The sequence below is a fragment of the Lactuca serriola genome, chromosome 8 (genome assembly GCF_051521515.1).
Source record: "Lactuca serriola cultivar US96UC23 chromosome 8, Lser_US96UC23_V15, whole genome shotgun sequence".
In the NCBI taxonomy this organism is placed as follows: domain Eukaryota; kingdom Viridiplantae; phylum Streptophyta; class Magnoliopsida; order Asterales; family Asteraceae; genus Lactuca; species Lactuca serriola.
In genome coordinates, this window is record NC_136415.1 from 68239917 (window position 1) to 68312005 (window position 72089).

Sequence of the window (72089 nt, forward strand, 5' to 3'; positions counted from 1 at the left end):
GCATGTAATGACTGAATCTCATTCATGCTGTTATTCTTGTTTTCGAAAGGGTCGTCCGTCCGAATCTTTCTTCTGATCCGACTCTCATAATTCTCGGCATCAAACCTAAATCCAACCTTCGCATCTTCGTGTATCAAAGCTTAAAAAGTTTCCCATGCATTCCTCGTTTGTGTGATATTCGGGAAACGAGAAGTCTGCAATTCTTTCCCCGATGCCTTTCCCGAAAATTCTCGAGAATTCTTTCCGAACGTCTAGTCAAGTCTTGTATCAACCTAAATCCTGGAACTACCTAGTAGCCAAACCTCAGTAAGAATGATGTGTACAAGGAAGCGACCAGGACCTGGCATGATCACCATGAGTTCGTAGTGGTGCCCTTCGGTCAAACCATTTTCCCTGGTTATGTATATAAGCAAAGCAATCATACCCGTGAACCTTTCAAAAGCTAAGATGATAGGGAATTAGTCGGCACCAGAGATACCTATAGAAACCTGTAACTTAGTAACATTAGACCCTTCGCAACCCTTGTGGGATCGATTCTGTAAACTTCAAACTTCGATTACCCTCGGAACTTAGTAACACCCATCTGGTACTTCACGTCTCGGTCTTTGAGAAGTATCTACCCAACGAAACCAAGACGCGTCCCGATAGCGAGGGTTCGCTGGAACGTCAAGCGGAGACCCGATGTCACTTGGGAGCGTGACAACCCGGAGCAGCAAATCCATTTGTATCTCATTCCAATTCATGACCATATCTTAATCTTTGAATCTCGGGACGAAATTCCCTCTAACGAGGGGATAATGTAACAACCCGAAATTTTCCATCACCGAAAACTCGTTTTACCCGTAAAACTCGCCGTTTATCGATTCATTCCGATTTCATTTTTGGGCTAAATTATTTAAACTTATATGTTTATTTAATACTAATGAGTGTCAAAACCCCTTAGGAACTCATGAAATTAGCCCAAAATGTTTAATTCAAAAATTTTAGAAACGTCCCCGCCGAGTTACGAAAACTTAATCGGGTGCAACCAAAAGTCCTGTTTAGTGACGGTATCGGGTAGAATTTCACCGTGTCCAAGTTTTTCGACCTATTTAAACACGTTTAAGCTTCCATTTGAAGCTTTTGCTTCCTCTCTCTACTCTCTCTCTAACCTCTCTCCTAAATCCAAGTTTAAGGGTCCAAATCACAAGTTTAAGGCTTCTAATCACCAAGGTACCTTCCTTAACTCATTCTGTATCATATTTGACCCTCAAATTCGAGATTAAAGCAAGAATTAGGACCTTGTATATGAGTTTACAGCCCTGGAAGGTGCCTAGGTCGTAAATACTAATTTAGAGGGTTTTTAAGCCCTTAAACCCTTCCAAGACACAAAGAAGAATTAGATATGACTTCTAGAATATTGGTAGTGGCCTTAGAACATCATAAACATAAATTTTGAGGAGCAAATGGGAGTTTACGGCCAAGACATATGCTTGGGCCGTAAACCCTTCAAACATGAGGAGTAAACTCCTCTAAAGGTGTTAAAATGCCACTTTTAACACACCTAAAGCCTTGGGATAAATTCGAGAATTGTTTACAAACAAGTTTTGGACATTAAAACATATAAAATCACCCATTCATAAGAGTTCACGGCCATGAGGGTGTTCATGGGCCGTAAACTCCTAAAAGTATGCCAAAAGTCCCTCAAAAATCCATATAAGGCTTGGAAAAATCATTAGAATCACATGTGATTAATGTAAGACCATCAAGAAACATTTTGAGTGTGTATATAAGAGTTTACGGCCGTAAACATAGAGTTTACAGCCGTGAACTCCTCAAATGGTCCTTATATTGTTCAAAATACATTACCAAGCCTTGAATCAAACCCTAGAAATTCCCTCTTAATTGTTTCAAGCCATTTTGCACCATAAAACACCCCACCATGAGTTTACGGCCGAAAACACCCCTATGAGTTTACTCTTGAAGAGTAAACTCCAACCCCTAGTCATTCAAGTCCTTAAACGCCACCCGGGTCCTTCCAAACACTCAAAATGGGGTGTTTCCGCAACTAGGAGTGTATGTCCCTAACAAATAAATTAATCAAATTCTAATTAGATACAAATGTATATCATTTGTTAATCCATATGAATCTTGTGCATTCGCGAACCCAGAACTGACGTTTAGGATCCAAACCGACGCGTTTCTCAACCGGTGAGTTCATACCCCTACCCTTTTTCAAGTGTTTTTCAAATGTTTTTCAACGTTTTCAGGGGGAATACAAGCAAAAGTACAAGGAAATCTTGTACTTAAACGTATTTTCAGTTCAAATGTTTTATTTCATGTATGTTTCTAATATCGAAAATCGTGATAACTAATGGTTCGAATTACAGGTTAAACTGTTAAACTAAATCCATATTTCTTTAAAAAGTGTTTTGATCTATATTACTTTTTGTAAAAAGAAATCATACTAATCATAACTAAGACTAATACTAAACGAATACTAATACAACCAATAGAATAGTGCGAATACGAATGCTAATACGAATACGAATACGAATATGAATGTAACCAATAGTGTAGTACAAATACGAATACGAATGTAACCAATAGTATAGTACGAATATGAATACGAATGTAACCAATAGTATAGTACGAATATGAATACGAATACGAATATGAATTCGAATACGAATACGAATACGAATACAATCAATAGGATAAGTACGAATACGAATGCGAATACGAATATGAATACGAATAGAAATAGGACTACGAATGCGAAATAACGCCTTTGGATGACGCCAAGACTTCGAATATACAATTAGTGTACGCCTTGAGTGTCACCAGAGTTTCGAATTTGATACGAAAGTACGCCTCTGGACCTCTACTGAGTTTCGAATACATCCGCCTCAGAATGTCGACAGAGATACGAAAATACAACTAATGTACTCTTTTGGAAACCACCAGAATAATCGAAAATACTGTAATGTACGATTCTGGTGAATCCAAATATACGAAAATACAACTAAGTTACTAGATAATAGACATTCGAATGTAGAATAACTAAGAGTTTAGAATGCTTAACTTATACTGCAAGTATGGTAAGTATTAATATTTCGAAATCAAACCTAAGAACCAACCTCAACACATAGGAAAATATGGGATTTTCCTGAGATAACATAACAATTAGTAATGAACTTAGAAACGAATAGACAACTCAACACATAGGAAAATATGGGATTTTCCTGAGATAACATAACAACTAGTAACGAACTTAGAAACAAATAGACAACTCAACACATAGGAAAATATGGGATTTTCCTGGATAGCATAACAATACATAAACGAATAAAGTAACAAACGAATAACTAAAACTATTAGGAAAATATGGGATTTTCCTGTATTGATATAACAAACTATTTTCGAATCGGTAACGAAAGATAACTAAACTATTTTTCATAAGAAAATACGGGATTTTCTTGAACAACAACTTTTTCAGAAAGCAAAGGAAACTCGTTCTTTTCAAAACTAAACCGCTTATGAACTCACCAGCTTTATGCTGATTTTCAAACTGCTTGTATTCTCAGGTCAGCGTTAGACAGGTACATCGCCACCTTTTAGAGAAGACGGAGCGTTTCGAAGACTCGTCTTTACTTTTGTTCATATCATATATGTATAAAACACTTGTATAACTTTTCTTTCAAACAGATGTAAACAATATTATGTAATGTAATGTTTTGTGTTTACTGTTTTACTATGTGCATTGGATTTGATACTCAACATGGAGTCAACCCCGGAAATGTTTCCGCCTTCGGTTTTCGGGGTGTGACAAAATGTAAGTTCTGTTTATGCTTATGTTTCTGTATTGACGATGACATCCCAAATGTTTTTAAAAGTGAATAAAAATATATTTCTTTAGAAATGCTTTGATAACGCGATTATCATGTTTTTCTGGGAACAAATTCCGCAACATTTTTATTAAAAGAAGTACTCTGATTTTTATAAAGCATAAACAAAATCGGTCTTTTCTGGCCGTGAAAATGGGGATGTCACAGTTGGTATCAGGGCATTAGTTTAAGCGAACTAGGAATATGGATTTATTTCTAGACTTAAACTTAGAATGCTAAGCGATAATTGTGAGATGTGAGCACTAGATTATTTTAGGAATTGTGCCTAAAATGCTTTTATGTGCTAAATGCTTGTGCCTGATATGTTGTTATTTGTTCGGATCTATGGTCTGTTGCCGACTGGATCTGGAAACCTTATGTGTTTAGGATTCTAAGCGTTTAACTACGATATTAGAACTAGCATATAAACGTTTCGGAGTGATAAGAATGATTTAAACATCAATCCTAAGTAAAGGTCTAGATTCACCTTATTCGGTGTATAGATCAAGATGGCAAGAACCCGTAGCGGAAACGTGAATGCAAATGGGAACCGAGATCAACCCCCAACGATTGAGCAAATACCGGTTGTGGTAGCCGCTGCTGAGCCAATAACGATGGCCGGAGTGCAAGCGATGATCCAAGTGATGTTGGATCATCAAATGGAGGAAACTAGACGTTTGCTCCAGCAAAATCGATAGGAAGCGACTATTCAAATCGAACAGCCCGAGTTGAACGAAGGGCAGACTGAGGAAGGAAACTACAGTGGGACTGTTGGTCAAGTCAACCCACCAATAGTTCGACAAAACAACCAAGATGACGAAGTCGAGAGGAATGGATGCAAGTACAAGGATTTTCTGACTTGCAAGCCATCGACTTTCACTGGAAAGGAGGATCCGATCGGGGTCATGGATTGGATCTCGGAGATGGAATTAGCTTTCATGACGTGCGGTTGCAAGGGAAAACAACAGACCACATTTGCAGTGCGTCAGTTTCGAGGAGGCGTTGTACGATGGTGGAATACCTTGGGAAAGACGCTGAGCCCCAGTGAGCCCCTGCAACTGACATGGGCAGAATTTCTGGTTCAATTCAAACGTAGGTACTGCTCACCCCAAAATCTGCTCGAGCTAGAAAACCAATTCCTTACCTTAAAGAAAGGAAGCATGTCTGTTGATGAATACACCAACAACTTCACAGAGAAGATGGAGTTCGCCTTACGTCTTGTTCCGGATGAGCTGACGAAAATTGACAAGTACGCAAAAGGATTTCCATGGGAATATGCAGTGCCAGTGCATCAGGCACCTACTTTGGAGGCAGCTATCTGGGATGCCAAGTCGATTGAGGAGATGATCAAGGGAAGAGCCGCCAACAAGACCGAGGTTGGCGAAAAGAGGAAGTTTGAGGGGTCTACGCAGCCCGATGAGAGAAGCAAATCTAGTACCAGGAAGTTTAGAGGAGGAGGGAGTGAAGAAAGATGGTGCGAGAAGTACAAAAAGAAACACTCTAGAAAATGCGGTGAGGAAGTAACTTGTTTCAAGTGTGGGAAGCATGGGCATTATGCCAATGAGTGTAAATTCAATAAAAGGGTGTGTTACGAATGTAATGAGAAAGGGCACTTCAAGCAAGATTGCCCAAAGAGAGAAGGGGCTACAAAGCCAAATGTGCCGCCAAAGCCAAAGGCGAGAGCATTTCAAATGATCCTTGACGAAGCAGATGACAATGCGAGGATTCAGGAGTGACGGATTGACATCCAAGAATCGAGTTATGAAGTAGCCATAGAATCGTATGATGTAGCCTGTTAGAGGCATAGTCTAGGGTGAACTTGAACACCTATGTAATAGTTTCAAGGAATAATAAAAACCTTCGTTTTGATATTTGATGTGTTAAGCTGTTATGTGATTTTCTTGTGTGGTGACTTGGAAAACTGCGGGACAATACTTGAGACGAGTATGAGTAGGTGTGAATGGTAGTAGAGGCCTATACTACCGGAAGCACATGAATCACACTTGGATCAGGGAAAGTCACAAGGTTACCAAGAAGCTAGTAACTGATTCTGTTTTATTCAAGTATGTCATTACCATCGTTTTGGTAATGACTAAAAAGATTGTTGATATTCCGACCCTAGTGGTCATATCGAATTGAGTCCGACTACGATGAGTATGTTGCGTGGTTCAGGGAACCAAGTTCGATGTAGCGTCCGACTTAAACCAAACAATTGAAATCAAAGCGATCAATAGAAGTATCGCGTTCGTTGTTAAAGAAGTTGGTAGCTAGAAACGCTATATGTTAAAGTGTGATTATATCACATTAGAACATGAAGGAAGGCATAGTCTGTTTTAGAATTTAACTCTAAGAGACCTGAGTCTAAACGTGCATCACATGATGATAGGTCATAATTTGGAGTCTAGCCTACGGTAGAGAGCAGGTGCACGATCGAGTACTGCTTATAGTCAATGAGTCTAAAAGATAGACTTGAAGGAATATAGAAGTTATAATTATTACCTAGGATGAAGATATGGCATATGGAGTCATTATACGAGCCCTGTTTCATTGATGATTCCGGGACGTAATCATCCTAAGGGGGAGATAATTGTAACGCCCGCAGATCCGGGCTAGTCAATTTAGAGGCAATAGGGGTCGAAAACGACTTTTCGACAAAAAGATTATTTAGAATAAATAATCTTAACCAAGTTGTAGAATATGTCACAAGGTTTCCGTACATATAAAGAATGCCGAAATCCGAGTTATAACGAAGAAGTTATCATCCGTCGTAGTTTCGCGTCGGAACCGGCACGGCACCGGGAAGCGTAAATAGTAAATTTATGATAGAGCGAGATTTAGACTTAACGCTCTAAACGAAAGTCGTAGAATATGTTAAACTAAGAACATCGATAAAAAGAACGCCCAAATTTGACTTCGTATGAAGAATTTATGATTTTTCGAAGTTTCGGATTAGCGGTGTACAACCCGAAATTCGAATTTTAGATCGATTGTTTTTTTGCCGACACAACCTAAACGAGAATCTAAGATCTCGTTATTAGTAGCGTAACGATAAAAAGACAGACAAAAATGGACATCGGATGAAGAAGTTATGAGATTTTAACGGACCAATCCTGTCCCGGCCTGTTAAAAATATAACTTTAAAAATAAATTGAAAATTAGCCGACGAGTCTAAACGAAAGTTGTAGGGTACGTTCCCGCCTATGCATGGATATAAAGAACGTCAAAAACAGAGTTCGTATGAACGAGTTATAAAATATAATAGCATATTTACGTATTAAAATAAAGTATAAATCATATATACGTGTACATATATATACAAATTTATATATCATTAGAAAGGTATCGACGATGCGGTCATTATAAGACTATGGTTGAGTATTTTCGATATTAGTTTAGTACAAAAATCGTTAAATCTATTTAAAATAGTACTGTAAAGGGGTGTTTAGTCGTTTATATAACTATAAGGTCATTAAGTAATAATGGAGGGTAGTTTTTGTAAATTCAATTACTATAAATAAGACGCTTGGGCTCTCATATTTCTTGCACCATTCTCTTGATTCAAGAGTCTTTCTCTCCTTATCCCTCGAGCATTTCGATCCCTCGTGATTCGACTTCTCTTTCTGTAGTTTTAGTATAGTAAGGTGAGCGCTGAAGCGTTGCACGAATCTTTCTTAGAAAGATTTAGTGACGAAGTTCTGCCCCTGCAGAGCCCGACTCCTAGCTAAAATCCCCTTGTAAGTAAGTTATGTTTACCCTATTTTAATATAGTTTATATTTAAAATTAGTATTGTTATTATGAACATATAATAAATATTTGAGCTATTATTATGACTTATATAAGTGTCGTTATAATATCTTTTTAACTACTCCCGGTACGGGGAATCTGGTTTAAAGGGCCGCATAGGGTTGTTAGATTTCAGAAGTGCTATACGCCAAAATGGTCCTTCCCTCCGGTGTTTTATGTCTGGCCCTTGTCCGTACATAGTGGTTGGAATGTATTGTTTAAACGCTTATATAATAATAATAATAATAATAATAATAATAATAATAATAATAATAATAATAAGACTAATAATTAGTCACGGTAAATATTAGACTAAAATCTAGCGGTAATAATACTAGGTTTCGTCGAAGAAAATTATTTTGAAGTAAACGAAGCGCTGTCCGAGTACCGAGTCACCACCTTCTCAAGTGAGTGCATAGTTACTTTCATCTTACACATAGATATGAAGTATTTAATATATATTCTGTGTTGTGAGTGCATGGTCCCTTTCATCTTACACATAGATATGAAGTATTTTACTATAAATTTACGTGCTATGTGTGCATATTATCTGAATAATTGTTGTCTATGCTGGTGAAAGATTTTTATACATGTTTTAAATGATGTAAACTGTATAAAGTATTTTATATCTACAAGATATGTTGGGTAAAATATGGGTAGATGAATGATAAGGGATAAAAGCTGAAATAGAGGAACATTAGTAGCATGGACCTAGTGCCCTATAGGTATACATTGGCATCAGTGGACCTAGTACCCTATAGATGAGCACTGGCAGCAACGCCACAACCCGTATATGTTTTAGATCTACGGTATACGTCCTAGCAGCTGCGCTCTAAGGACAGTATCGGCAGCTGCGCCTAATAGGGAGCCTTATGACCATGACAGTGGCGTTAAAAGGTCAATACCGGCAGAAGCGCCTCATAGGAAATGTCCCAATTCTGGCAGTTGTGCCTAAGTGACAAGATTAGCAGCTGCGCTTGACCAAAGTGTCATTGGCAACAATGGACTTCATGTTGTTTCCTTAGGATGATCCTTAGGAATGAATGAATGAGAAATAGCTGGTTCTTAGGGTAGATCCTTAAGAATAAAGAAGATAATGGGGATGGGTAATTGGGTTGATTGTTTGATTGTTAAAACATAATAATTATATTATTGTGGGTTGAAAACCCTATGTACTCACCAGGTTTCCCAACCTGACCCACTCAGTTTATTTGTATCACAGGTGTCGATATGAAGTCACATTACACTGGGAGATTTAAAAGAGATGTACAATACTAGTGTAAATAAATATAAGTTTTGTTTATGCTTATGTTTCTGTATTGACGATGACATCCCAAATGTTTTTAAAAGTGAATAAAAATATATTTCTTTAGAAATGCTTTGATAACGCGATTATCATGTTTTTCTGGGAACAAATTCCGCAACATTTTTATTAAAAGAAGTACTCTGATTTTTATAAAGCATAAATAAAATCGGTCTTTTCTGGCCGCGTAAATGGGGATGTCACAAGTATTCGGGCTGCATACCGCTAAGTCGAAACTTTAGAAAATCATAACTTCGTCATATTAAGTCAGATTTGGGCGTTCTATATATATATTTGGAAACCTCGTTTCAACTACTACAACATTATCCAATGATATCAAGTTTATTTTACACTTAAATTTTGATGCTCATTTTATTCTTAATTAATCCAATCCCATAATTAAGCAATTAAGCACAAAACACATAATACTCAAATAATACACTTCTATTATGTGACAACCCGATATTTCGAGACAATATGATGGATCACAAGTCAAATTTACGTCAAAATTTAACTTTCCTAAAATCGTATTTGGGTTTAATAAAGTAGTAGGAATCGTATCAAGGTTTTCGTACATATAAAGAACCCTAAAATCCGAGTTATAACGAAGAAGTTATGACCAACCGAAGATTCTCGGCAAAACCGGCAACACCGATTAAACGAAAAATGTGAAGTTTCAATACAATAGTTTTTAGCCTTAAGTTTCTAAATGAAAGTTGTAGATAACATTAAACCGTAAATGTACATAAAAAGAACGTCCAAATCTGACTTCGTATGAGGAAGTTATGATTTTTCTAAGTTACGGATATAGAAGTAGACAACTAAAAGCTCGAAATAGAGATCGAGAGACTTTTTTTTCCGACACAAACTAAATGAGAATCGAAGGTCTCAACAATAGTAGCGCAACGGTAAAAAGTCTGACGAAAACGGACGTCGGATGAAGAAGTTATGGATTTATGACGGAGTTTTCGTGTCCTGGCCTACTAAAAATAATATAAAGATAATATATCAACAATATACTAAAAATAAAGTCAAAATTAGCCAACAGAGTCTAAACGAGAGTTGTAGAGCATAAGCTCACCTACGCGTGCATATAAAGAACGTCGAAAACGGAGCTCAGATGCGAAAGTTATGAATTTCTGAAGTTCGGGCACGAATCCCGAATCTGTGTCAGAACTCACGACGTGAGTTTTGTAAAACTCACGACGTGAGCCCCTTGAATGACCCTTCCAGAGCCACTTGACATGTGACGCATGCCATGACGATTTGGGACGAAACTCACGACATGAATAATGAAAAACTCACGACGTGAGACCCAAAATTCACCCTATGAATAGGAATCGAGGGCAGCCGGCTTTGGTTGTTCATTTCTATCATTTCTCTTACTTCTACACCCTATTTGTAACACCGTAAATTTCCAAAATAATTTTTCACAATTTATAAAAACATTTCCCGTTAACTTTTCATAAAAACATCAAGTTTAAATCTCAATTCACATTATACAAAATCCCAAGATCACAAGTATAACAAAATCCCATGCGTGTGTACGGATCAAGTCGGCGCCTTCCCACGGTCATCGCTAGTACCTGAAACAACAACACTAACACTGTAAGCACAAAGCTTAGTGAGTTCCCCAAAATACCACACATAAAACACATATTAGCCACTCGAGGCTATAACTCTATGGGTCCGTGCACCCAAACTCTGTGAACCCTCAGGTTCTAACTCTAGGAACCTTCCGGTTCCAACTCTGTAAATATGCACAGCATAATCACATAGAAATAATGCAGTACAACATATAGCATACATAATATACAATACTCTGTCACATAACTCTGGTTACCTATTCAAGGTAAAGTATAGTGAGAAGACTCACCTCGCGTATCTCGATGACTCACAAATCCTGAAATCCCTCGTGCCCGATCCTCCGAGCTATAATCCTCCTATAACATCATATGTCTCTAATTAACACTTTTTATCTTTAAGGTTGAATATCCCTAAGAAGTCAACACAGGTCAACTCTGGTCAACGGTCAACGGTCAACTTTGACCGGACTCGGCAAGTGCACAAGGGCAACTCGGCGAGTCTAGACGTTTTCACCAACTCTCTAGGATTCCCTTCTTACACGTCGAGTACTCCCCTTGACTCGACGAGTTCCACCTGGAAGAATCGCGGGGCCACCCCGACTCAACTCGCCGAGTCTCAAGAACAACTCGACGAGTCCCAACTCGACTCAGTCCACTTGACCACCCTTCCCTAACTCGCCCTGACTCACTGAGTCAACCCATGACTCGACTGGACCACTTACTGGCCGATCCAAGGCAATCTTCAAGCTACTCGCCGAGTCTGCTCATCGGACTCGACGAGTCCATGCCATGCAATCACTCAAACTCGCTTCTAAGGTCAGATCTGTTCCATCAATTCATAGATCTGGCCTTCCTAGACTGATTCACCACGTAAAGCCCCAAACTTGGTGTACATACAACCTCTATATGTCCATATATGAAGAATTATCAACAAATATCACAACTCAAGGTCATAACCTCCATTTTTCTTCATAAAGCTTGATGAATGAGGCTCTCTGGACCTCTATGGATCTAGATCCAAAGCCTCATCACTAGCAAGGGACTATTTGGCCATCAAATCAACCCAACAAAGGCCACAAGAAACCCTAAATCCAAATATACTTCACAAAACAGAAGATGAGCCGAAATCATACCTTTAGATCGATGATCTAAGCTTCAAATCCACAGAATAGCAACCTCCTTTGCTTCCTCTTGGCTAGAACCTCCCTCTTCTTTGCTAAACAACACACAAAGGTCAAGAAATGCTTCCTCTCTCTCTCAAATCGCTAAAGCACTCTAGGGTTTCTCTCTATGGACTGCTGGGTACAAATGACGGCCATAAGGCCCTTTAAATAGGTCCCAAACCCGAGAAATTAGGGTTTCATTAAACAGCGCGGACTCGCCGAGTCCATATCCTGGACTCGCCGAGTCCAGGCGAATCCCGCGTCCAAAATCGCGTCCCTACTCGGCGAGTCTGAGCTCCAACTCGCCGAGTCCCCTCTCAAAACACCAAAATCATAAACAATAAAGATACTTGGAAATCCGGGCTGTTACACTATTAAGCCCCTCTAAACTACCCCGAAGCCTCGATAACACCTCCAAGACACGACGCAAGTCCCGAGATTTCCGAGAAATCGACTTCTTTCTAGTCGAAGTTCTGCTTGACTTTCGTCTCACCTTCTTCAATCTATCAAGTGAGTTCATAACCCTATAATCCACACTTTTAAATGTTTTATAAATGCTTTTATATGCTTTTAAGGGGGGGAATACAAGTAAAACACACGATTATTATCATTTGTTATATAAAGTTTCATTATACGCTTTTTATCAACGGAATCATATGTGATTTATAACTATTATAGAGAAACTTTCGTATGCAAAATATATCACGATAACATTATATCTTTTGAAATAAAAAATGTTGTTATATATGTATAAAACAAACACTCTGCTTATACTATATGTATATGTGTCCATCTTAGGCACTACAAAAATTATACTTTTCATAACAAGTGAGCATTTCACTAGGGATTACTATACAAACGAGACACACTTTTAGAAAACTATAATAGATATAGTTTTACGAGAACATCACGAACTTTTACATACTGGAAATACTATATCAAGGAGATACATTCATATACAAGAACAAACGAACATTTTCATATGTACTTCAAATAGTTTTCACAAACGTTTTTACATGTTAAAACACTTTTAGAAACTGTCTTACAAACTGTAGGTTTCCTTTTTGAATATGTTATAGTTGTGCTTCAAACAAAGGTTTTCTCAAACTTAAACTATCTTGTCAAACGGTTTTCGAATCGATTTATAAACTGACATCAAGTCATAAATTCTTATTTATTAAACTTTTCAAAGGTTTTACAAAACTTCTTTTATGCTTTTATATTATAAATTGCATGCCTCTATATGTATAGTTATATAAGAAATGTTTAAAAGACTTAGGAAGGCTATCCACCCTGTTTCCTTTTCTTCGATTTGGATGTGGTCTGGTGGGATATCGGGTACCCGTCTGAAGGTCGTTTAAATATTAGTTATATATCATCTGTACATATATAGTCATAAATGTTCCATCAGTTAATTCAGTTTCGACGCTCTTGGGTAGCAAGGGTGTATAAACCTACTTGGACACTCATCAATTACATTCTAGTAAACTATTATAGGAATAGTTTAGGGGATACAAAACATTATCCTTATTACAAGAAATTACACCAGAGTCAGTTCATTCATGAGTCTAGACTACATGTTATATGAAGGGATACTCTTGCAGAGATTCCTCTTACATGGACACACTTATATGGATACTCTTACAGAGATTCCGCTTACATGAAAACGTTTACATAGATACGCTTACATGAATACGTTTATAGATACATTTACATGAATACGTTTACATAGATACGCTTAGATGAGTACGTTTACGTAGATAATATATGATGAGTTACTATTACATATTATATGTGGAGATACTGTTATATAGTTCTCCTTCTTATCTTTACCTTGTGATACAATCACATCATCGACGAGATAGATTGGACTTTATATCCTAGTACTAAAGGATACTTTGTAGGACTAACCATTCCTATCACCACTGTTAGCTACAGAGGTAAATGAACATCTACGGATGTTTTCGGTTGATACCATTACAGGTATACTTAAGGGACTAACTATTCCTAAACCCGGCTGTTAGCAACAGAGGTAAATGCACATCTACGGATGTCTATGGTTGAACCATTTACGGGGAGTTTCCACGCCGTGTGTATCTTAGTACCAAAGGATACAACATAAGTTATTATATTATTATATTTTTTTTTAGTTTTATAATAATAGTTAAACAGGGAAAAACCGTCACATTTTCAAGTGATGCGTACTTTCAAAACAGTAGGGTCTTGGTATAAGACTACTTTCAAAGCAGTAGGGTCTTGGTAGAAGACTTCTTTTATAGGGATCATACGGATTTCTAGGGTTATTCAAACGTTTTCCATTACTTACAAATCTTCACATACTTATATGAACTTTCTTTCAAAAATAATGTCAAGACTTTCATTACAAGTTTTACAAATCAAAGACACATTAATACTTATGAATTCACCAGCTTTTTGGCTGATACTCGCTTTCAAAATAACTTCTGTTCTCAGGTCACAAATAGACAGGCACGACGATCAGGTTTTGTGAAGACGGAGCAGTTCAGACTCGTCTTTTATTTGGATGATTCATTATGTTGTCTTATATTATGAAAGAACACATTTGTAATTAAAATTATACTATTAATGCAATGGATGATGTGGTTGCTTGTTTGCTACTTTACATTGTTGTGATACATTACATGACGTCCTCCGCCTCAGAACGTTTCCGCCGTTCTCGGTTTTGGGGTGTGACATATTATTTCAAAACGGGTTACAAAGGTTAACCTAGACTATTATATCAACATTAACGACAAGCCCAGAAACACAGGAGTTACAATTCTCTCCACCTTAGAATGATTCCGTCCCCGGAATCACACATCAACAAACAACTGCGGGTAGCGACTCATCATGTCACTCTCCGTCTCCCAGGTGAGATTCGGCCCATTCGTGTGTTTCCATCAGACAAGCACTAACTCGACCATCTTGTGTCGCAACTTCTTAGTCTTTCGGTCAATGATTGCCTCTGGTTCTTCAATTAACCTTTTGTTCTCATCGATTCTCAACTCCGAAAGTGGAATCACGTCGGGAACTTCTCCCGTGAACTTCCTCAAATAACACATATGAAAAGTGTTATGAATTCCATTCAGTTCTTCTGGTAGTTCGAGCTTGTAAGCTTGGTTCCCAATCCTCTGAAGAACTTTAAACGGTCCAATAAACCTTAGACTTAACTTTCCCCTTTTACCAAATCTTATAAGTCCCTTCCACGGCGAGACTTTAAGCAAAACCGAATCTCCAACTTCGAAAGTCATCGGTCTTCGCTTGTTGTCAGCATAGCTCTTTTGACGATCATGAGCTGCTAATATTCTTTCCCTAATTATTTTCAACTTTTCAGCAGCTTGATGAACCATCTCCGGTCCTATAAACTGCTTTTCCCCAGCCTCAAGCCAACAAGATGGCGTACGACACTTCTGTCCATACAAGGCTTGATAAGGTGCCATCTTTATGCTCGAGTGGAAACTATTATTATAGGAAAATTCTACCAATGGTAAATGTTCATCCCAATTACCTAGGAATTACAGGGTACATGCTCTCAGCATATCTTCAAGTGTTTGTATCGTTCGTTCGCTCTAACCATCAGTCTGCGGATGGTAAGTTGTACTTAAACACAACTTGGTACCCAATTCCTCTTGTAGACTTTTCCAAAATCGCGAGGTGAAACGGCTATCACGATCCGATACAATCGTTAACGGAACACCGTGAAGCCTTACAATTTCCTTCACGTAAGAATTCGCAAGCTTCTCCATAGACCATTTCTCCTTGGCCGTTATGAAATGCGCACTCTTAGTGAATCGATCAACGACCACCCAAATCATGTCGTGACCATTCTTTGTTCTGGGCAGTTTAGTGACAAAATTCATAGCAATGTCTTCCCACTTACCCATAGGCACAGGCAATGGTTCTAAACTCCCGTACGGTTTCTGATGTTATGTCTTTACTCTCGCACAAGTCACACACTCGGTCACATACTTTGCAACATCAAGCTTCATCGTCGGCCACCAGTAGTAGGGTTTCAAATCCCTATACATTCTAGTGCTACCGGGATGAATTGAGTACATGGTCTTGTGAGCTTCTTCCATCAGAAGATCTCTGATTCCTCCTGTCTTAGGTATCCAAATCTGATCTTGGAACACCTTCAGTCCATGACTGTTTATACCGAACACCAACGTTTTGCCCAAACATTCCTCCTTTCGGTCATTCTTCTCAGAAGCTTCCTCTTGAGCTTTCTTTATACTTTCCACAATTGTCGAGACAACTTCAATTCTCAACACTATTGGCCTTTTCCTTTCAAGATTGACTTTCCGACTAAGAGCATCAGCAACAACATTAGCTTTACCGGGGTGGTAAAGTATCTCACAGTCGTAGTCTTTAAGTAATTCTAGCCAGTGTCGCTGTCTCATGTTCAATTCTTTCTTCTTTACAAATAACACCGGAGCTCCCCAGGGTGATGAACTAGGTCTAATGAAACCCTTGTCCAATAACTTCTGAAGTTGCATCATCAGCTCCTTCATCTCCGTCGGTGCTAATCGATAAGGTGCTTTTGCTATTGGCGTCGTCCCTGGTAACAAGTCTATTCTAAACTCCACTTGTCTATCAGGTGGTAATCAAGGAAGATCTTCGGGAAATACTTACGGATAATCACACACAACGGGAATATTCTACATCACCTTCTTTTCCTTCTTAGCATCAATCACGAATGCTAAGTATGATATACACCCCTTGGTCAAACATTTTCTGGCTTTCATTAGAGAAATGATTCCAGAATTTACTCTGCGTTTATCTCCATACACCATAAATGATTCCTTCCCAGGCGGGTTCACTTTCACTATCTTCTTCTTGCATAAAATTTCGGCATCATTGGCGCTAAGCCAATCCATTCCAAGAACGATGTTGAAACCATTAAGTTTTATAGGAAATAATTCCTCGCGGAACTTATTCCCATTCAGATCAATCAAGATGTTTTTCACACGATGGCTAACAGGTACAAACTTGCCACTAGCAACTTCGACTAATAAGGCATTATCTAGTCCAACAACAGGCAAAGCTAGTTTTCTACCAAATTCATGCGATATAAAGGAGTAGTTGGCTCCAGAATCAAATAAAATTCGGGCATGAAATGTGTTTATGAGAAAGGTACCTGAAGCGACATCAGCTTCGTCTTTAGCAGCTTCCAGTGTCATCTGGAATGCTCTCGCCTTCGGCTTTGGCGGAATGTTGGGTCTAGCTTCCTCCTTCTTCTTCGGGCAGTCCCTCGACATGTGTCCCTCCTCACCACAACCATAGCAAACCTTCTTAGAGAGGGTGAATTCATTGGCATAGTGCCCTGGCTTTCCACATTTGTAGCATGTGGCCGCTACCTCACATTTTCCATGATGCTTCTTCTTACATTTGTCGCACCATTTCGCTTCGCCTCCACTTCCCCTCGAACCAGACTTCGAGAACTTGTTTCTCTTGTTGGACCCTGAAGTTACATCGAACTTCCTCTTTTCACCAACTTCTATCCTTTCTAGACCCTTTTCCTTCTGCTGGGCCTCCACATTCTTAGCTGCACGAACATCCGTTTTCAGAGTAGTTTCCATCTTGACTGTCGGACCAAAGTCGGCAGACAATCCATTAGCAAACCTCTCAATCTTGGAGAGTTCCGTTGGTACTAGGTAAGGAAATAACTTCATTTTCTCAGTGAATGCAGTAGCATAGTCATCTATGCTCATCCTCCCCTTCTTCAAGTTTTGGAACTCATTGTTCAGATCAATCAGATCTATCTCTGAACAATACTGCATCCTTAGTTGTTCCAAGAACTCCTCCCATGACATTTTCAGGGCTTCTCCTCGTGGCATAGTATCTGCCAACAACTTCCACCAACTCAAGACTCCAGTCTTCAGTTGTCTAACTGCAAAGACGGTCTTCTGTTTGTTGCTACAGTCGCAACTTTCAAATACCATCTCCATTTCAGAGATCCAATCCATTATCTCAACAGGCTTTGGGCTTCCAGAAAGACTTGGCGGCTTGGCGCCCAAGAAGTTCTTGTACATTCGCCCATCCTTGTTGTTTCTCCTTTCCGGATCGTTCCATCGTTCTCCTTGAGTCCCAACTTGAATCATAATACGACTATTGTTCCCTTCCTCCGATTGCTCAGGAATCAATTCATGTTCCTCAATAGGTATGATAGGTTCGTCCCTATTATCATGCAACATATGTCGCATCTCATCCCTTTGTTCGGCTAACATAGCCTGAATCATGGCTTGCACCCCAGCCATTGTTATTGGTTTTGGTGCTGCTGCTACAATAGGTACTTGCTCAATCACTGGCGGTTGATTCCTGTTTTCATCCGCGTTTCCAACGCCACTCCTTGTTCTCACCATTTTTTTTGATCTACACACCGAATAAGGTGAAATTAGATCTTGATTCACGATAAATATTCAAATCATCCTTATTACTCCGAAACGTTTACATGTTAGTTCTAATACCGTAGACATACGCTTAGAATCCTACACACATAAGGTTTCCAGATCCGGTCGGCAACAGACCATAGATCCGAACAAATAATATCATATATGGCAACATATAACATTTAGCATATAAAAGCATTTTAGGCAGCTTCCTAAAATATACTAGTGCTCGTGTCTATAATATATCAGACACACATCTCACAATCTTCACTTAACATTCTAAGTTTAAGTCTAGAAATCCTACAAATTCCTAGTTCTCTTAAACTAATGCTCTGATACCAACTGTGACATCCCCAAAATCACGGCCAGAAAAGACCGATTTCATTTATGTTTTTTAAAATAATTTCAGAGTAAATCCTTTTGATTTAAAAGTGTTGCGGAATTTGTTCCCAAAACAAAATATGATAGAATAATATTTATCAAAGCATTTCATCAAGAGATGCCTTTTCATTATATAATCAAAACTCGGGATGTCATGTTCCGATACAGACCATAAAGCATAAACGATAACATTACAAGTCATTCAACAAATATATACATATACAGACTTGTAAACAAAACAACTTGATGATTCAACCATCTTATGCCCTCGCGCCACTTCCTGTAATACAAATAAAACTGAGTGGGTCAGGCTTGGGAGTCTGGTGAGCATATAGGGTTTTCAACCCACAATAAATAATTATATTTAATTTCACCAACCAACAATATCCCGATTACCCATTCCCGTTATCCTCACTTTACGTCCCTAAAACAACATCTATCTCAAGGGACCTAATCTAGGATTTTCATCGGGACGGACATTACTACTAAGGGGTTTCCTCAACAATAGATATCCTAAAGGCAACCATGAGGGGGATAGAGTACACCGGTGAACACATCGTTCACAACACCTACAGGTTATGAACCTGCTAGCGTTCCACAGGACTGTCTAGAAAGAGTCCGTGGTCGTTATCCATACTCCGCTAAATAACTAGATCAACAACAACAACATCGAGGCCTCTCATCTGTTTATTACACACCAACTATCTACCCATGTTCTTCCCAACATATTAGTAGATAAAAATATATATTTTTATACATAGTTTAAAAACCTGTATAGCATTTTCATTCAATACATATTCCACATAACAGATGAGGCACACCCACATAACACGTATTTCATAGAAAATAAATCAGATCTATGAGATAGAAGAGAGTGAATACACATTCACACACATAACCACAAAATTATACACATAACACGTATTTCGTATAAAATACTTCATAATTATGCGTTAGAAGAAAGTAACTACACACTCACACATATAAACAACAATATACTTAATACACTCAGACCATACTTGTATTATTATCGCGTTTATGAAAAGTAGTATACACTCACTTGATCAGAAGATGATCGGGCAGCACTACGACTTGCAGAAGTAGTATTCTCCATAGATCTGGAAGATCTTCACAAAAATCGAACTTCTCGCGGGCAGAGCTTCGGCTCGGGAATATTACCGGGGCTTCGGGATAATTCTGGCACGCAAAACGATGCAAAACGGGAGAGAGAGAAGAGAAAAATGGCAAAAGAACTCGGCAGCCTCGCATCCTATTTATAGGAGTCTGGAGCCTCGTAGTACGCTGGGCGTACAGGCGTACGCGTCCAAAACGTCATGGCATGCGTCATCCGAAGAACTCGAGTGCGAGGGACGTCACGCTTCGCTGTACTCTGGGCGTACAGCAGTACGCTGGGCGTACTCCGGATGAGTCCGATGACTCCTCTTCGGATAATACCAACATTAGGAATTAAATTTAAATATTAAATATTTAATAAACTTCGGAAATTCATATCTTCTTCATACAAACTCTGTTTTCGACGTTCTATATATCCACACGTAGGTGAGACTACGCTTTACAACTTTCGTTTAGACTCCGTCGGCTAATTTTGAATTTATTTTTATTATTTATTTTTAGAAGGCCGGGACAGAAAACTTCGTTATAAATTCATAACTTCTTCGTTTGACGTCCGTTCTCACCTAACTTTTCATCGTTTCGCTACTAACAACGAGATCTTCGATTCTCGTTTAGATTGTTTCGGCTAAAAACCGCTCGATCTCAAATCGAGTATTCGGGCTGCATACCGCTAAGTCGAAACTTCAGAAAATCATAACTTCCTCATATGAAGTCAGATTTGGGCGTTCTATATATATTCGGAAACCTCGTTTCAACTACTACAACATTATCCAATGATATCAAGTTTATTTTGCACTTAAATTTTGACGCTCATTTTATTCTTAATTAATCCAATCCCATAATTAAGCAATTAAGCACAAAACACATAATACTCAAATAATACACTTCTATTATTTCAAAACGGGTTACAAAGGTTAACCTAGACTATTATATCAACATTAATGACAAGCCCAGAAACACAGGAGTTACAGACGACAATCCCTCGCGTAGTGCCCCTCTCTCCCGCACTTGCGGCATGCACCACCGGACCTACAAGCTCCGGCATGACCCTTCCCACACTTCTCATAAGTGCGGATGCTCTAACTACTCAAACTGAAATCAACGGTCTTAGACCGTTTCAGCGCCGGCTGCGACTGTACCGGAGCCTGCCTCTGTTCTCTCAACTGTAACTCGATCTCCAACTCCCGCCGCCTAGCGGCTTCCTGCAACTCCAACAATGTATCGCACCTCTGCGTAGACACAAACTGCCTGATATCCCTCTTCAACATACTCAGATATCGGGACATCTGGGCCTGCTCAGAAGCAAACTTAGGGCAAAACATCGCCCTCTCAGTGAACATCCTGGTGATCTCTGTCACCGACTCCGAATCCTGCTTCAGCTCCAGAAAATCCTGAGCTAATCTCTCCCTCTCAACTCGCGGAACATAGCGAGTACTGAACATCTCTCTGAACTGATCCCAAGAAACCGTAGCTCGCTGCACATCAGAATACGATCCTGTGGTCAACCTCCACCAATCCTTCGCCCCGAGCCTCAAAAGGTTCAGAGCACACCTCACCCTCTGATCAGCAGGGCATGAGCACGTGAAGAAACACCCATCCACTTCTGACAACCATCTCATAGCAACAATCGGGTCCTAAACTCCATCGTAGGCAGGGGCTTCGTATTATCGAAGTCCCGATACTGAAAACCTCTACCGTCTCCTCCCCCTGTCGCTGCTACAGCCGTTGTAGCTGCCGCGACAGCCATCTCTATAAGAGCTGCATAACGCTCATCAAAATACTCAGCCATAGCGGTCTTGATAGACCCAAACAGTTCCGGCAACTCATCTCGGAACATCGCAGCAACCTCATCATGCAGGATCTCATGAATCCTAGCATCCAACTCGTCTGAGCTCATCTGATCGATAACATCGGGTGGGGCTGACCCACCCTGACCACCCTCTCCTGCTCCCGATCCTGATCCGGATCCGCTCCCAGCATCCCTCGTAACCACCATACTGAAAAACACCGCAAACATCAGATACCTCCCACTAACTCGGGAACCGACTCTCAACACCGCCCTAGGGGTTGTGACTTCCTTGATACGCGTATGGGTCCTGTGCTTTCAGTAATACGGGCCCATATTACCTTCCACACCTACCCATATTTATACCAAGTATCACCACAACACCCTAGTGAAGAACATGCATACTAAGCACTCAACCCTCACTCCTAGAGGAACACTGGAAATCTCAAATAGAAAAAAAACCTAGGCTAGCAGGCATCACAATTCAGGCAACACTATCATGTAATTCCTGAAGATCCCTAGCCTAGTACTAGCATGTTGTTCTATCATATCACATAAACAATTAACTTGCATGGTATTTTGGGGCTACTTACTGGCTCCGGCTGATCGTACCTCCGCGTCCTCTTTTACTCATTTTGAAAACCATTTTAAATTATCTTTTGAAAACTCTCCTTGATTTGAGACTGGATTCACACGAATGTTCCTCCAAATCACTCAAACCAAGGCTCTGATACCAACTTGTAACACTCTAAAAATTCAAGCCAATTTAAACTTTTCGAAAACAACCTAGTTTCATTAAGTCATTACAAAAAGGTTTTCAATACAATTATTATCAGAGTCTTCCCAGAACCATATCGAAAAACAAAAACATGAGGAGCGGTACGATCACGCCTTCGCCTTGCCACGGTCTCCTGAAGTACCTGAAAAACATTAAACCACAACTGTAAGCCCGAAAGCTTAGTGAGATACCCCCAAAATACCAACCACATATACCACGCATAACGTATCACAACCGAACAGAACATCCATGCACTTCGGGTCTACAACGTGACTGGTCCGCCCTACCGGGCCTTCAGTCCACCTGGTCCACCCTCCGAGTCTATCCATATCCATCGAGTCTGCAGTGTGGTTGGTCCGCCCGCACCGGGCCTTCAACCCACCTGGTACACTCTCCGAGTCTATAGTATGACTGGTCCGCCTGCACCGGGACTTCAGTCGGCCTGGTCCACTCTCCGAGCCTCGGCACGTCTGGTCCACCCTCGTGGGGCTTACAGCCTATCCGGACCGCTCGCTGGGCCTTCGGGATAACCGGTCCGCCCTAAGTATGTTGGCCTACAGCACAAAGCAGGACCCGCCTCAACCCAACCCCGGTCCAACAACCATGTGCACATAAACATACAATCATATAACAATTTACATCCAATCAAACCGATCTAGCAGATCACATAACATAACATACTCTAAACAGGATACCGACCTAACCGGTCACTAGCATAGCATCATCCTATATACCAGGATACCGACCTTAACCAGGTCTTTAACATATACCATCCTAACTATCAGGATGCAAACATAGCAAAGCAACAACATAACAACGATACCCGGATTACAATCCGATAAAGGGTCGGCCTTGGTGCCTTAGACCCTATTGATATAGTGAGGATAACTCACCTCGCAACTGATGACTGAAAAGATAAGATCACGTTGCTCCAACCTATTACACGAACTCCACCACTGACAATACCAAAAGACCGAACTCAATAAATACCAATAATTACCAAATTACCCTTGGAGGTCAATTGGTCAACTCTTGGTCAAAGTCCAAGTCCTCAGTCAAAGTCAAACTTCCTGACTGACCCTACTCGCCGAGTCAGCCCGCCGACTCGTCAAGTCCCACGAACTCTGAGTCACTTTCTGTTCAACTCACCGAGTCGTCCCTTGACCCACCGATTCACAGCTCAACCAGGAAAGGTTAGGACCTCACGACCAGACTCGCCGATTCCAAGAACAGACTCACCGAGTATCTTCAACCAACTCGCCGAGTTGTTCTTCCAACTCGTCGAGTTGTTGCCTATCTTCAAGCAACTCGTCGAGTACACCCATGTGACTCGCCGAGTACACCCATGTGACTCGCCGAGTACCACTAGCTCTTAACCCATACAAAGGCTTTCCAAGCCATGCAGGGTCTCAAATCCATAGATCTACTCTTCTACAAGCCATCCATCATGTAAAGTGGCAAACTTTACGTGAATCCAAGGAGATCTGAGCATAAAACACTCTTGGGCTAGGGTTTGGGACAAGAAGGCTTCACCAACAACTCTTGGGCATGAACTTTATGGCTTCCTGGACCACTACAATCCTAGATCTGAGGTAGCAACCCCAGATCTGACAACAAACTCGATATGGACCTCATTTATGCTCCAAAAAACCCCACAATTGATAAATCTAGATGCACAAAAGCTCAAGAACAGATCTCTTACCTCCAATGCGAGCTCCTACTAGAGAATGAACCAAATCTCTGCAAAGCCCCTTGCTCCAAATCTTCTTGCTCTTCAATTCCCCTCCAAGATTTCCTCCTCCAAGGCTCTAATTACTCACAAAGGAAAGCTCACACGAATCTAGGGCCTCTGGAACTCAAAGGGAAGGTAAGGAGGCTGGGGAGTGGGTATTATGTTCTTTATATAGGGCTCAACCCTCGGGATTAGGGTTTTCTTAACACAACACCAACTCGCCGAGTCCACCCATGTGACTCGCCGAGTTGGTCACTTAACACGTGAACCGTAACGCGACTCGACTCGCCGAGTCTATCCATCGACTCGCCGAGTCGATCTTCTTATTTACACCTTTAGCCCTTCAACTTTACTTCTGAATTTTCGGGATGTTACAAGTGGGGGATTTGAAAGCCCTAATTTCGGCGACGACTTGTTGTTCCTGGTACATTGTGTTTTATGGTAAGGGACATTGGAGAAAGTAGGTGGTGGTGCTTTAGTTCTGCAAAGAACAGATGGCTTGGTCGGAGAAATAAGTGAAGGTTGTGGTGGTGGTTTCTTATAGGCGAAGGGTGACGACAACGGTGAACAGATATTCCGAAAATGGTGGTTGTATGGTGGTGCTGTGGTCCGGTGGCATTCTGACAAGAAAATGATGGTCCTGTGGGTGGTGGCGGTGGTCGTCCGGTAGGTGGTGGAGGTGGTCGTCCGGTAGTCTGATGTGTGTGTGTGTTTGGGGGAAAACATCACATATCTAATTTTTGTTGGATGTTAAAGAGAGAGAGAGAGAGAGTAATTTTTTTTTAATTTTTGTAACAAAAGTATGAAAAAAAGAAGATACAAGGGCAAAATCGTCATTTTATAAAAAATCAAACCAAAATAGACCAAACTCGCAACAAAATGGAAACGTTTGGATCATTTATGCTGGTCCAAACCAATTTGGCCCAAAGTGGCAATTTTCAACATACCATATGGACCATTCTTGCAATTTTGTCTAAAATTTACACCTTATACACATTTATGACCAATAAACTTATTTACCTTGTTCACAAAACACTAGTATGACTGGCAATTGTAGGTTTAGCTTGTTTCTGATGAATTTGATATCTCCAACGAGTCTTGTGCCAACATGACTTTCACAAGAAGTTCTTTCTAGAATTCAAAACACACAAAAACAAGGTTTCAATCTTCGATCAACAACTCAATAAAGCGCGCACACACATCACACCCAAATTTTGATTTTCAGATAAAAAACAACAAATAAAAAACATACACATCAAATTTGAAACACAAGAGCACACATACTAAATATGGAGCACAAGAAAATACACATTAGATTTGGGTTTTAAAATCGATAGTATATTGTTCTTGTTTGAGTCATGAACAATATGAATAACGAGACATATCATGGTTGTGATGTCTTTTTCAGGTACTTAATTAAATTATTCCAACTATATTTGGTTAACCATTGATTTCCCCTCAAATAAATATATTTGGAGTGTTCTTTTGCATTCTTATAATATGAAGCATAAGTGTTTGGGCTGCTGAAGTTATTGTTGGAATTGTGATCAATGCTTACAAATTTATAGTCTTCTTTTAAGGCCCTTGTGGTATGCAATTTGTTTGGGATTTAGTCCATATGTTTCTAGGCAACAAATGACTTTTTTTTGCCAAAGTCAAAACTTTTAACATACCATAGGGAAATCATTTGATTGCTGGAGGGAGAAAGCAGCAAAAGCAACAGGAGATAGCAACCAAGAATGGAGGCTTTGGCTAAACTAGAGAATGTCTTGAAACGAGCTACATGTGAATGGCGTATTCAATTGGTGATTAGGAATCAAAAGTAACACATTTGGGTCTAAGATTTTTGGCAAGTTTCTTCCCTTCAGAAAAAAATAAAAAATAAATAACATGTACATGTTCCACTCTTGTCCGCTGCGAAAAGCCGGAATCCTTCTAATTTATAATAAGACTTGTATTGTACAACTTATACAAAACAAGTCATGATAATGTATAGTTTACAAATAAAACTAGATTATGACCCGCGTAAAACGCGGGGAGCATATAAACAACGTACATATAAATGTATAATGAGCTGGCATAATATTAAAAAAATAATAAAGTAACAAAAGCAAAATTAGCATTATTAGTAATATTGAAATATCTGAAAAAAAAAACAATGAAATGACATAATATCTATAATTGTTGAAGGACCCCTTTATAGACAACATTTTTTGTTTTATTAGTTGGATTACCATCCTCGTCACATATGAGTACCTTAAAGCATTTTTTACTTATGACGCGAGAAACAATGACATATAACTGATCATGAGTGAAGACAAGTCTACATAAGTATAATCAAACATTTAATAATGATTGTCCTTGACTTTTGTTAATGGTCATAGCAAAACGAACAACTACATGTAATTGCCTTTGTTGAGAGCAATGAGATTTAGTTTTCAGACAAAGTTAACTTCTTGCCTCCAAACGGTTTATAATGTCTCTATGTGTCCTATATAAAATTCTTAAAAATATAATATTATTCATAGAATATGTAATAATAGAATGTTATAACTTATAATAAACAAATAAAAATATAAACTTCTTCATCTTCTTTGACACGAAGGTGTATGTATAGCCCAAACATATAAAATGGCCCAGAACAATTGTATATATACATACACTATGTTAACAAAAGAAATAAAATCTATTTGGAAGAAAAAAGAACATAAGTTATAACACATGCCACATAGAAAATAATTTATGTCTTAGTTAAGATAAATGAGAGACAATGTATATCGTTATTAAGAAAATAGGAAAGTAAATAAATAATTTATATTTGTTTACGTTAAAACACATAATAATAATAATAGTCTATTTGATTTGGTCTTCACATAAATACACGTGCACCGAAGTACTTCCTGCAACATTGTTTGCAATTTGTCAAGAAAACCCTCAAGTTTCATAAATAACTGTTTTCTCTCAAAAAAATTGTTTTGGGCAATTTACAATTGTTTTTAAGATAAATGTTTTATTTTTCAAAAGGTCAAATGAAATATAAGTAAGTTGCTATTGTTGGCATAAAATAAAATGCACTCTTTATATTAGTGGCAAGAAATAGAAGTAAGATGTTATTATTGTTCCAACCATAAAAAAATAATTTGCTTCTACTTGCAATCAGGTCACATGCCATGGTTCTATAAACGCAACAAAAAGCAATGTATTTTTGTTATAAACAGAAAAAAAAAGTTTGATAACATAGTTATTAAATGTTAAATTACAAAAATGGTCATTATATGAAAAATCATAAACATTTAAGTTATTCCTATTGCTTGTTATATGAGTCCATTTTAATATTTTATTATGTTTTAAACCTCATTTTCCATACAAAATAACTAAAAAATAATAATAAATTCATTTTGAAATTCTATTTTGAGACTCTTTTACATGTTCTGTTTTAACACTAATTCACATAGATTCTCTGATATTTACAAAACTACCCCTTCCAAGTTACAACGACCGCTCATTACATTCACTCTAGGAAGCTTATCTGCTTATGACCATTTACATATGACATGCCTAAAAATATCTCCATCATCAGAGTTTTCCGTCTATCACAAGAACTTATGATTTCAAATATCAAAGATTCAAACCCACAACAACATGATCTAAGTTTTCTGCAATAATCAAAGAATTCAATCACTATAATCCGATGTTTGCCCGTTTCAAGTAAAACATAGATTTTCTTACTAATGTTTAAACAAACCTTTTGAAATATTCCCTTGAATTACAAAAAGAACGTTTAAAGAAAGACTATAATTACGTTCAACACATCATTATCATAACATGAAAAGCACCTGAACCATCTTTGTTGTAGGAGTAACACATAACCAACAAAGATCCATGAGACTTCTTGGGTATTATATGTTTTATTCCTATAATACAAACAAATAAACACTTTAATCTCAAGCTTTTTTACTAAATAGTAAATTGTAAATATTTAAGATTTACTGTAATGCCTTGATCCTTGACATGCAACAGGTGACAACCACTTTATTTCTCCAAGTTTTGCAATGATTTTCCACAAAAATATCATACTTACATAAACTAAAAAAACTAACAATACACTTGCAAAAACTAACCAATTGTTTAATAAATCTTACTAAATTAACAAAAATAACTCACAGGTGGTCTAAAGTTAATTTCACAACATGTAATGTTTTTCCAAAACCTTTAAATTTGGTTTACGAACGAACAAAAAATAGTTACAATTAAATAACACTCGATAACCGGCGACGGCTTGACTCTGGGCTCTAAAATATGGTATTAAGCAAAATGGTTTTTATAGTAGTAAGGCACAATCATCTTTATGTGTTGATTGTTCCAAGATCATTCCTCATTGTAAATCCTAAATGCAAGAAACAAATTGAATATTCGGATCCATAATGGTACACTTCAGCTTCAAAAAAATAGGGAATACGGGCATTAAAGTAATAGCATGCATCAATGTGTAGCTATGAATATATATCTGATTCTTAAAATCAGAACTTTCCACCAAATCTGTAAATCTACTTACTACATACTGACTTGAATTAGTTGTTATTTCATCAGGATATTAGTTGTTATTTCATCACATTAGATTAATAAAGTTGGTATACTTATCTTGTTGCTTCATGAAGTTGTTAAAACACAAAGTCTTTTAGTTCCTGCAAAAGGAAATAACTAATAAACTAAGAAAGAAAAATTCATGAAAGTAAAAAGAAGGGATCAGACTTTTAACATAAAACGACAACTTGAACTATGAAATCTTCAATCATTAAACCATAATTGTAATGATTTTTCCATAGATGTTACACAATTAAACTATGAAATCAACATCATATATGTTACAAATTAAAAAAAAAATTAAACAAGGTTCACGTGGATATTTTCGTCACATTAGTTTAGGAAAAAAAAAAAACAAGTAATGAGTTTTTTATCATGCTCGAACTTATAGCATTCATATTTCACCTCATGAGATCGCACAACTAAATATGAAAAAAAATACGTTAGTAAAAAAATTACATATTCTGCAATTATAATTCTATGGTGACATAATGTGTATATCGTGCAATGATAGTTGTAAAACCTGTATTGGACTGAAACTGAGACGGATGTGAAAGTGAAAAAAATTAATCTTTTTTTTTCCTTCTCTAAAAGGTGGAACAACTTGCTCTCAATCTCTGATATGTGGAAAAAAGGTAATTTCACTCTTCGTCCCCATCATCCATAAAATAGAAAAGTGGCAAAACCGTTTCAAACCGGAAAACAGTAAATATAGACCGGTAAAATTGGAAAATATAGTAAAAATATCTAAAACTGGAAAAATGGTAAAAACATGTGAAACTGGAAAATCTGAAAGTAGGTTGTTATTTTAACATATTTTCTAACTTCGAAAATATATCAAAATAGCATACTACTTTGAAAACTCTGAATATAGAATTTTTTTTTTCATTTTTGTCATTTATTTTCAAAATTTTAGAAAAGTGGCAATCTGGTCATTTTTTCCGGATTCACATACCTATGACAATGTTGTAATGAAAATAAATAAAAATTAGATGCCACAGTTCAATGAAATGTCATGCATTCAGCGTTAATCTTTTAATCCATGCTTTTATTGTCATCCATAAATTAAAATTCTAAGAAAAAAATCAAAATAAAATAAAAGCATTGTACTATTTAAATACAATGGTATAATTTGTCTCTTTCAAAAAAAATACAATGGTATAATAAAAAAATATTTAAAAAATTAAAAAATTTCCTTAAATGGTCAAGTTGAAAAAGGAACAATTGTATGCTTTTGTACCTACAATTCCAAAATAAAAATGACCAAAATACAAATTTATTTATGTTTTATCTGATTGAAATGAAAAAGAAACGACTAAAACAGTCTTTTTGACCAAAATGACAAAAATTGACTTGAATGGTAAAAATGATCAAATTTGTCCAAATACATTATTATGTATGGTGAAGGTGAGTTTAAAATGATAAGAATAGAAACCACATATGTTTTACCTAATTGAAATAAGCAAAATGACCAAAATGACAATTTTAACAAAAATAGAATTAGCATGTCAAAATAACCAAAATGGTCTAAATGCGTTCTTTTGTATATGTAATTGAGGTTTAAAATGACCAAAGCACAACTTTTCTTATGGTTAACTTGATTGAAATGACCGAAATGGTTTAATTGGTATATTTGACAAAAATGACAAAAATAAACTTGAGCAGTTAAAATGAGCATAACAATCTACATGTGTTGTGTTCGTATAATGTAAAGTTTAAAATGACCAAAATACTAATTTAACCTTTTTGACTAATTGAAATGAGCAAAATGAGGGTTTTAAAGAAAATGACAAAAATAACAAAAATAGTCTTATATGTTCAACTTGACTTAAGGACCAACTGTATTCTTTTTTGCCTGCATTTCCATATTAAAAATGAACAAAATACTAACTTTTTTATGTTATCTGATTGAAATTAAAAAAAAAATGACCAAACTGACAAAAAAATATACTTAAATGGTCAAAATTGATCAAAACAGTTAGTAGGTTGTTATTTTAACAGATTTTCTAACTTCGAAAATATATCAAAATAGCATACTACTTTGAAAACTCTAAAAATAGCATTTTTCATTTTGGTCACTTATTTTAAAAAAAAATAAAAAAAAGTGGCAATTTGGTCATTTTTTCCAGATTACAAAAAAAGTGGCAGTTAGATTTACTTTTAGATAACATAAATGTGGCATTTTGGTTATTTTTTCCAGAAAACATATAAGTGGTAATTTGGTGATTTTCTAAAGAATAGAAAAGTGGCAATTTGGATAATTTGGTGATTTTCCACGGACGATTTTTTAGATTTTGATAGCCATTTTGGTCATTTATCAGAAAATCAGTAAACGAAAAATAGAGTCACAAAAAACTAATTTTAAAAGTCCAAATCAAGTGAAATATATAATGCTTCAAAAAATTTGAAATATATAATGCACCAAAAATCTATAATCTGAAATTGTAAGAAACCAAAAGATTAATGAGAATTACAAAGCTAAAAATACCATTTTCTATGGGTTTTTGATATTTATCTCAAGCACACATATTTGGATGCAACACATCTAACTGATGTAACTGAGGATTAAAAGAGATGGCAGGACCATACCTTATCCAATATTGTTTCGCTGGTAAGGTGAACATGGATCAGAACGTGTCTGCCTTCACATCAATCAACAGACTACGGGACCAAACCTAGAAATATGCATAATTGCAGATAGAAAATTAAGAAAAAAAAGCATAAAATTGAACATTGTCTCAGTTGTAGACAAAAAAACCTAAATCTGCCAAGTTTTCTCTAGACCACACCCATAACCGAAACCCATAACAAAAAAAAACTTGATTATCATATTTACACATGCAGCTAAACAAAAACAAAATCAAAAGAATTTCATCACAATGATAATGGGATTATGGGGAACGGATGAAACAATGACAGGAAAAAGGAACGGATGAAAGTTAGGGCTACAGAATCTGGAAATGCATGTAAGTAATTACCTGATTAGATTAAATAAAAAACCGAGATCGATAGAAGATGAATAAGAAACCAATAAAATTGGATGAGAGCATACAATATCAGGGACTGAAAACAGACAGAATCAGAAGATCAACCAAATCGGACACAACTTTCTCTCTTTTAACCTAGAATGTTATCACATAAAATATACAACATAATATTTAGAAAAACAGAAATAACATCACTCTCAATGTATGATAATTTTAATACATGAAGCCACAAATAAGCACACCTTACCATGTTCATCTATACTATTAAACGAAACCCAATGGAGTGAAGAGTAGCATTCCTGTGACAAATTCCAACATCCAAAGTGGTTTCCAACTCAGAAAGACGTGATAGAACCTACAATAGGATAAGTTCAGAAAACAGTTTTGAACTTCACTTTGCCCTTTAAAGAACATAAAAATGAAATTACTTAAACTAACTAAAGTAATACTAATAGTCTAATGCCCATTTTGATTTGAAGACACACCTCTTGGGTTATTTGAGTTTGTTTTGTTATGTCCTTTGGAGCAGGGTAGCAACTTGCACCAAACGCTTCACAGATTTTCAGTATTTTTGTCTTTGCCTGCTCTCCAAAAAAGAAAACTACAAATACAATTTTCTCAACCTGCAAAGAAGCGTATAAAGTAAATTCATTGAATTTATAATAATAATAATAATAATAATAATAATAATAATAATAATAATAATAAATGTAAATTATGAGGGCATCTGAACAAACCATTTCAGATGTTACAGGATCCATGATGAGGTCATCTGCAGTTGCTTGATTGAAAAGTAAATTTCCCCTTGTTTCACGAAACAACATTCTCTCGAATAATAATACCTTAGAATTTAGGATAATGTCACTTATAAATCTAAGACCTGATAAGTTTGAGGGTCCAGATTGTGTTGACTGTGTGGAATTTTACAAGTTTTTGAGTTTTTTAATAATATAAAAGGGAGTGTTAAAATTTTGGGGAGCCGTACACAACACAACTTTTTGCTATACACAACAACTGATATTTTAAAGGATTGTAAAACCTACGGATTGTATAATACTCTAAAACATAAATTTTTATGTATCGCAAAAAGAAGTTGTGTAATGATGACTTCCCAAATTTTTTAGTTTTGTTGGCACCATTTTTTAACACTTGACAAAGGAGGTAATCTAATGTTGGTGACACAATGCAAGATGATAAACAAGCCTTGTTGATTTTCTGACCCCTTCCCAAATCCTACAAATGATTTGTGCTTATTATATTAGACATGTAAAGCATAACCTGGTCTTTTTCCATTTATGAGGGAAATAAAACAAAATCACACATTCTACAAATACTTTGCTACATTGATACAAATCACTTCAAAACTTTCACCCACGCCTTTCTTGTAAATATTAGGTGTCATTCTGTTATTAATTTTACAACTTTCAAGAATCGCTAAAAGTTGCAGTTTTCAGATACTTAAAACTACTTATTATTAATACAGAAAAGTTTTTATATTAAAAAAACAAATACACCTTTGAGCCTGATTACTTCTGCACAAATTCGGTCAACGTTGATATATCAAGAGCTGAGAACTCATTTACAGCTGCAACCACTGCTAGTCCAAGTTTTATAGCATCCTCATTGCTCGGGGCCTACAAATTTCATTTATGTTTATTTATTTTTTTACAAATTAATTTAAAATTTTTGATTTACCTCGATGTTGAGGGGCGAAACAGGGTCATGGAGTGAAAGTCTGAGAAGGAACCAGCCACCATATCCAGACACTCGTACCCCTTCATGGTTAACAGGTGCTTTTTCAAGCTTGGGATCTGATTCAATTTTGTTTGTTAAATGCTTTAGCACCGCGTTTTCATAGTCTTGAAAAGATCTATAAACACCACAACCTCTGAATACATTCAGACCTCATGACACATATATAAATATAACATTCACTAAGCACCAAGTAAATCTACATTCAACAATCAACATACCCTCCTTTCAAATCTGCATGATTTTGATCTATTTTTAATCTAAGCTCAACAGCAACACCCGGTTCCTGTAGTTCCTCAACCAAATCAGTCAAAACTTTGCTTCCACCAGTTTGACCCGAAGCTCTAGCCGATGCAAGTTTGTTCAATAGCTTCACCTGCAAATAAAGTCAAGAAAGTCAACCAACACTATGAAATGAAATATACAGATCTTCACACACAAACACACACACATGTATTGATCGATACATACCATGAGATATGCACCATCATCAAGCCAGTGATTCTCCTTGAGTGCTCCATGGCCACTTGTCTCAATGGCCAAATGTGACTCCTCACCAACAGAATTCTGTTAAAAAAGTATCATTATTGTGTCTGATAATTAATGTAAAAAATTTACATGAATAAACATCATTCTGTATTAACTTCTCACCAAACGAATTCCTTCATCAATGACATTTTTATACCCTCTTTTGAACCGATGATGCTTCCCTCCTATGAGAATTTGGCAACTATCAAACAAGTAAAATATGATTTAATAAAAAATAGAAAATATCAAAGCAATCAGACGATTCCAGGGTGCTAGCAGGACAAAAAAGCAGTAACTACCTCAAAATCATGGCTATGAACAGTTTTAGGGAAACTTACTTCTTCTAAAACAATAGAAGACATCAAAGCAATCAGACGATTCCAGTTAAACTCATGACCAGTGGAATCCACAGCAGCAGATCTGATTTACACTCCATAATTGACATAATTGCCCAAATTCAATTTTATAACTAAAGGAAAAAAAATATGTAAAATTAATATTAGAAGATCACCTATCAACATCAGTGTCAAAGATGATCCCTAAATCGGCTTTGTTATCAAGCACAACTTGAGTAATTGCCTTCATTGTTGCCTTGTCCTCGGGGTTAGGGATATGATTGGGAAATAACCTTGAAAATTGGTCAGGTTTACTTTTACTTAAGTAACAGTTGGTTAAATACAAAAACTTTCTTAAATTAGTTTTGATTCTGTTACTTTATTGGGCAGGTTTACTTTTACTTAAGATATCCCTAAGCTCGCGTTCACCTTGAAAACCAAGTGAATCTACTTCAATATATTCAATACGAATAATATACCTTTCAATTGACATAAGACTCGATTTCATGAATATCGAAGAACATGTATCCATAAACCTCCTTTCTTAATTGAATTTGTGTATTAAACAATCTATCATCTCGTCTAGAATGTTTTTATAATAAAACTTAATACTTACAGCATCACCTGCTTTGGCAGCAGGGCGAAATTTTGTAGGGGGACAGGTAAGGCCTCTAAAAAGAACATGGTGTAACCAGTAGTTTTAAAAGATCCAGTCAGCCTTTCTTGCTGAATATTGCATAAATATGCACAAAGATCAGCTTCATTTTCCCACAAATCTCTAACTATACTTATGACCTGAAATTGTAATTGATAAAGAAATTAGGGTTTTGAAAATCTTATCTACATAAAGAACTCGATCTCCTAATCGAGCTTCAACATATTTCATCTGCATCTGAAGTAGAACACACAGGATCGAAAATCGTTGATAGTCGACGCGGTGCCCCTCAAGAATTCCTGGGGTTACGCATATGATCGATTCCATATCAGCAGAAGTAGAACGCATAGGATCGATTCCATGTATACATGAAATCAACGGGGTTACGCATATCGGCATACGGAAGGGGTTAGGGTTCATATCTATTGAGTTTCATGGGGAGCTGATTGTAGAGAGAAAACATAAGAATGAAATTAGAAATGAATCGTAAGAATGAAGTTTTATTTGGGAGGCGCGTGTATTTTTATTTTTTGGATGACGTCAGCAAAATGATCTTATGGTGGAGACTAAAAGAAGAAATGCAATCAAGGGTTCATGTTTCTTTATTGTAGAATTTAAGGTTTTGTTTTAGTAATATTTAGAGATTAGAGATTTACAACACAAGTTATATAATAAAAAATTTCATGTCTACATAAGATTACAAACTTTAAAAAAATCAACGGTCAAAATCACGTTGAATATGCCTCAATTTTCTTACAACTTGCCTCATCGTCGGTCTCCCGGAAGGTAATTCCGTCGTGCACATCAACCCCAACTTCAACAGATCCAGCAGCACATTTTCCGGTCCCGCTTCCCACATTCCGGCAGCAAAAACCTCCTCCACCCGCCCCTCTCGCCGGAGCGTCCTCGCCCAAAACACAATCGTGTACCCATTATCTTCTTTCGCAAACGACGGATCCAAAGCCCGTTTATCTGAAATCAATTCAAGTAACATCACTCCATAGCTGTACACATCCGCCTTATCAGAAACCCTACACGCCAGAGCATATTCCGGCGCCACGTATCCAAATGTCCCGGCAACGCCGGTGGTCACGTGTGTCTCGAACCCCTCGAGAAGACGTGACAACCCAAAATCAGATAAGCACGCTTTCAAATCCTTATCTAATAAGATATTGCTGGGTTTTACATCTCGATGAAGTATACGAGGATTACAGTCGTCGTGTAGGAAAGCTAGGGCTCCGGCGATATCTAATGCGATTTTGTGAACCGTTTTCAGACCGATTACATGGTTTCTTTTGTCCCGAATAAGCTCTTCCAGGCTGCCGCCGGGGAGATAGTTGTAAACGAGAAACATTTCCGATGGGCTAGCGTAGTATCCGATCAACGTTACGAGATTCGGATGTCGGATTCGACCTAGGGTTCGGATTTCGGCGTTGAATTGAGGAACCCCTTGGCACATCTCGACGGTGAGCCGCTTCACCGCGACGGTGATTCCCGGAGATATCTCCGCTCGGTAAGTCGACCCGAAACCGCCGCTCCCGATGCAATTTCTTGATGTGAAGTTCCCGGTTGCTTCAATGACGTTGTTGAAAGTTAATGGTACCCCTACCTCTCGGAAAATCACGAGGCGTTCGTTCCCGGAACGTGGCGGAGATGGGATGATGTTGATGCCGTCGACTCGGGAACTCCGTCTCCGGTTCCTCATGTAAAAGTAGACAATGATGACAACCAAAAGAATTAGAACAATGAGTGATGCGACTAAAATTAACACCCATTCAAAGGGACTTAATCCTTTTTTGTTCACGTCATTGCCCCTGGAATCTTGAAGCGCCCGCCGTGGTTGTGGCGGCAACACCGGTAAAACGTCAGGAATAGGCGCTTGGATTCGGTTTCCAGCGAGATTTAGAACGGTTAAATTCTTACATTCTTCGAATGATTTGTGGATTTTCCCAGATAATCTGTTAAACCCTAAATTAAGAACCTGCAACTTCTTCAAATTGGAGAAATCGACCATGGATAAGTCTCCGGTAATCAAATTCCCTTCAATGTCGATCACTTCAAGACTCTTTAACCCCCAGATTTCATTAGGCAACTCACCGGCGATTCGATTAAATGGAATTGACAGAACCTTAAGTTCCAAAAACTTCCCAATTACATTTGACAATTTCCCACCTAAAAATTTCCCTTTTTTAGGGTCAAAATGGTGATTACTCAAACAAGAACTCGAACGAGCAAAATTACCTCCTGGTATTCTCAGCTCAGAAACCCTACCATGTGAGTTGCACGTGACTCCAAACCAAGAACAGTGATCAGGGGCTGTAGATTTCCAGCTTGAAAGCATGTTGTGAGGATCGAAAATGGCGTTCTTGAGCTCCAAAAGTTGACCCTTGTCTAAAAAGTCAACAACTTTCCCAGAAACCGAACAGAACAACAACAGACAAAACAGAGCAAATAAACCCATCTCTTTTATTTGTTCGAAATCAAAACTTATTGCAGAAATCGATTCACATAAGCTTTTTCAAGACTAGAAAAAAAAAAGGAGTTAATTTTGGGGGGAAATTGGAAATGGAGGCGTGCAAGAAGGTTTCTTCATGGGTTTGTTTGATTTTGCATTTAGTTTGATTTGGTATTCTAATTAGCAATTTGGTTCTGACTGGTGGTGACAGGGCCGCGTGAGACAGTGGAGCCCGGTGGAATTATGGGCGGATCGTCAAAGTCAAAAGGGTGCTCACCCAGTCAACACACGGCGGTTCTATTGGAAAAATAATAACACGCAACGTATGGAAAACAGTCGACAAGTCGGTGACTGGAGTAGACTTTAGCCATTTTGAAGCCAATCACTTTGCTGACTGGACTGCCAACCTATTAACTTTTATTTATCTTTCAAAAATATCACCTTTTCAAGAAAAAAGTTACTTTTTCTTTTTTCACAACTTACGAGTGAACATTTTCTTCAAAACTAATAATTAAAAAATAATTGTGATGTTGAACATTTTCTTCAAAAATAATAATAAAAATAATAATCGTAATGTTGAACGCCTCAACGATTTGAATCTTGGTTAACTTTATTTTGAAAAAACTTTTTATATCAAATGATTATCATTATTTTATATTGTGTTCGTTAAAGCCGGTTAGGCCTTCCGGGATGAAAGGGAAAACTCGCATAGATGGGTTATGGTGAAGTATTATCCACCGACGAAGACAGCCAATGATCGAGAAACTAACTGTCGTATATTCGACCGTTTAATCAACTTTAAAAAAAATATTAAACTTTTAAATTTAAATAACATTTTACATCTTTTATCTATATATACTATACATTTTACCTTCATTTTACATTTCTAAAACACAAAATTTCTTTTACTTTTTTTATATTTTTTTTCAAAAATGGACCCAAACCAAAATATATCAACCACCCCCAAACACTCCAAATGAGTATCAAAGATACATGTAATTGTTGAACTCTCCTATCCAACCATCTTTATTCACTAACTTTTCATACAACCCACAATTCTTCAAATAACAATGACCATAACAACAGTTCATTCAACCTCAATTCACTCAACCCCAATTCGAAGGTTTTTAACAACATTCTCAACAATTTCAACCACAGTTCCAAATACAATCATCTCAAGTCTCATTATCTCAATCCCAAATTGTAAACACAACCATTTCAAAGAAGGCACCTAAAAGCAAAAGGGAAAAAAAAAAAAAAAAGCAGTGGCTTAGAACGAAGAAGAGGAGGAAGCTTTAACGAAAGCTTGGATTTTCATATCATGTGACTCGAGAAAAGGCAACTTACAATCTAGATAAAGTTTTTGGAATCGTGTTTTGGATCACTTTCACGCGCTACTATGAGGGATAACGGATCGGTCGTACGACGTCGTCAACAGAAAATGACGTGATCTACGAGCGACTTGCACAAAGTTTAATGGCATATTTGAAAATCTAAAAAATATGCAGAAAAGTGGTTATACTAACTTCAACATTTTATCAACCGTGTACTACCAATTCAAAGTTACCAACAATGGTAAACCATTTGGTCACCAAAAAGCTTGGGAAGTTTGTCGTAAGAGTTCAAAATGGGCCCTTAACTAGGAGACGTCGTATTCAGACTCAACTAACGGCTCCAACAAAAGACCAAGAACTTCCGATTCGGACGCAGGTTTTGGCCTAGACCTCAATGATGAATTTGATGTTGTCGATGTAGAAGGTCCACCGGAAGTCTAACTTCGTCGACCACCGGGAAGGGACAAAGCAAAACAGAAGGCGTCTTCAAGCGGAAAAGCAACCACAACTAGCGATGATGGGCTTGTGGAATCCATAGATAAAACTTTAAGTTTTCTACAAAAATATATCAATCAACGGAGGAAGCTCGTCGCCAAAAAATCGCTCTTACCGATCTTCAAATCATAAATGTAAAGCCCCAACTGGATCTCGACCCGGAAAATCTAGCGACATTTCTAAAAATCCAACAAGTCCGCGATAAATATGGAAATTAGGTTCTAATATTTATGTTTTAGTTGGTATGTTTTATGTTTTTTTAAAGTAATTTAGGATAAATAAGTAATTTAGGGTTTTTTTTATGTTTTTTTAAGTATTTTGGGATTTAAATTTGTGTGTTTTAAAATTAATGTAATGAGTTTTTAATTTAATGTATATTTTTTATTTGAATTATTTTTTTAATTTAATCCAATAATGTCAAAAAAAAAAAGGGTTTAGGTCATTTTTGGTCACTTAACTTTTGGTTTTGTACTCATTTGGTCACTTAACTCTTTTTAAGTTTTAAAAGGTCATCAAACTTTTAACTTTGTGCCCATTTAGTCACTTAACTTTTGGTTTGACCACATTTAGTCACTTAACTTTTAGATTTGTGCTCATTTAGTCACCTAACTTTTAAAATTGTGCTCATTTAGTCACTAAACTTTTGAAAAAATTTAAAAGTTTAGTGACTAAATAACCATAATTTAAAAAGTTAAGTGACTAAATGTGATCAAACCAAAAGTTAAGTAACTAAATGAGCACAAAACCAAAAGTTTAATGACCTTTTAAAACTTAAAAAGAGTTAAGTGACCAAATGAGTACAAAACCAAAAGTTAAGTGACCAAAAATGACCTAAACCCAATAAAAATGATTTGGAATGATAACCATTTCCAAAGGCTGGTGGTTTGGTAGTGGGTTTGTAATGGAGCTGAGTGACTTTAGTGCCATACCCCTTAAGGCTAAGGGGAGTGGTGACACTCTTAGCACCTTGTCACATCAACATTTTAAATGCCACATCATCTTTGTCCTTTTAACACCTAAACTTAACATTTGGTAAGGAATGGTAACACTAATAACACTCAATTTTTTTTGTATTTTATTTTTGTAATTTAATTTAATTACTTTATTTTAATAAACAAATATTTTTTTATTTAATATTAAATAATATTTTTTTAATAATACGCAAACGTTTTTTTTATTTAATTAATGACATAGTTTTTTTTAACGACAAACACTTCGTATTAAATAAAAACGATTACAATAACTTAAAACCCGATTTAATACTACTTAAGACCTAAAAGATGATTTAATACATAAAAAAACATACTTCATTATTAAAACTCACTTCACAAAAAAAAATGGTAGTTGAATATATATATATATATATATATATATATATATATATATATATATATATATATATATAATTAAAAACAATTTTTTTTTAATTAAATCATAAATAAATTGTTGAGGTTGTTGACATATGAATATTATCCATAAATTGAGAATTGAGATATTTAATTTTCAGCCATATATTCCGATTACATGTTGCAATCCCAAAAGAAGCGTTTCACCCAATCAAAGTTATTTGTTTCTTTCTCTTGTTTCTTGCTTTGAACTTGACACTTATCATTTGTTTCTTTCTCTTATTTCTCGCGAGAGCTAGGGGTGGTATTCTAAATCAATGGCGAGCTAAGCGAGTGGCTTTGGCGAATGCCACTCTGCTTAGCCTAACCTTAGTATGGAACAAACTGTACATCACAGATTCACCACGCAAGACAATCTTGTCGTGCCTTTGGTTTGTGAACATTTCTCCATGGATATTTTTTTATTATAAATACACATTTATACTTTATATTTCAAACCACAAAACAAATACAAAACATTTATATTCTTTAATTTATGTTTCAATTGTGTTTTTTTTGTTATTTGTGTATTTTTTTAATATGTATTTTTTAATTAATGAAATTCATTTTATTAATTTTATACATCTTTCAACAAATACAATTGCATTTTATTTAATTAAAAAAAAAAATATGGTGAGTCGTGGTACCATTTCCAATTAGTTTTGTAGGGTGAGTGAAAATAACATTGTGCTGACGTGGCAGGGAAAAAATGTGGTAAAGTGAGTTACCACACCCATCAGTCTAAGAATAGACCGAACCATGTAGGAAGAGCTTTGGGTTGGGCTTGGTATTGTCGGTACCGCCCAGAACACTATTCCAGCAAGCTTGGTACTACCAAAATCAAACCCGCAGCAGCTTGGTAAACCTGATGCTTACCTCTTAAAGTAAATAGTTATAAGATTTGGAAAAAATCAATGAAATTGTATTTTGGTTAAAAATTGTATGTTTAATACCTATTTTTTCACTTGAACATCCTTTTCTTTCGTTTTTGTTATGCCCCCGCATTATCTCTGTTAATGAGCCTCACAGGCCTTGCATGCAAGGGGTATTATAGTCATTTTGATTTTAAACCCTCTTAAAATGGCCTTGTTCGTTGTTGTTTTTTCTCTTTTTTGTAATCTATTTTTTTCTTCTCTCCACTCGCTTTCATTCTTCCTCTTTGCAACATTAAGATAAAAAAACCTCGATGGAAAGGATTTGCAATTTTGATCAATTGGTTGTAATAATGTAATCCGAACCTAATTGACCAAAAATAACATAGGAAGACGATTTTATGCATGTACTAATACGGCGAATATCATTTCTTTTTAGAGAAAATGACAAAAATAGACAATTACACTAATTGCATTACAAAAATAGCCAAAAAAAATTGGGATTACATATTTAGCCACCCATTTCGCAGATGAGAAGGCCCCATCTGCGAAATGGGCATCTCATCTGCGAAAGTACAAGTGCCTGAAGCACAGTTGTGCTTCAGGCACTTGTACTTTCGCAGATGAGATGCCCATTTCGCAGATGGGGCCTTCTCATCTGCGAAATGGGTAATTTTTAGGTATAAAAACGTTTTTTTTTTTTTTTTTCATTTTCACCAATTCTCTACACAAAAACTCTCTCTAACTTTGGGCTTCTCTCAGAATTTTGGCTAGTTTTTGAAGAAAATGGAAGATTATGTCAACAATCCCGCAAATATGGTTAGATTTTAACTTAATGTTTAAAGTTTTTTTTTTTTTTTATCAATTGTTGTATTATTTAGTGTTAAAAAGGGTAATTTTGTTGTGTTTGATTGATAGTTTTAGTATATTTTTAGTATACTTGAAGTTTAAATGCAAGTAGAGACAAGTAGAGACTGCGTAGATAATGTTTACAATTTGTTATTTTTGTAGTTTTTTTAGTTGTTGTATAACCTGAAATCTTGTAAGTTTTTTTAGTAGAAACTGCAAAATAGTTGTTTGTATATATATTTGTCGTATAACATTTGTATAAGTTGAAAATTTGTCGTATATATATTGTTAGAAATTGTTTTTATTTGTCGTATAAGTTGAAAAATTTGTATAAAGTAGTCGTATAACTTGCAAAATTGTTAGTTTGGTTGTCGTTTTATTTTTAAATTTTTTTGTTTATATGGTTATATAATGTTAGTTTTAATTAGAAAGATAAAAATTGTTTATATATTTGTCGTTTAAGTTGAAAATTTGTTTAAGTTGAAAATATGTTTAAGTTGAAAATATTTATATATGATATTGTTTTCTATCGTAAATATATTTGTTGTATAACTTGGAAAATTGTTTATATATGTGTATGTTATTGTTTTTTATCGGGGAAATATATATATTAGTAATTAAGAAAGTATTTGCAGTTCGTAATCATATATTTAAAAAAAAATATATTTTTTAGTTATCTAATTTGTTTTTGTGTTTTTTTTTACAGCATGATTTTAGTTTAATGAATACGAAAGCCTTTGCGAACCTAAAAGGCTCTGGCGGTAACATATGGGAAGTCTTTGAAGTTTTAGATGATTCCCGACGTGCTATTTTCAGAAATACCGTCTTTGGCTATTTTATTGATGTCCCTCGTTTACAAGGGGACACTTTATTGTTTCATAAAATGTTCCTTCATCAGATCCGGCCGGACCCTGTTTTATCTCCAGATGGAATAAAACGTTTATATTTTCGAGTAGGCAATACCAAAATGGTTTATGGGCCGGAAGAGTTTTGTTTGATTACCGGCTTCAATTTTGGGGAGTATCCAAAAAACATTGGGAGAAAAGGGTTGGAAAAATTAATAAGCAGTAAAAAAAGATGTTTACTGCGTGAACGGCTATTTCCGGACCATACTAATAGTTCGGTGAAAATCGGCGACCTGAAAAGTTTAATTTTAAATCAAACATTCTTAGCACTTGACGACCTTGATGCAGTTAGAGTATGTTTGATATACATTTTGTGTGAAGGTTTTTTGGGCAAAGAAGTTAACGATCGGGTGCCACAAGATTGGTTTTTTTTGGCTGAGAATTTGGATCTCCGGAATAGGTATATTTTCTTTACGTTAAAAGTTCTATTTTATTAAAGTTATAATTTATATAATAATCAATTTTGTTTTTTTTTTTTGTTTTGTTAGCTTCTCTTGGGGTAGCTATCTATGGGATTTTACTTTTGTTGACCTTGAGGATACGTGGAATAAGATACATCATTATTTATCACTTCCTCAGCGTGGTCAAACTTTAAAGTATTCCGTCTCAGGATTTACGGCTCCAATTAGGGTATAAAAATTTTCTTATATTTAAATTGTTTTATTGTTATATTTTTTATTTTAATTTTAACTTTTATTACTGTTATTGTACAAAATTGTAGATATGGATATATGAGATGATTCCGGCTGTTCGTGCATGTGGATTTGCATTGAGAAAAAATAAAGACTTGCCTCGGATGAAAAGATGGAGCGGAACAAAAAAATTGAAATGGGTTAAAGAGGTTATTATATAGTTACATTAATATTAATATTTTGTTTATTTAGATATTATTGCTTATTAAATTATGTGTATTTCGTTATTAAGTATAAAGTATTATCTTTAATGTAGGAGTGGGAGGAGAGAAATGACAATGCAGGGAACAAATTTGATGATGATGTGCCAGATGAAGACGAACTTATAATAATGGGAAATGTAGATTATTTTCATGATGATGATGATGATGACAAAGAAGTTACACCCGATAAACGTAGGAGTCGAAAACCATCACAATTTTTATGCACTCCTTACACCGAGGTATTCGTTTTATTTATAAACTGTTGATTTTATGTTTATGTGAATTATCTGAAAGATATACATTTAAACATTTGAATATTGTTTTTAGTTGCACACGACACCGAAACAAAAAAGAAGAACAAAAAAGAAGAACAAAAAAGAAGGTTGGTATGAAATCAACAAGCCCCGTTCCTCCTCCAGTTTTTGGTGTTGCTCATGACTTCTCCAGGTTGCGCCTGCAACCTTACGTAGCAGGCGGTGAGGATGTCATCCAAAATTATGTATTGCATTCATACGATGTGCAGCATCGTTTGTTTAATTTCGTGTTAGATAGAGATTTTTGGAGCTCATTGTTTGGGCATACACACGACGGATGGTTGGAGTCAGCGGTAAATAAATTGTTAATTAATTCTTTTAAAAGTTAATTGTTTTTTAGTCAATAACAAAAGTATCATGTGTGCAGCATATAACCATTTGGTACCGACTTTTGATGGAGAGACGGTTTGAGAGCGACCGACATACAATAATGCCTCCAAATTTTTTTGTTTCTCATGCTTTGGAAGAAGGACAGGATTGGAGGGCGTTTATGGCTGGTATTGCTACATACCCTAACTTCATGGTTGCTTGGTGGGATGTTGATACGGTAAACTTAATAGTTTATATTGAAAATAATATCGTTTTTTTGTTATGTTTTTGTATTGTGATGTTTTTGTATTGTGATGTAAATAAACATAATTTTATTTTCTGATCCTTATACAGGTCTTATTGCCGATTCATTCATCCCCTAATCATTGGCTATTTGGGGAACTACGATTAGCGTCAATGGAAGTGCATATTTATGACAGTCTTGGTAGAGGTGCTTATGAAAAATTCCAATCCGAATGAATCTTTTCCAAATTTGAACGTCGGGTGGCAAATTATTTGGACAAGATTAAGTATTGGGCGCGGAGGAACATCCCAAGGATTCCATTGAATATGCAATTCATTTATGAAGAAAACGTTCCCCAACAAAGTAGTCATTTGGGAGATTGCGGTGTTTTTCTTTGTATGTTTATGGAGCAATTGGTTTCAGGTCAACCAATACGTGTTCTTATTGACCCAAAGAACGCAGCTTTAGAGTTCCGTCTCCGGATGGCAAAAATTATTTGGGGGTCTAGTCTTGCTCCTCTGTAGTTGGATTATATAAATGTATATACAAATTAATGTTGGATTTCATTATTAGTTTATCTTTAGAGTTTACTCAACGGATGACAAAAAATATAACGTTACGACAATTACCACAATTTAATGACCTACTAATTACTTATCAATAAATTCAAAACATAAGAACGACCACAACATTTGTTTTAACGTTACAAATACAACAATTTATTGACCTAACAACTTCAAAACCATAAAAACAATATTGAAAAGCTTACAACTTGTAAACAAGAACTGCCAAGAACAACACCCAACTACAAACCAACGCTATCTTTAACTTCTTATTTTCTGATTGAAAGAGCTTATTAGAGTTAGCTACTTTAGCTATTACCATAGAAGATTGGTCCTTCTCTTCATCAACCCAACTGATAAACCCGCATTTTGGTCCCTGTTAAATTTAATATCCACAGTAAGAAAATTAATTTGTGTCATGTAAACACGAGGGTTTAAATTTGAATGACGGTAAGAACATGATACCAAATACGGGCAAGCGTAGAACAATCTTTCTGGGTTTTTAGCTGTACCCGAAATCCTAACGATATGTTCTCCTCCACAATTGCAGTATGCCATTAGCCTTCTTATTCTTTTAAATCGGAGTTACTTTCTCAGTTAAATTTTTTCATAATGAGTGACACCCATTTATAGAATAAATCATATTACGGACAATTCTTTTTGACTATGAAATAAACTGGTTTGACTATGAATTCATAAAAGTTCAACTATGGAATGTAGACAAGTACATTCTGTAGTATTGTCATGTCGGTCAGTGAAATTTGACTATGAAATGAACTGGTTTGACTATGAATTCAAAAAGGTCAACTATGAAATGCAGACAAGTACATTCTGTAGTATTGTCATGTCGGTCAGTGAAATTTGACTATGAAATGAACTGGTTTGACTATGAATTCAAAATGTTCAACTACGAATTTAAAGGGTTAAACTATGAATTTTGATCAGTAGAGATACAATATCTTCTATTTATAATTCCATTTGTGTGATCATTGTAGAGCACAATTATCGGTATTGAAAATGAGTAGTCACAGCCAAAGAACCTTTTCTCAACTACCAATTTTCTTGCATAACCTTCAAAGAACAAATCCTAATACCTTCACAGCCATTAAGAAAACCGATAACAACCGCTTTCAATTCTGTTTTGTGGCTTTAGGTTGCGTGGTATAACATACTTCTTTTATTGAGTTATACAATATTTCATGTTAATCTATGTCGATTAGTTCTTACATAACACTAATATGTCTTCGTTTTTATGTAGATCCGTACCTTCCTTAGGTGCATGATACCGCTGATATATGTGGGTTATTTACCCCTTCTTGGGAGCTTTCTGACAACAATGTACTTCGCAGTGGCTTTAGATGGAAATCATGAGCCACTACTCTTAGCACTTGGTTTGGGAACCTTATAGTGTGAAGAATCATGGAGATGGTTCATGATGAGGTTAATAGATTGTTTAGGTGAGGACACAGAGGTTGGTTTCATAAGCAACATGTGTGATAACATAGACTTTGGTATTGACAGTGCCTACCCGGATTCCTATCATGGATATTGTCCTAAAGATATAGCTCGAAAGATATGTGAGTCTATCGGACATAACAATACGGAAGTCGAATCGTTGTTTTGGAAGTCATGCAATGCATATAGCGTTGATGATTTTTACTTGTGTTTCGAAAGGTTGCAAAGTACATGTAGGCAACCACCTTTCTGCACCTTGCTTATGAGTCCAATTTACTGGCTTGACGATATACCGATTTCAAAATGGACAAGAGCATTTTTCCCAAAAATACGTTACAATGTTAAATCGATTGACGTCCCTGAAATTTTGCACATTATATCCTCACGTGAGTTTCCTATAACAACGATAATTGAGTTAACCACCACGTCGATAAAATCAAAGTATGCTGAGCGGGCCGAACTGGCTGGTAAGGGAGATTGTTATGTTTTGTTTTTTTTTATTGTGCTGCTATTTTTATTAAAATATCAAATTTTACAGGGAGGTTGTCTGGTGGGTTGACCCCTTACGTTGAGAGTAAGGTTCAAAAAAGTCTCAGCAAGTCTTACAATTGTAATGCAAAACGTTTGTATGGGGATACATTTGAAGTCCATGACACTTTTGCGACCAACAACGTACAACTTGAACGAAGGGTATGTAGTTGTGGTAAATGGCAAAAAAGCGGTATACCATGTGGCCACGCTATAGCATGTCTAAGAACCCGTACATCTGAGTCCATTTAGAGAATGGTTGAATACAAGTTCACTAATTATGTGTATCGAGTTGCATATGGATCTGAGTTGGTGAATGGTATACCATCATATGAGCATTGGGAAATACCAAATGAAACGGTGGTCCTGTTACCTCCCTCAATGCAGTAGTTATTCATGTAGCACATTTATGTTTTATGTAGTATTATGTATTAGTTTTTTATGTACTCCGTTTTTATTTTACTGCTGTGTTACGTATTAGTTATCCATGTACCCAGTTTATTTTTTATGTCGTATTATGTGTTAGTTATTTATGTACCCCGGTTTTATTTTATTGCTCTCTAAATATTGGCTATTGAGGGAACAACATACATTAAAAGAAATGGTGCAATGAGTTGTCAACTCAAACAGCAATGTATTGTGTTGTCATTCAACCGGGGATGAATTGTCAACTCGAACAGTGATATGTTGTGTTATAAGTATAGTACACTGCATTCGTCAGTTAATTTTGACTATGAATTGCAGACATATTAGAAGTTTGAACTGCGATTTTGTGTAGAAACTACTATAAATTGACCCTAAGTTACACGCAAAACGTTATTAAATTAACCAATATAGTTGTTCAAATATTGTTTTTTAGATTCTACCCTCTTTGTTTCAATCCAAATGACTTCTATATCATGGAGCAATGAAGAGTTCTTGGTTCTTACACATGCTTATATTCATGTGTACGAGACAAGCAAGTTGAATGATCCAATGTTTTGGAGCCGTCTAACAAATATTTTCAATGCTGCAAACCGAATGGCTACAAGAAACGATCGTGACGAACTAGACATCTTAGCAAGATGGTATGAAATGAAAACCGAAGTTCTATTATTCAACGATCTTTATACCAAAATTGACGACGCCCGTCTAAATGCTACTGAGGATGTCATCTTGGAAGCTGCTAAGGAGGAATACAAGTCATTAAGTAACGGGTTGGAATTCCAGTTTGAAGCCCCTTGGAATATTTTGAAATATATCCCGTTTGTTTAAAATCTATTTTAGTTTATTATTTGAGTACTAGGTTATTTTCATGTACTAGGTTATTTTCATGTATTTCTTATGTATTTCGTATGTATTTCGTTTGTTTAAAATCTATTTTAGTTTATTATGTGAGTACTAAGTTATTTTCATGTATTTCGTATGTAATTCGTATGTATTTCATATGTTTAAAATATATTTTAGTTTAGTATGTGAGAAACTCGTATGATTAAGTTGAGTTAATATATATATTTTACTTTATTATGTGAGAAACTCGTATGATTAACTTGAGTTAATAAATGGCCATTGCATTAGTTATCAAAATATATTAGAATACATTAGTAACAAGATTCCATGAACCATTAAAACATCACAACAATTACATGAAAAAAACGACATAATACGAACAAAGCATTAACGTAAAACACAAGTCCATGGCTTATTCTTAACACAAATTAGAGCGGTCTACTTGAAATACTGTTTATCTCTAACAACCTTCCAAACTTCCTCATATTCGAAGTCTCTGCCTTCATGCTCAAAGATGTAAAACTCTGTAACAACTTCCAAGAACTCTTCTTCGTCACGACAACGAACATTGTTACGTTTCGCATAACTACATGCTCGATTGAACCATGTCACTTCCTCCTTTACATCCGTCCACTTAGTAACAACATCTGATTTTTCTCTTTTTTGCCCTTCTCCCATCTCATGGTTAAACAAAGATGTGATGCGACTCCATTCATCACCAATTAGGCAATGCGGGGGAGCAAGTAACGGTTCACCATCCTTAACACTTAGCCAGCACCGTGTTAGAACTAACACCTCGTTTGTTGTCCATGGCCTTTCAGAATTGGAACCAGGTAATTCATTCAAAGAACTTGCTGCATTCGACGACATTTCTAATAATGGGAATTCGTTTCGTTTAGGTGATTTGGGTGTTTGGTTTATAGATCTTAAACATCTATTTATATAAATAAATAGACTATGAAATAATACTTTGACTACGAAATGGTTATATTTGGACTACGAATTTCAGCTTTATGCAGTGTTTTGTCATGTCAAACTGTCATTTATCTCTTGTCACTTAAGGGACCCACTGGGATGTGCAGGTTACTACAGTGACTTGTCATTACTGTCTAGTCATCTCAAAGTTGGACTTCTCATTACTGTCTAGTATGTATAAATACCACTTATTGCTCCAGTTTAATACAACATCGATTTTATTATGAGTTCCTCACACAAATTCGAAATTTGCTCATGCAACGAAGTAGATTGTTACTACTGTGATTCGGTAGACCCTTTTTTTACACCCTCTTCAGTCGGGTCATATATGTCACATGAAAATTTTGAAGAATTAAAGAAGGCTGAAGCACAACAAGAAGAGGACAAAGAGTCATCCCGACTTCTCACTCAACTTGCTAATGATATAGGTTCGGAATGCAAACAAGCTGAAGAATGGATTGACCTCAATAAAAACAAAATCAAAGAGCATAAAGATTGGATAAAAAAGAGTAAGAAGGCAATCAAAACGACTGAAAAACGGCTTGCTGAGAAGGATGAGCAGTTGATACACATTATGGTAAAAAAGGATCGTTTCGAAGACAAAATGAGAATTAGGGATGACTATATAACAATGGAGAAAGAGAAGTACCCGTTGCAGTTCCCTGAGTTTAAAAATTAGTTATAAAGTTGTTGTAATATTATCATGAAACAGATTAGGTTGCCAAAGGATCGTTTGTTGTTTTTTTTTAAATAACATGTTGTAACTGTTAAAATAAATCTGCAAACTATATTTTATAATATAAAGGCTTCATTCATTGTTATAATCAACAAACTTAACTAAAATATGAAAGCATAGCAATGTCTTGTAAGAGTTAATAAAAATATTACAATACATAATAAGCTAACAACTCGTCATTACTCTTAATTTCAAGGTTGTTTTATATCAAAATCAGCGTTATGGGTTTGTGAGCAACCCGCTGAACCACCAATATTATATGCCATTTCTGCAGTAGAAATTATGTGACCTGCTCTGCTACCAGACGCCCTTCCAGTACAATTATTTCTCGTGTGTCCTAGTTGACCACATGTAGAACACTCTTTTATAATTGGACCCTCGCCTTGGGATGGAATGCGGTCTGTGTTTCTTGGCCTGCCTGGCTGACGTTTATCCATTATAGGTGGCTTAACAATCATCAAATCATCGGGGATCTCCCATTCGGATGGCTTCGGCAGAGGGTTTATTGATTCCTCATATGTTTTCCTCAGTGTTTCGGTAAAGTAAGCATTTAATGCAAACCTCGAGCAGTCTTGGTAATTGTTCACTGTTAAACATCTTATGACATGACCACAAGGTATCCCATCAAGTTGCCAATGCCTACATGTACATGTCATATGTTTAAAATCAACAATCACATTTTGTGCCCCCTTTTTGACCTCGCATTTCGTATTTGAGATCATGCGAACATCCCATTTGGTAAAAATTTTCTTGTTTTCTTTTACAACTTCATCCGCCCAAGGGGTAAGGGTTGTTGTTGCTTCCGCTAAAAAAACAGCCAAAATGAAGAAGTTAAAATCAATAACATCGAAACTAATAAAACATTAATATTACAAATTTACGTAATACCTGCAAAGTTACGTCTTTGAAACCACCATTGTTGCATTGTAGCACGAAAAAAATCAATCAACATAAGTATTGGCACCTTACGTGCGTGTCTAGATAATGCATTTATAGACTCCGCACTGTTGGACGACATAAGATTGTATCGGTTCCCTTTAAAATGTGCCCTTGACCAGGTTTCTGGATTTATACTTTTTAAGTACTCCCATACTGGTTCTTTTGTCTTTTTCATAACATCCATGGCAGCATCAAAAGCATCAACTGTGTACGCCCTACACGCCTCCCAAAAAATTCCTTTAACCGTCTTACTCTTGCCGAATCTAGATACTATGTTGAAATACAAATGGACACCACATATTCCATGATGAGCGTGAGGAAAAATGTTGGCAACGGATGTTGCTATAGATGGAGACCTATCAGATATAATTGTAAGCTCCTGCATATTTCCTATGCAATCACGTAGTTTTTGAAAAAACCATGTCCAAGAATCAGTACACTCATTTTTGCATATACCATATGCAACCGGTAATATTTGATTTTGTCCGTCCTTAGTAACTGCAAGTAGCATGGTACCTTTGAACTCGCCCTTTAGGTGAGCTCCATCTACTACTAGGGTCGGCTTACAAAAATTGACAAAAGCTCGTACCTACAATACATTGTATATCTATTCAAATACACCAAAATAAATATTAAAAAAAAATTAGGACATGATAATACTAACCGAGCAACCGAGTGCGACGTACAAAAACTCAAACCGATCATCAGCATCTGTTTTAATATGTGTGACAGTACCCGGATTATGTTTGGCCAAGTTGTGACAATACGCCGGAAGTTTGGTAAAAGAATCCTCTTTCGTACCCCTTAACGACAACAATGCATATTGCTTCGCACGCCATGCCTGATGGTATGAGATATTGATATTCAATTGAGCATTCATATCATTAACAATTTCTTTTCCCCGATAAACTCTACTATAGTCTTCAGCCAAAACATCAGCAACATATTCACCCAAAACATATTTGTTTGCTTGTCGATGATTAGGTTGCAACAATGTTGAAGAACATGTGTGTACATCAACAAATTTATTCACTTGGAAAAGTCCATCAGTATTTTTAATTGCTTTTGCTCTTAGTAACCAAGAACAATTTTTCGAAACACACACAGCTTCATACCTTGATTTGGTGGATCTACTTGTCCTCGTCTGGAAACCTTCTCGAAGACATTTTTTACCAATACACCGCTTTAAAAGTTCTTTGTTTTTAAATATACTCTCACATTGAATCTTTTGAAGATTAATGTCTACCATCTGTGTTGGGATATCTTCATTATTATCAACTGGCCATGCTGGTACAGGGGGCATACCGTAAAAAAGGTTATCGGGATACTTAGCTTTAACTTCATCACCCAACTCATCTCTATCGGAATTACTTTGTAGCTCGGTTATATCTAAACATACATCACCAACATCAACATAATGCCCGTAAACATGATTTTTTCATTTTTTTGAGTTAAATTTTTTTTCTTTTTAGTTTTATCTACCACACGCCTATTCATAAGTTTAACTTCTTGTTCGGCAACATCATCACAACGACCACCAACATGATTAAGATATGTACCAACATCATCATCACCAACATACTTGTAATTCTCGGGATCCACATATTGAATAGGTGAATAACTAACATTAACATTTTCAGCAACACTGTGAAACTGAGGTACACTAGGAGTATTGAAAGTACCTATCGGATCGTTGCTCCCTTTAAAACTGCATAAATTACCAACAACTTCGTTTCTAATTTCACCGCCCCCATTAACCTCCTCAACTTCATCAACCACCACAAACACTTTCACAGCCCTTCCTCCACTACATTTGATTACGTTTATCAACATTCTAACATCCACGTCTTCAACTATAGCTATATAATAATTTAATTCAGGATGGTGGAAACGAAGACTAATTCTATATTTGTCTAACAAACCAATTTTGCTTCTTACCATAGATACAAAATCACTATAACTAATATACTCAGAAAATATCAAAGCAAATTCAGAAATACCTCCCTGTGGACATATGTATTCCAGATTAGTTCCATTAACTTGCCATCTCCCACCGGTTACAAGACAAACCAAATATTCAATCATTTTTTGAGCAAATTGTAGAGATAGAGAGTATTTCACAAACCAAATAACAACCAAAATGATATTTTTTCTACAAAAGTTTTTATATAGCAAAGCCCATTTCGTAGTCAAACCAATTCATTTCGTAGTCAACCTTAAAAAAAAAAAAAAAAAAAATTCATCATTTCGCAGATAGGATCAGAGGATTTCGCAGATGGGACCTATTCCATCTGCGAAATTACCCCTATTTATACCGAAAAAATTTAAAAAAAAAAAAAAAATTCTCATCTGCGAAAGTACAAGTTCCTGAAGCACAACTGTGCTTCAGGCACTTGTACTTTCGCAGATGAGATGCCCATTTCGCAGATGGGGCCTTCTCATCTGCGAAATGGGTGGCTAAATATGTAATCCCGATTTTTTTTGGCTATTTTTGTAATGCAATTAGTGTAATTGGCTATTTTTGTCATTTTCTCTTCTTTTTAACCTAACTCCCTTAATCCTTTGCCCCTAGCGAACACTATTCTTCTAAAAAATTTACGGACCAAAATGTATGTTTACCGATTGGGTTGACGATGAGATATGTGACCTCGCTACTAGTATTATTAGTAACACCCCTCATGTAGTCTAGGTTTATTAATCATTGAAAATTCATTTTACTAAATATTTTTATAAAAATAACATCATATAAAAAATCTTTTGTGGATAAATGTATCAAATGATACAATTGTTAAAGTATGAAATCATTTAAATATCGGGATGTAGCGTGATGTAACATCCTAATTTTTTTTATATAAATACTAGTTGTGAAACCCGTATATTATACGGGTTGATTAAAACAAAATGTTAAATATAAACGATTAAATGAGAAATTTATTTGAATTTGAAATTTGAAATAAATAAAAATTATGAGAAAAAAAACATGCAAAAAATAAATAAATTAAAATTATTGTTTAGTTACTAGACCCGTATACTAAACAGGTTAATTATAACAAAATGTTAAACATAAAGGTTTAAATTGTAAATTTATTTGAAATTGAAATTGAAATTTAAAATTTAAAATTTGAAATTAATATCATTATGGTAGGTTTAATTTATGGAAACTAATTAATAATATATTAGAAATGAAAAATGAAATAAATGACAAGTGGAAAATAAATATATCTCTAAATTATGACAAAATGACATGTGGCAAATTGAATGAGAGAATGACATGTGGCAAAATCATTCTTATTTATTAGGGTAGATTAATATGTTAAATATTTTCTCAAAACAAATCCATGAAAAACTCTTATTATTATAATTAAAGTCAAAATGACAATGTAAAATATACAATATAACTGTAACATCCGTTCCATGTATTTTCATTTCTAGCTTAAATAACAATTTATTTGCAAAATTGGTCCCAATGTATGGAATACCTAATGCGTATGCTGGGCGTAGGTCATGTAAGTCGGACGTGGATTTTGTTGAGTATGCAAGGTGTACTCATGCAGACTCCGACCCTAATGTTTAGAGTATGAACCTTATTTAAAGGACCTTAAGTCCTTGAGGTCTCCTTCATCACCATCCCCACTGTCCCAAAGCACCATTTCGAAACCCTAGCCACCTTGTGAGGTTCTTGAGCTTTTAGAGTGATATTTTGGGTGTTTGTGAAGAAGGTGATCATTGGAGCAGGGGCATAACACATACAATAATGCTATAGGGGCCGAAATTTAAACTTTCTAAAAAATTATATAAAGAAAATTAACCTACAATTACTATATTTCCATTTTAATATAAACTACATTAAAAAATTAAAAAATTTTAAATAATAATAATAATAATAATAATAATACACTGATCTTAAAAAAAAAAAAAAAACCTAGTATTTTGATAAAGAAAAAACAAAATAAAAAAGCAATAATCTATAATTTCTTTACAACTCCAAAGTTAATGTGTTTTATATCAAAATTTGGTTTATAAAATCCTTAAAACTAGTTTAAGATATGATCTATTTTTTTAAAGCTTGACAATTAATTCTAGTCTATGAAATTTCGTCTTTATTTTAAAATCAAGAATTATTTGTGAATAAAGTAATTATTATTAGCTTGTACTACTCTAACACCCTGTTCCCCCGAGTAGAAATTAACGAGGGATGCTGAGCGAAAACAAGAGAATTTGAGAGAAAGAAGGAGTCAACAATGTTCCCAAGTTTATTTATGGAGTGATTTGGGAAGAAAGGAAAGGAAATCGAAGGTATCTTTTCTCTCCTAATCTTCCGCCCAAATTGGAGAGATTTGGAGAGAAGAGAATCATTGATAAACAGAAAATCCCGGTGATTACCAAACTACCCCCTATATATTCACGTACAACATCACAGAAAAAAAAATCATTGCTTTTCCTGACTCGTTCCTCACGTAACTTCGTCATTCAGTAACTCAAACAAGAGTTCAAGCTTCCATCATTAGGTTTCGTTCTTTTCGTTGATTTTTTGTTTATGTTTCTTATACCTTATGCTATTCGTCTGGATACACAATGTAACATTTGAGAATATGGTATGTTTCCTTTAACCCCCTTATGCAAATTCATATCATTATAGTCCCTAGCTAGTACGCAGGGCGTACTTTATGAGTACGCTTAGCGTACTACCCGCTTCCGGATCGTGCATGCACCCACATACGTGGGAGTACACAAGGCAGGGATAAACCCTAAATTTTAGGTTTTGTTCCCTATTTAAACAACTTATTACACCTTTAGATATTTTATTGATCATCCTCCATCCCTCTATGCCCTAATATTGAAACCCTAAGTATCATTTGTGAGTTTTAAGCTTGAAAGTGAGTTTGGTGGTGTTATTGGTAAAGTAGAAGAAGAAGAACACCTGGAGGTTGCTTGGGAGTAGCCTGAGCTTGTAGATCCATTATCATTTTCATCTTAGCAAGTCATTTGAGGTAAAAAGCTCCCATCTTTATGATTCTTTATGTTAGATCCAACTTAGGGTGTTAATTATGCATTTTTGGGCCTTTTGAGCTAAAGTTGAGTTTATGGTCTACTCCAGAAGCCATGGTGTAACATCCGGGTTTTTAGGGTTATTATTGTGTAGGTTAATCTTATGATTAAAGGAGAGACTCGACGAGTTGAGGATCCAACTCGCCGAGTCGAGTCGGGTTCTCACGCGGATTTAATGAGTGGACTCGACGAGTCGGAGGAGGGACTCGCCGAGTAGATGTTGGGCAGAGAAACCCTAATTTCTCGGGTTTAGGACCTATTTAAAGGTCCTTATGACCTCCATTTGTGACCAAATCTTCCAAAGAACAACCCTAAAGAGTCCTTGGTTGTGTAAAGTGAGAGGAAGAGCTATCCTGAGCTTATAAGTGTGATTATGCAAAAGAGGAGGAGGTGGAAACCGAGAATGCCAAAGGAAATTGTTGGATCTGAAGATTTCATTAAAAGGGGCTTCAGTTGGAGGTATTATATTCGACCCCTTTCCTTCCCTAATTGTGTAGATCTATTATTTTGGAAATTAGGGCTTATATTCTCTTCATGATGGGGTTTTGGATGCACCAAACCCCTTTCCAAGCTTGAGTGGTAGATCTGGACCTTGTAAGGTCCAGAGAGTCCGAAAGTAGGAGCTTAGAGATGAGCAAACATGGAGTTTGGAAGCTATGAACCTTTAATGGAGTCATAATGGTATTATGAGAAAAATATACCATGCATGGACATCAAGGTCGAGCCTTTACGTGTTTATTGAGCTTGGGAAGGTCAGATCTATGGATTAGAGGAACAGATCTGACCTTAGAAGGTCATTTGAGTATGATCATGGAAGCAACTCGCCGAGTTCATAATTGGACTCGACGAGTCGAGTCGGGGTTGCCCCGCGATTCGTGCCAGGTGTAACTCGTCGAGTAAGGGGTTAACTCGACGTGTCAAGCAAGGCTAGAAGGAGGATTCCGTGGACACGTGTGGACTCGCCGAGTCTCCCATGTGCACTCGACGAGTCGGGTCAAAGTTTGACCGTTGAATTTCATTGACTTTAGGGTTTTGGTCAAGACTGACTTAAGAGAGTTCAGGGAGGGGTAGAATGGTCTTCTACCCAATCTTTAGAGATGAGGCTATGAGAGAGTATTGATCGGGAATGTTATTTGAATAATAGGAGGAGGCTAGGTCGGGACGTTGAGCACGAGAGTTTATCCGACTTCGTTTGAGGTGAGTCTTCTCACTATACTTTACCTTGAGTAGGTAACCAGAGTTAGGTGACAGAGTATCTTGTATGATATGTATGTGATGTGTTGCACTGCATTATTTCTACGTGATTTATGATGTGTGTGTTCCAGAGTTTACAAAGTTAGGACCGGAAGGTCCACAGAGTTAGGACCAGAGGGTCCACAGAGATAGGGCCAGAGGGCCCACAGAGTTATAGCCTCGAGTGGCTAATACGTGTTATATGTGGTATTTTTGGGAACTCACTAAGCTTCGTGCTTACCGTGTTATGTGTTATGTGTTTCAAGTTTTCCTCAGGATCATAGGACGGCACCGGCTCGATTGTACACACCAGGGAAAGAGTTATGATTTAGGGATCCTGGATTATTATTTAATTGAATATAGAGTTCTGTTTTGTAACTTAAACAAAATGAGATTTTTACGAAAAGTGTTTTATGAATTAAGCGATTTTAAATGAAAATTTTAGTTTGAAAAATTACGGTGTTACACATGGGGGTTAGATCTTAGCACCAATGAGGTCCTTTGTCCATAAAAGTGCAACCTTATGATTTATTTTTGGTCCATGTAAGAGTTAGGTTCTTTTGTTGGGGTGTTTAATGTATTGTGTCAATATTGTTTTGTACTAGAATAGTCCATAATGTAACGGGTTGGACCTGTCCACCCGAGTATTAATGTCTTTAGGGTTAGACTATATATAGTTCATGCATGCAACATTTTTAGAGTTATCAATTATATTGACATGCATCGCCTTTACAAAGAAGTTCTTGTTGAACTCTTCTAAGGCTTTGATAAATTGTACTTTTTGATCAACTGTACTTCTTGTTTTGATTCACTTTTTCTATTAAAGGATCTATCGATCTTAAGTTTATTGTTTCAAAAATTGGTATCAGAGCAGGAGATTGTGTAAACCATACACAATTATTATGTTGAGTGTAATTAGGGTTTTCCGTTTTTGTTGGATCTGTTCTTTTCGTCTTCATCGTTTTCATCGATTGTAGACGTTGGATCTTGATCCTTATTTAGCCCTAAACTCAATTATAGTTTTACACATTTGATTCTTAACAGGGTTTTGTGAATCGACATCATGAAACCTGAAGATCCTCATACTATTTCCTTCAATCTATCCAACAACATTGGTTCTACTACTAGGATCCCTATTCTCTTCCCATAAGACTATGAAGTATGGGCCTTACACTTCGAAGACTACATTTTGGGTATTGAAGACCATGATGCAACAATATGGTAGGCTATGTGTGACAACCCGAAGTTGTTCCATCGCCGTAACCCGTTTCGTCCGTAAAACTCATCTTAAGCGAATTGTTCCCATTTCGTTTTTGGATTAGGTCATTTAAGTTAAGACTTTTATTTTGACCTCGTAAGTATCCAAACACGTTAGAAACACATGAAAACGCCCCAAACTAGTAATTAGAAAAAATTTAGTTTCGACCATATCGGGTTACGACAACTTAATCGGGTGCGACCAAAAGCCTCGGTTAACGTCAGTATCGGGTAGAATTCCACCGTGTCTCAAATCCAAACCATATTTAAAGTTGTTTAAGCCTCATTTGAAGCCTTTTCACTCTCTCTCTAACCTCTCTCCTCAAATCCAACTTCTTGATCCAAAATCACTCATTTCAAGCTTCAAATCACAAAGGTAACTATCCTAGCTCCTAGTATAACATCTTTAGCCTTAATTTCGTGTTCAAATCATGCAATAGGACCATAACCATGTGTTTACGGCCCTGGAACATCCTTAGGCCGTGAACACATGCAAATGGGGTTTTTGAGCCTTAAAACTCTTCCAAACCACCTTTAGAGCTTAGATATGGCTTAAGGACTTATTGGAATGGAATTAGAACACCTTAAACTCATAATTTAGGGAGTAAACATGAGTTTACTGCCCAAGAACATGCTTGGGCCATAAACACCCTTTCATGGGTAGTAAACTCCTTTTTAGGTGCTAAAATGCCATTTACACACCTCCTAAGCCTTGAACTAATAACTAGAAGCAACCACAAACGAATTAGAAGCCTTAAACTTGATGAAAACAACTCCCTTAGGAGGTCACAGCCGTAAACCCCCCAATAATGGGTTCCTGGGCCGTAAACTCCTACAAATGGGTTAAATGGTGCCCTAAATTCATCCCTTAGCTTGTAAAAATGAGTTGAATCATATGTGATTGACTTACGACCACCAAAACATCAAAGGAAGGTGTGAGGGGAAGCTTACGGCCGTAAACTCTTAGTTTACTGCCGTAAACTCTTAGTTTATTGCCGTAAACTCCTCAAATGGTCCTTAGAATGTCCAAACTACCTTCCAATTCCCTAGAATCAAAACTAGCATCATCCCTCAAATGTTATAAGGCCATTTAGCACTCTAGAACACCCCACCATGAGTTTATGGCCGTAAAATCATGGGGACTGGGTCATTAGGGCCGTGAACTCTCTTGGGAGTTTACTCTTGAAGAGTAAACTCCATATCCAAACCATATATGTCCATAGATGTCACCCGGGTCACTCCAAACACTTGAAATGAAGTGTTTTCGCGACTAGAAGTGTATATCCTCAACTAATTAGTGATTTAAAATCTAATTAGATACATTTGTGTATCATTTAATATTACATAGGAACCTCGTATGTTTTCAAGCCTCGATCTGACGTGTAGCATCCTAGTCGACACATTCCTCGTCCGATGAGTTCATACCCCTACCCTTTTTCAATGTTTTCAGGGGGGAATACAAGCAAAAGTACAAGAATATCTTGTGCTTAAACTTATTATTTCAATTGAAATGTTTCATATTCCACTTGCTTTTAACAATTGAAACCGTATTAACCAACTGTTTAACTTGCAGAATCAATTTACAAACTGATTTCATATCTTAATATATAATGTTATAATATATGTTTCACAAATGATTTGTTCCTTAACATTATTGTTAAAAGCAGTAGATTAGTACATTTGTTTTGTCCTCGGAGAACACTCCACAGAGATACGCGAGTAGAGGATCGTATTTGTAAATTGAATTTAAACAGTATTTTTCCGCATTATTACTTGTAGATTTGTTATTCCCATAAATTGGAGACACGTCCTCGGAGAACACTCCACAGAGATACGCGAGTGGAGGACCGCCTCTATAACCATAATCTCTTAGATAGGGAGCGTGACTTGAGTGTATAGATCTATACGGGGCTGACTACCCCGCACCTGGCTGCTAGCTACAGCCGAACCGAAAGGTTCAAGGGTGACGAAAGTCATAAAATGATTTGGACTACTTATTGCCATATCTAGTCTATTGTATGGTTATGGAACTCGCAATTTGGATAACAGAGATTTACTTGTTAGTAATAATGAATATAGTAAATTAATAACCTTTGAAATTAGTTTACTATGTTGATAGTTTTATATACGTGTTAAAACTAACATACACTTCACAAGGATAATCAGGTTTTCAGTATACATCTTTTACATTACATTTCGGATTGGTAACCAACTTTTAGGAAAATATAGGATTTTCTTGGGGTAATAACTATTCATAACTAGAATTGTGTAACATAACCGAAAAGTAAACATTACTTTTAAGAAAATATGGGATTTTCTTGGATAACCACTTTTTCAGAAAACAAAAGGAATCTTGTTCATTTTCATAAAACAAACCGCTTATGAACTCACCAGCTTTATGCTGATTTTTAAACTGCTTGTATTCTCAGGTTCTTCTTAGACAGGTATTCCGCATTCTTTTGCAGAAGACGGAGCATATGAAGTCACGTCTTTCTTTTGTTTAAACTTATGTATCTACGAAACTTGTATTACTTTACTTTTAAACAGATGTAATGAAATCTATGTAATGTAATGTTTTGTGTTTACTTCGCTTACTATGTACATTGGTTATGATATTCAACATGAAGTCACCTCCGCCCCGGAACGTTTCCGCCCTGGGTTTCGGGGTGTGACACTATGACTCAGGAAACGTTTACTTTTTCACGTACAAAAGGAGGAGGTCATTACTTTGGCTCGGTACAATACACTTCTTGTCGATCATAAAGATGTTCCAAAAGATGAAAAAGATAAACTAATTAGCAACATCAAGGCCTTGAAAATCATAAGGTTTGCTCTTCCCCCGGACACTTTTCGTCTGACGAGTTCGTTTGTCAAGGCTAAGGAAATCTGGGATAGGCTAAAGGAGCTCTACTCCAGCAATGCAAATCTAGAACATTCTGTCCAGACGTTGCTTCTATCGGAGTTTGGTGCTTTTATTCAAAATCCAGAAGAGACATTAGATCAAACGTTCAATTGTTTTAATCATCTTTTAAGTAGGGTGTTAAAACACAAGATTAAGCGTGAACCAATAGAGCAAAAAGTCACATTTATGAATGGTTTGAGGTATGAATGGAAGGCAGCTGTTTTGATAGTAAAAGCTCATGAACAGTTTAAGAATTATACTTTGGCGAAGCTGGTAGGAATTCTTAAGTCCCACGAATCTTAAGTAACAAAGGATGGGAAGATTGTGTCCATCATAGGTTCGTTAGCCCTGATTGCGAAGGGTAAGAAGGTTGTAGAAGAGGCCTCCGAATATGATCTTTCGGACTGTGAACTCTCTAAGGAAGACTTTTCTATGATGGTTTCTAATCCCAAAAAGTTTGCCAAAAATAACTTTGGACATTTCAAGAATAGGATCTGGCAGGGAAATCACAGTTCAAATAAGGCAAGGGATGATAGCTTCAAAAACTCCCAAAAAGATAAGGAGAATCAAGAGAAGAAACTACTTGGAGATTTAGGTTACGACTGCAACTACTATCATGCCAAGAATCACTTTGCCAAAGAATGCATGCTGAGGAAAATGAGTGAGAAGAATGAAGAAGAAAAGGATGAAGCTTACTATCTCCAAAACATAGAAGAGCTTAGAAAGAAAAAGAGTGCTTATAGTGCTAATACTGCTTTAATTATGTAGGAGGATGTTGATGAGTTTGGACGTGTTAAAGTCAAGCCAACAGATTTGGAATATGAAGAGGTTCGCAAGCCCACACATGGTGGGTGTTTCGTAGTGAAGTCTGAAGTGCCAGAGTACAAGGGAAGATGTTTGATGGTTCGCAACGATGTCTCATAACAAAGGGGATATGTAACTGATGGCGGCCAAGCCTCATAAAACTGTTTTGCTGCGAGACCTATTTCTGAACAGGTGAGTAAGTGCGAGAAGGTCATCAGTAAGGTACAATCCATACTCCAATCTCTTAATATTCTTGTCAGTCGTTACGAATCTGAATTAAATGATTTGAATTACAATGTCTCTAGTTTTAGTGATAGTTTAAAAAGAACACATTTAAGTAATTCTAACCTAAATGATCAAATCAGCAGGGTAACACAAAAGTGAAGAGAGATAGATGTGGATAAAGAAGTTGGAGTTAGAGCTGACTAGGTCTAGGGATGATGTTATTTATTTAAAACGAGACAATTTAGCGTTATTAAAACAAAGAAATATTTTATTTTTTATTGCAAATAGGTTATATTTTAACTTTACTCAACTGCATCTTGATTGTGAAATAGGCAAGAATATACACACAATGATTTTACCCTTTCTTGAATTGAAAGATGATAAAATCGATGCAGAATGCTACATATGTGAATCCATTGTTTCCTTTGACGATGTATCTGATTCATACAAAGTTGGACTTAACAAAATTGAAGCGTACATTCAATCCAAAGAACACAAGGATATGCTGAAACAAATTTTGAATGAGAAAGATAAAGAGCAAATTAAATTTGATATTGTGCAAAAATTTGACTCGTTATGCACAAAATTAAGTTCAGAAAATACGTTTGACACTAAAAATGTCTTTGAATTTGATGAAAGTGACATAAGTGAAATTTCTATAGATGATGAGGTAGATTGCTCTGAATTGTAAAAAGTGAACTTGAACCAAAGAAAAACCTGATCTCTGAAAATTTAGTTGAGTTTGATCGCATTTGTGAAAATAAAGGTTCAAAGGTTTTAAAAGAATAGGCAACAATTTTTCTGAAAGTGAAAACTGTTCCGAATCGGGTTTTCGCAACTTCTGGGCTGGACCTAAATCAAACCTCAAAATTGTTGTCCCTTGTAGATGACGATAATGCAGATGGGTACGACGAATTCTTTTGTTTTGCTCCTATTGACAATGCAGATGATACCAAAGGTCTTTTTGAAATGACCTCTTGGAAAACGAATAGGAGATATGTTGTTGGACCATTAAATTATGTTAACCCCTGTTTTGATAAAGCTGGTTTGAGTGGTACCAAAGATGTCCCAAGTGAAACATCTTCCGAACATACAAGCACCCCTGTTAGAAAAAAACCTAGGACTAACATTCATAAGTCAGCTGAGAAATTCATAGCTATTAAACGACAACTGAATGTTAGATATAGGAAAAACTTGTAGGAAAGAAAACGCTTCTGGAAGAATAAGAATTCCACTCAAAGTTCAGTTAATCCATAAAGATCTTCAAAACAAAATACAAATTCTTCTCCAATTCCAAAACCGACTTCAAATTCTTTTTCAAAACCACAAGTTTTAAATTCAAAAAGTTTTTCCAAACCACTAGTTTCAAAACCTAATGAAAAGCTCAATTTTTATCCAAAACAATTATTTCAAAATCTGTCAACACATCGAAAGATGTTAAGGGCAAAGGAAAAATTGTTTCGGTACCAGAAATTTCATTCAAGGAATCCGAAACAAATTTGAAAAGGGAGGTATAGAAGTTTATGAAAAAGGTTGTTAGGCAACACATAGAAGCTAAGCAAAGACAAAATCCTTTTAAAAAGAATCCCAAAGATAAGAGGATTATTTTTTTCAAAATCACGAAAGAGAAAATTCCACTTTGATAAAGAGATCTTACTTGGTTGATGAAGCTATAACTTTTCCGGATCCTAAGAAAACCTCACGAGGACCCAAACAACTTTAGGTTCCCAAATTTCTCTGAATTTTATAGGTGATTCGTGACGAACAGTATGAATCGGAATGGTATATTGACAATTGTTGTTCGCGTCACATGACTGAGATGAGAGAAGAGCTGAGGGAATTTCGATCGCTGAAGGACGAAGGGAAAGTAAAGTACGAAAATAATGCTACGGGAGAAATCAAAGGATATGGCATGATCAAAAATGGTGAATTCTCCATTCGGAAGGTAGCATATGTGGAAGGCCGACAACATAACCTAATTAGTGTGTCTCAATTGGTTGTAGGTACTAGTCTGAAAGTTTCATTCGATGACGAGGGATCTGAGATAATTGAGAAGAAATCCAAAACATTACTTATAAATTCCAAAAGAAAAGGCAAGATGTATCCATTGAATTTGAATCCTATCAAAGGGAAGCCAACCATTTGCTTTCTTACGGAAGCATCTTCGGATGATAGCTGGCTTTGGCATTGAAGGCTCTCGGATTTAAATTACAAGGATATCAACAAACTCGTACTTGGCGATCTTGTGCGAGGATTGCCTCTTCATAAGTTTGAGAAGGAACATCTACGTGAAACATGCAAACTAGGAAAGTAAAGTCGCAAGAGTCATTCGACTATCATCAACACCAAAGTGATCGAGCCACTTAAATTATTACATATAGATCTTTGTGGTCCAACTGTCATCGAGAGTATTGGTGGTAACAAATACATTCTAGTTATAGTTGATAACTTTTACTGATTCATGTGGGTTTATTTTCTTCAACAAAAATCAGATGCAACTTCCAAGCTTAAGGACTTCATCAAGCACATTGAGCTTCAACTGCGTAAGCTAGTTCAGAACGTTCGCAGTGATAATGGTTCGGAATTCAAAAACCAAGTGTTTGAAGAATTCCTGTCTGAAAAAGGAGTTGCTCATAACTTCTCTGCTTCTTACACTCCTCACCAGAATGGTGTTGTTCAAAGATGAAACATGTCTCTTTGTGAAGATGCAAGGACGATGAAATCATTTGAGAATCTCCCACTTTACTTATGGGCTGAGGCTATCAGAACGGCTTGTTTCACTCAGAATCGATCTCTCATCAATAAAAGATTTTCAAATACTCCATATGAGATTCTAAATAAACGTAAACCTAATGTCAAGTTTTTTCGTGTCTTCGGTTCCATGTGTTTTATCTTTAATTTTAAAGAGCAACACAACAAGTTTGATGTGAAAGTTGATGAAGGGATCTTTTGGGGTTACTCTCTTACTTCGAAGGCATATAGGATTATGAACAAAAAGTTGAAAAAGATAGAAGAAACCTATGATATCATGTATGATTGTGACAACCCAAAAAAAATTATCTTGTAAGCCCAGCCAATCAATCGAGAGTCGGACTTGTTTATGCTATCTTTTAGCATTGTTAAGGATTATTTAATGGGTTCTAAGCCTAGTGCACATAAGGATTGAGTGTCATGAAGTGTTAGTTTAGTATTGGAGGAATGAAAACGAGCCAGAAAACCCAACACATGGGATTTACGGTCGTAAACACCCTCTAGCCATGAACTATCCCCCTTATGTATAGATTTCCCTCATTTCTTCATCATTCATCACAATTCCAACTCAAGAACTTCCATTATCTCTCAAGTATCATCAAGAATTACTCCATTTCTCGTCCAAATCGTAAGTGATTCTTCCTTTTATTCCTTGATATCCTTCTTAATCTAGTACAACCCGATGATTTCATCCATGAATTCACCACTCTTGTCTAGATCTTCAAGATCATCATCTTTCACCAAGAACACCAAGAACACACACTTGTTCTTGGTGGCCGTGAACTCCCAAGGATCCCAAAATCATAAGTGTTTCATCATGTACCTTGTTATACTTGAAAGACCACTAGATCCAAGCCTTGATTCTTCATGTTTCAGCATCACCTTCATGATCTTGAAGGGAGTACGGCCGTGAACACTTCATAGGTTCATTGGTCGTACACACCCTAAAAGGGATCGAAATCATAAGAAATCCACCCTTGACTTGTTTCTTACCTCATTGCACGACTAGACCTTGATTTCCCATCCATAGAACCAACATTTCACGGCATTGTTCAAGATCTTCTAGGGTTCGCGGCCGTGAACCCTTCATAAGATCTTGATGGTCGTAATCACCTCAAGACCTTCCAAATTGAGTGCTTTGTTCATCTTCTTGTTCTACATTAGACACACTAGTTTCCCCATGGATCAATTACCTCTTTTGCATGTTTCTTCCATGAGTGTACGGCCGTACACTCATTGGCCGTGAACCCATGGCTGTAAACTCAAGTGTGGCCATGAACACAACTCCCTTTGGCCGTAAACTCCCTTTACTCAATCACATGTGATTGTAACACTTCCTAGCAAGTGTTTCCTAGTCTATAAGGGTGTTTCCTTGCATGTTAGTTGCTTAAAACACTAATTACATGCCTATATATATGCCATTATATGTCATTTAGGACTCGTTTGTGTCTCGGGAATTCATTCGTGGAACTTCTCATCCTTAAACAAATCTACAATTGAATCACCCACATAAGGTGAGTTCATACCCCTATAATCAATCTTTTAAATGTTTTAAATGCTTTTAAGGGGGGGGGGGGTGGGATACAGGCTGAACACAATGATAATTGTGTAGATGTTATTTGTGATAACCATCACATTAAAAGATTTCTTATGCTTTTATAAGTGATCAAAACCATTTCAAAAACTCTTTTTAAGCTATGTTACTTTATTGTTTATAAAACATTGCTTTTAAAGTAAGAGCATAACTCAGTAAATAATAGTCTTTTCTACAAATCAGGGACAGTTCAAAACAAACATACTAGTAAACTATAATATGTATAGTTTAGGGGTTCAGAACATACTATAACGAGAAACAAAAATAACATACTATAAAGATAAACAGGGAGGAACATACTATACAGTAGAACAGAAGGAACATACGATAACAAGAACAAGATAACAATAATGTGTAACCACTACTTCACGACTTAGCAATATACTTTCTACGTTACGTTTTGTAATCAGAGTCTCCTAGAGGGAGAGCATGATTTTGTGTATAGATCTATATGGGATTGACACCCTACACCTTTCTGCTAGCTACAGTGGGACTTGCAAGTCTACGAGTGACAAATGCCGCATCACTTTCGGCGCCATTAGGTCGTTGTGTTAATCACTAGTCATATCAGTATGGTTACAACCATCTCACATTTTAACGTTAATTAACAAACTGGTTTTAAGGTAGTAAGTGCTTCAGTAATTACTTATACAATATTACTGAATACTTTCATTTTCCCATTACATTCATATAGTGATCTTCTCACATAAAAGGTAATGCAAACTATATTATAGTAAAGATAGTCTTAAACTTGGGAAAACTTACAAAATACAAACAATACAGTCGAGTCTTAGTACATTCATTTAGAAAGGGGTCTATAATGCTAACTTTATGATTCCTTAGTGCATACATCAAGGATATATATATTAATCGGGTCCGGTAGACAGTAGAGTGTGTGCTTTCCGCTTCATTTCCTATTCCTTGTTTGGTTGTGGGCTTAGAGCAGATGCACCCAGTCTACTATCTATCCGATCTTAGTTATATATATATATATATATATATATATATATATATATATATATATTGTAGACACCAAGTAATCATAAGGATTACCAGGTATGGGTCAGGTCATAGTATACAAATTCAATACACTGTTTTCTAGTACAAAAACATACTTTTCAGTTAGAACATTTAGTAGGCTAAACTAGAAACTTATTAGTAAAAGGGTTTAATCCATTTTTTTAAATTGGTATAACTTAAAGGACCTTTAGTGGTTTATTCTATAATACCTTAGTTTATACATCAGGGTTATATATAATTAATATCCGATAGGCAGTTGGATGTGTGATTTCCGCCTTACTTCCTGTTCCTTGTTTGGTTGTGGGCTTAGGGCAGATCCACCCATTTAATTGTCTGTTCGATATTAGATTATATATAGCTTGTATATACTAAGTGATTATAGAAGGAACTATTATGGTTACCATTTTACTAAAGGAAATATATGATTTTTTAAAAGAATGTTTTCATCAAATATAAAGAACTATTACAATTAACTCCGTAAGTACCAAATGAATACACCGGGGTTATATACAATGAAGATCTAACAAACAATGGGATGTGTGACTTCCGCCTCATTCCCTGTTCCTTGTTTGGTTGTGAGCTTAGGGCAGATTCACACAACCGATTGTCTGTTTAATCTGGATTTTATATAACTTGTATCCATTTTGTACTCATAGAAGGAATTGTAGAGCCATTTTTACTTATCTTTCATCACATCAGAAGATATAGGATTTTCTGAAGGAACATAAGAACTTTTCTAAAAGAACTTACAACATACTTTACATCACTAAAATACTCTTTCAAAATAACTTGTATTCTCAGGAAACTAGTAGATAGGTACGCGCACTGGGATTCAGAAGATTAAGTATAGTAGCTTCATGTCTTGTTTTGTTATTCACTTTTAGATTCAATCTTTTGTGAATCACTACTTTGTACAAACTTAAACATTAATATAATGGTTGTTTGTTACTATGATTACTATGATACATGTTTTGTGATACTAAACATGACGTCCTCCGCCCCCGAGCGTTTCCGTCGTTCTGGTTTGGGGGTGTGACAATTAAATGTTAAGGGATACTACCAAGAGGAAGGCATAGGCTATGAAGAAACATTCGCATCAATTGCAATGCTAGAATTTGTTCGCATTTTCCTTGCCTATGCAGCTCACAAAAAATTCGAAGTCTATCAAATGGACGTCAAATGTGTGTTTCTAAATGGTGAATTAGAAGAAATGGTTTATGTGGAACAACCACCAGGTTTCGTGAATGAGAAATATCCAAATCATTGCTATATTTTAGATAAAGCGGTTTATTGTTTAAAACACGCTCCACAAGCATGGTATGAAACTCTCACCCGTTTCTTAAAAAAATATAAGTTTAAACAAGGCTCGATCGACCCAACCTTCTTTCACAAGAAAGATGGTGAGCATCTGATGATTGTCCAAATCTATGTTGATGATATCATTTTCGGATATACTAATCCTAGATTAACTGTTGAATTCCGAAAATTGATGGAAACTAAGTTTGAGATGAGCTCAATGGGTCCAATTAACTTTTCCTTGGTTTGAATATTAGACAGAGTTCAGAGGGTATATTCATCAACCAGGAGGCATATACGAAAACCTTGCTTGTGAAATTCGGAATGGTGGGAGATTCAATGGTCAAGGTTCCAATGGCATTCGGAAAAAAGCTTACACCGTCCCTGGACAAACCTACAACTGATATGAATTTGTATCGACAAATGATTGGATCTTTAATGTATCTAACATCGATTCGTCCATATATTATGTTTGATGTTTGCTATTGTGTCAGGTTTCAAGCAAATCCTCGTGAACAACATATGACTGAAGTGAAGAACATTCTATGATATCTTAAGAGAACCACCTCACTCGGAATTTGGTACCCTTCAAATTTAGGTTTCTTTGTGCAAGCATTCTATGATGCTGATCTTGGTGGATGCGGTCTGGATCACAAAAGTACAACTGGGGGATGTCAGTTTCTAGATGGAAAACTCGTAAGTTGGCAATCTAAGAAGCAAACATGCGTCTCCTTGTCTACCACTGAAGCTGAGTATGTTGCAGCTGCCTTATGTACTTCTCAAGTGATATGGATTCAAATTCAGCTAAGAGATTATGGAATAAATATAAATAGGATCCCCTTATACTGTGATTCTGAAAGTGCAATTCACATTTTCCATAACCTAGTGCAACACTCCAAGACCAAACATATAGCATTGAGGTATCATTTCATAAAGGATAACGTAGAGGATGGAAATGTCAAAATTCACTTTGTGAGATCTGCTGATCAACTAGCTGATATATTTACAAAAGCCTTACATAAACAAACCTTCAATCAAATTCTTCAAGGATTGGGAATGATAGAAGCTGATTCTCTTCCGAAAACAGCACAGTAAAGTAAAGCAATGTTCTTTCTCCGAACCGCTCCGAGCCCTCAGAATGTTCAGAATCTATACTTTTCGTTCTGAACGGTTGCAAACCCTCGGAACAGCTCGAAGTCCACTGTTCATCTAAAGGTTCGGAAGTTTTTGTATCCTTTGTATATTAAGTCTCTTTCGACTGATTCGGACGTTACTGGATAATTTTGTTTTTGAATTTCTTTTTCTATTTTTATTTCTTTTTTAGAAAAATCAAAAATCACAAAAATATTTTCTCTGTTTTTCTGTTTTTATTTATTTTTCAGAAAAATCCAAAATCACAAAAACATTTTATTTATTTTTGTTTTATCTTTTTCAGGAAAACTCAAAATTACCAAAAATATTTTTATTTATTTATTTTATTTTGTGTGATATTTTCAACATGTATTTTAGATGCATATATATATATATATATATATATATATATATATATATATATATATATATATATATATATTCGTTATGCTTTTAAATCAGAACGATGGGGATAGATTTGTAATTCTGAATTCTTTGTACTAGTTAAGTGTATCAAGAAACATATTGTTGCATGTTGCCCAAAGCCTCTAAGACTCTATGTTTGAAGCCTTACTAAATCGATAACACCAATCGTTTCTTCTCAAATAGGCTATAAATTTGCATAAGTCATTGTGTTACCTTACTCTTCTCAACTGAGCTAAGAGTTGACTGCTTTGTCATTTTCGTATAGCAAAGGTACATTTTTCTTCGGAACCACCTCCATTATTTCTCCATACTTCTCACTTCCACAAATGTAACCCTCGAGACTCTTAGCAATTACCACTAAGGTTTATGGTTACACAACATCTGTGTTTATGATCTTAAATTCGTTATCACCACGAATTGAGTGAAACCCAATATCCAAAACCGATTTCTGAATTGACAGTGAACAAGTAATGAGTTCTAGATACTTTCACCAATGAATTGACGAGTAAAACCTTATGGTTTGTACCTTATATGCTTGAAATCTTTTTATTTTTATTTTGAGTGATCTTTACGAAAAGCTCTCAACCCAAGACTTTTCTTCCCAAAAGATCCAGTTTTTATTTTTCTTGAGATTTCCACTCTATCAAGCCACTTAAATAATTCCAAAGTATATTTGTTATTATGACTACACTGGTCAGATAAGTACTTCTTCCAGACTTTCAGACTCATGTTGAGATTCAGATTTTGGTTGAAGCTTAAGTCGCCCTATAAAGCCTAAATGAGAAGAAGCCTTTCACTGTTTCTCAACAAATAGATGATCGTAATTCAATGGGATACCACACAGACACTTTCGAGTCTCTCTTGACTCTGAAGGAAGAGATCGTTTCCCGGGATCAAACTGTTTTTCTATTGATATATAATTGACATCACCGATTCCCAGATATTATTTGTTTTATTTCTTTATCTTTGGCACACTCTTGCACAAAAATCCTCGTGATTTTTCATAAGTCTTGTTTCTTAATTCCGAACGGTTACTTTCAATTCCGAGAGCAGGTTATGGCAATTTGATGCTTGATTACGAATGTGCAGAACTGAAACGATGGATTTCAAGGGATAAG

The 72089-nt window shown here is 36.1% G+C and overlaps 4 protein-coding genes and 1 long non-coding RNA gene across 12 annotated transcripts; 1 reads left to right on the forward strand and 4 right to left on the reverse strand.

Moving 5' to 3' along the window:
* Window positions 1–27291: 27291 nt before the first annotated feature.
* On the reverse strand, window positions 27292–32333 carry LOC145066016 (V-type proton ATPase subunit a1-like). 7 transcript variants are annotated; one of them, XR_013688608.1, is made up of 5 exons: window positions 32229–32333; window positions 31977–32114; window positions 31739–31846; window positions 31094–31179; window positions 27292–27576 (listed from the first exon to the last, which is right to left on the reverse strand). XR_013688608.1 is itself a non-coding variant. In XM_079013158.1 (3 exons), the coding sequence occupies exons 1-3, from the start codon at window positions 32313–32315 to the stop codon at window positions 31748–31750; spliced, it is 324 nt and encodes a 107-aa protein (XP_078869284.1). In that variant the 5' UTR covers window positions 32316–32333; the 3' UTR covers window positions 31601–31747. The 7 variants fall into 7 exon arrangements, 1 of the variants encoding a protein (XP_078869284.1); XR_013688605.1 differs by lacking the exon at window positions 27292–27576 and adding an exon at window positions 28045–28605; XR_013688607.1 differs by lacking the exon at window positions 27292–27576 and adding an exon at window positions 28045–28621.
* A 7-nt stretch (window positions 32334–32340) lies between these two features.
* LOC145066015 (uncharacterized) lies at window positions 32341–35252 on the reverse strand. 2 transcript variants are annotated; one of them, XM_079013157.1, is made up of 9 exons: window positions 34723–35252; window positions 34283–34399; window positions 34071–34191; window positions 33895–33973; window positions 33715–33810; window positions 33465–33619; window positions 33187–33379; window positions 33006–33125; window positions 32341–32724 (listed from the first exon to the last, which is right to left on the reverse strand). In XM_079013157.1, the coding sequence occupies exons 3-8, from the start codon at window positions 34079–34081 to the stop codon at window positions 33018–33020; spliced, it is 642 nt and encodes a 213-aa protein (XP_078869283.1). In that variant the 5' UTR covers window positions 34082–34191; window positions 34283–34399; window positions 34723–35252; the 3' UTR covers window positions 32341–32724; window positions 33006–33017. The 2 variants fall into 2 exon arrangements, with proteins under 2 accessions (XP_078869283.1, XP_078869282.1); XM_079013156.1 differs by lacking the exon at window positions 32341–32724 and having other exon boundaries at window positions 32849–33125.
* A 160-nt stretch (window positions 35253–35412) lies between these two features.
* Window positions 35413–37525, reverse strand: RPK1 (receptor-like protein kinase 1). Its single transcript, XM_079013155.1, has one exon. The coding sequence runs from the start codon at window positions 37220–37222 to the stop codon at window positions 35477–35479; it is 1746 nt and encodes a 581-aa protein (XP_078869281.1). The 5' UTR covers window positions 37223–37525; the 3' UTR covers window positions 35413–35476.
* A 6867-nt stretch (window positions 37526–44392) lies between these two features.
* Window positions 44393–45433, forward strand: LOC145069951 (uncharacterized). Its single transcript, XR_013689747.1, has 3 exons — window positions 44393–44558; window positions 44633–44812; window positions 44929–45433. It is a non-coding gene; the product is annotated as an uncharacterized LOC145069951 (long non-coding RNA).
* An 876-nt stretch (window positions 45434–46309) lies between these two features.
* Window positions 46310–52707, reverse strand: LOC145066980 (uncharacterized). The gene is made up of 3 exons (XM_079014214.1): window positions 51948–52707; window positions 51536–51872; window positions 46310–46452 (listed from the first exon to the last, which is right to left on the reverse strand). Exons 1-3 carry the CDS (start codon window positions 52584–52586, stop codon window positions 46310–46312), a joined length of 1119 nt encoding a protein of 372 aa, XP_078870340.1. The 5' UTR covers window positions 52587–52707.
* Window positions 52708–72089: the final 19382 nt, after the last annotated feature.

Excerpts from the sequence above, each read along its gene's own strand:
- LOC145066016 (XM_079013158.1), bottom strand. The coding sequence starts at position 32,315 with ATGTTGTTTCGTGAAACAAGGGGAAATTTACTTTTCAATCAAGCAACT. Across the intron at positions 32,115-32,228 it reads ATCCTGTAACATCTGAAATG|GTTGAGAAAATTGTATTTGT; the intron begins GTTTGTTCAGAT and ends GCTTCTTTGCAG. Across the intron at positions 31,847-31,976 it reads AAACTCAAATAACCCAAGAG|GTTCTATCACGTCTTTCTGA; the intron begins GTGTGTCTTCAA and ends ATCCTATTGTAG.
- LOC145066015 (XM_079013157.1), bottom strand. Across the intron at positions 33,811-33,894 it reads TTGATGAAGGAATTCGTTTG|AATTCTGTTGGTGAGGAGTC; the intron begins GTGAGAAGTTAA and ends CTTTTTTAACAG. Across the intron at positions 33,126-33,186 it reads TTTCGCCCCTCAACATCGAG|GCCCCGAGCAATGAGGATGC; the intron begins GTAAATCAAAAA and ends TGAAATTTGTAG.
- RPK1 (XM_079013155.1), bottom strand. The coding sequence starts at position 37,222 with ATGGGTTTATTTGCTCTGTTTTGTCTGTTGTTGTTCTGTTCGGTTTCT.
- LOC145066980 (XM_079014214.1), bottom strand. The coding sequence starts at position 52,586 with ATGCCCCCTGTACCAGCATGGCCAGTTGATAATAATGAAGATATCCCA. Across the intron at positions 51,873-51,947 it reads ACGTCGCACTCGGTTGCTCG|GTACGAGCTTTTGTCAATTT; the intron begins GTTAGTATTATC and ends AATGTATTGTAG. Across the intron at positions 46,453-51,535 it reads AGTATCTAGATTCGGCAAGA|GTTATGCAAGAAAATTGGTA; the intron begins GTAAGACGGTTA and ends TGTTCTTTGAAG.